This window comes from Pogona vitticeps, chromosome 4, assembly GCF_051106095.1.
Source record: "Pogona vitticeps strain Pit_001003342236 chromosome 4, PviZW2.1, whole genome shotgun sequence".
NCBI lineage: Eukaryota > Metazoa > Chordata > Lepidosauria > Squamata > Agamidae > Pogona > Pogona vitticeps.
The window spans coordinates 71,148,197-71,220,285 of record NC_135786.1 but is presented as its reverse complement, the minus strand read 5'-3'; the positions used below and the strand labels follow the sequence as shown (position 1 = coordinate 71,220,285).

The 72,089-nt window shown below is 40.3% G+C and overlaps 1 long non-coding RNA gene across 1 annotated transcript; it reads right to left on the bottom strand.

Annotated features, from left to right (window-relative positions):
- Positions 1–36,150: 36,150 nt before the first annotated feature.
- LOC144589059 (uncharacterized) lies at positions 36,151–65,629 on the bottom strand. Its single transcript, XR_013544941.1, has 2 exons — positions 57,098–65,629; positions 36,151–53,507 (listed from the first exon to the last, which is right to left on the bottom strand). It is a non-coding gene; the product is annotated as an uncharacterized LOC144589059 (long non-coding RNA).
- Between the last annotated feature and the right edge of the window lie 6,460 nt (positions 65,630–72,089).

The window sequence follows — 72,089 nt, the reverse complement described above, 5'->3', positions numbered from 1 at the left end:
AAATCAAATTATATAGCAGTATTCATGTGGGCTGGGTGAGCGAGTGGAATTTGGTGGAGCTTAAGAGTAAATACAGTCAAGGTCAAATCCAAGCTTCACCATCCAATCATATAGCTTGGATCAGCTGCAAAAGTCCAAGATCATACCACAGTTTGTTTCTGAAGTATTTTGTGATCAACTGATTCGGAGAAAGGTCTCTCTTCCTCTTCCAGATTGGATGCAGAAAAAAGGCTTCTCCCTTGAACATTAGTGAAGTGAACACATGTTGCATGGCTGCAACTGGATGAGCCTCCCATTTAAGATTGTCCTTTCCAACTGGCAGAAGGAGCACAGCTTTTGTGCATCTGCCAGTTGGGGAAGACTTTCCTTTCAAACAAGAGAAGGAAGTGTGGCATTTAAACTTGCAGACTCCACCTTCCACCCACCCACTCCAAGAAATCTCGCAGCAAACCTCCTGGCTGAGCTCTACTCACAAATAAAGAACTCTCCCGCTTGTTCTCTGAAGGTGTAAATGTTACATTCAAAGAGATTCCTGTTTCTTCAATGGTTGTGTCTTACGGTGGTACCTTGGGTCCCCAGATGTTCTTGAACTACAACTCCCAGAAATCCTGGCCAGCACAACTAGTAGTGGATGCTTCTGGAAGGTTTCATCCAAGAACATACTTTGATCCAAGGTTAGGATCCACTGGTGTAGCAGAAAGAATTTCAACTTGTGCAGTTTTTTCTGCCCTTTACATGACCAACCATAGCTGCCATTACAGTTCTGTGAGATTCGTTCAGCTTTCCAACAAGGCTATCAAAAGCCAAGTCAGACTGAAAATGGAGGACTTGAGTCTCTGGACTGTGTACTACTTTCCCTCTTTCTCCTGCACACAAAAATGTCACAAGTGATCCATAGATTTGCCAGTTCCTACAAACAGGAGAGATAGGACAGGACAGTGGCTTACTTTTCACTTTGTGTACAGATGTTCCAAGGTCCAGTCTCCGGTCAAATAATCTAAAGGTTGTGAAAACAAACTTGTCCAGGGATGGACAGACTTTAGCATTCCAGGTTTTTTGTTTTTGTTTTTGTTTTTGTTTTTGGACTTCAAGCCCCATAATTCTTTACCAGTGGTCATGTCAGATAGGACTAGTGGAAATTGAAGACAAATTACCAAGTGGGCCTAAGGGTGCAGTCATATGTGCCAAAAGAACCCAAGTTATGGAGATTCTGCTGTTATTTAAATCATTTCAAAAGTACTGTTCGTATGACACATAGATAACATCAATTCATTTGGCCAGACAATCTGTTTTTTTCCACCTCGCTGACATAGTCTTTACAAAATGATCCAATCCCTTTATCAACTCAATCCTTATCAGTTTGACGTGTGAACATTGCTATTGATTTTTTTACTTTGTGAACAGGGTGGGTTTCGGTTGCCGTGGTCACTGCATGACCACTGCACTTGCACATCCTCTTTTTGGAAATGCTTAGTGATAAGTCACTTACTTTTTCTTTTACGTTTTTTCTCCACATAGTCAATGTCTTCTCTATTGTAACTGTCATCCTCACTTGTGTAGTTTTTAAGTTAATTTTTTTCTCCTAGCTTTTCAAACAACAGTTCAGGCTCCTTTTAATGCTGCCTTACATTTATCTAGCAATATATCCCACCAGGTGGTGCATCAACTAACAGTTGGAAGGGACGAGAAAGTGGCATGTATATGTCATTGTAGTGATATATCACTTAACGAATTTTAAAAATAATAAGAGTAAGAAAATTTTAGGGCTGCAGGCACCCAGAAACAGGACAATTTTTTAAAATTATTTATATGAGTTGGCATGTGTAGCCTACAGAACTGGTACAAATAGCAAGAAATGTACCAATTGAACTAACAGCCATTTGAATAGGCCCAGCGGTATATATGTCACATGACTATACATACAAATATATCACTATTTGTGTACATATACATTGAATATGGCAATATATAGTATTTTAAAAGGGGGGGAACTATTCAAATGGTCTGTGTGATTAGGCTCTAAGCTTCCCCACTCTTTGGCATAAAAGTGACGTAGCTGAGTCAAGGGTCTGGCACAGCATAAGGCAGTTTTGTATCACCAGTGTAAGAAACCCCAAGAAACGGTAAATACCTGGAACAAGCCCAAGCTTTATTGTGTGTTTCATGCCAAGAGGGAGAGCAAAATCATTTGGAATGCTATCTATTTGTCAGCATGAGGTTTGTTCAAAGTTTCCCTTTTATTTTTGTTGTTACCTTCTCAGGAAATCATGAGTGGTAAAATGCATTTTTTTAAAAAAAAAAAGTGTGGGTGTTTTTTGTTTAGTAGAAATCCCATATTCCAACATTTTCATTTTATTTTAACAGAACAGTATTGGAAGCTTTTAATGTTTGAAATGAAGTATGTGTCTGTAAAAATGCCAGGCAAATATTATTAACCGTTATTGGGATTGCCAAATTAAATTATTAGCAGCAATGAAAAGTTGCTTGCCAGCATTCTGCTATCAGACATAACAGCACTGAAATCAGTTTCTGTGAGCACTAGCTGACCGAGTCAAGTTATGCATATATGTGCCCAACAGATCATAACTCAGCTAAATCCATACAGCTCTAATCAGGGCCAGCAGAAAACACTTCCCTGAGCTCAAAACTCCACTCCCTGCCAAATTTCAGAGTCTTTTTGCAAGCTAGAAAGGTGCTGAGCCCCTCAAGTAAAAAAGGGTCCAAGGACTGATACATATGCATACGAGTTTAGAAATATGCTCTTTTGAATTCTTCCCTGATGTCATTTGCTGGCTTGTTTTCTACCATCTACTTTTAAACTGCCATTTTGACATTCTTTTTTAATAGGAGGTGTTGCACAATTAGGATTCTCTAGCACAATCCTGCCATGTTTACTTAGAAGCAAAATCACTCAAATGTTCAGTAAGCCTTCTTCAATGATTGCAGCTAGAGGTGGGCATGACTTAAGCGATGATGCATCTTACGGCTTGCGCCGTGTGGCACCACAGCTGCCATGAGTTCCCTCCAACCACCCCCCCCTAGCTGGTTGTTCCGCTCACAAGCCTCCACCCACTGCCCGGGTCATCCTCCCTCGGTGACTGCTCAATCGGGAGAGGAGTTCGGGCTGCCCTTCGCTGTCTCCTCCATTAGCCAATCACTCTGGTAGGATGGGTAGTCTCCCTACATAGTTGTTGAGTTGTCAGCTGCAGGAGGAGGTGGAAAAGGGCAGCCCAAACTCCTTCCCAGACTAGGCAGCTGGCAACAAAGGACAACCCAAGCAGTGTGCAGAGGCTTATGAGTGGGGAGCCAGCTGAGGTGTGGTTGGAGGGAACACAGAGCGGCTGTGGCACAAGTCGTACAAGTCCCACCGTCACAATGTAGCACAATTTAAGTGATGTCCATCTCTAATTGCAGCCTTCACCGCCCATTCACCCTGCTAGCCTTTCACCTATAGATTCAGAGGAGAGAGCAAAATATAGTCTACTGGGAAAGGGGGCAGGGAGCAGGGTTATAGAACTCTCATACACCAAATGTCACAGGCAAGGCCATCTCCCTCTGCCCCCTCTATGGTTCACAATTTCCTTTCAAGCAGTCCGTCAGCAGTCTGTAACCGCTGAGCATGCTCTGTAGTGTGCTTTCTCCTTATGACTTTTAGTATTCAGACTTTGGGCTTGCCTGAACCTCCCAATACTACTAATTTCTGCAAGAATATCTACCATTTTGGCTATACACAGGTTGGTACTCAGAGGACTGGATTCAATAATGCTAATATAGGTTGGATAGCTCAGTGGTTTATGTATCCGTCTGCGGAGTCAGTGGTCAGCAATTAGATTCCCCACTGCCTCCTGCAAGTAGAGCCAGCCTGTGTTTAGTATTTCCCACCTGAAAAACCCTGGAAAGGGACACCATGAGTCAGAACTGACTCAGCGGCATAGGATTATTGATTATTTTAATATAATACAGATTCGAAAAAACTTTTGATCATCGCTACTATTGTCCAAGAAAGATGTTCACATGAATTATATTTCAAGTATTGTCTTCTTCTGGGCTCCACTTTTCCATTCCATATTTATTTATCCTGAAGTCTTACCCATCAGCATTTGGTCAGGAACATCTTTTGTTTAGGGATTCCACAATTACAAGGACATTACAGAGAATTCCCAGTGATCTTGACACACACTTGCACACTGGGGCTCTTATCCCACCTCCACCATTGTCAGTCTTTCTTTCCCTTGGTCTTTCCACACAAACAAAGAAAAGTTTTTCCAGAGGGATGGACAGAGGGGCAGCAGAAAATCCCCATGAATCTTGAAGACCTGCAGTGACTTCTCCAGTGCTAAATATCATGGGTTATCATGCTTCTCCAAGTTTCCAGAGACAAATGTCAACAAATGTCAAAAGCTCAGCACACATTTCTTGTCTCGTACACATATTAATTTAGGTAATGCAGGAGAGCCACATTGTCTCAGTCACTGATATACATGTGTTGGTTTGCAACTGTGACATGAAGAATATGGCAATTCTAGTTGCAAAGGACACACAAAGCACCATTCCCTACTGGCAAGGCTCTTCTTGTACCAAAAAGTCGAAAAAACAAGGCACTTGTTCTCCATCCCTTCTTTCTTATTATTTTGAAAACAAAGAACCCATGATCCAGTATTTCTGCTAGGCATCCACAGAAAATAGGTAGCTTAAAGAGCTCTGGCAAATGCATTTCCTTGTTGGCCTTCACCCACCCTGATTTCTGCGGCCCATAGAAGACATAATAAATGATCAGACATAATCTGAAGTGTGGGGAAAATATATGCTTTTGTCAGATATGATCTATAGTGATCTTCAAAGCTTTAAGTACTTTTTTTTCTAATGAAAAAGATTCAAACCAAATAAAACTATGAGCAATTTCAGCCTCTTTCAGAAAGAAAAAGGTTTTGATATAAGGGTGCCTTGCCAACTGTTTTAACAGCTATTGGAGATAAAAAGCAAATAAGGCTTTTATGACTTTGGACAAATGAAGCCATGGGTTTTTAGATCCATAGATTTCACCGGCACTTTGTCTACGGATAATTTTGAATGTCTACCAATCATTTTTGGTCCAAGAGAAAGCAGGGAGGTAGGTTTGACCCACCATTTTGTTGTAAAATGCCCCTTCCTTAGATAATGGCCTATTCCAGTGCCTTGAATAAATATTAAACCTATACATTATTTGTTTCCTTCAGTCATTACATTGGTGCTGAACTAAAATTTTCCATTTCACAATCTCATGTTATATTACAGTTTAATTAATCCCAGCTAGACTCTTAGCTTTCTCCACTCCAAACTTACCATTTATCGTACCCAGCATTATGTGGCGAATAAAGAGATGGACTAGGATTTAGGGGACCTGGGTTTGAATTCCAGTGTGGCCATGGAAACTCATTGGGTGCAGAACTGGTAAAACTACTTGTTAAACATCTCATTTTTCTTGCAAGTCATTTTAGGATTAGTCTAAGTTGGATGTGACTTGATGTCATATAATGCAATAACTTGGTATTTTTCTCCACTGTGGGAAAGGCATTCTCAATCAATGAGGACGATGTTAGGGTCTTTTGAAAACTGTCTGCCTAACCCCCCACCCCAGGCAACACAGAAAGCAAATTTCTGAGAGATAGATCCATTCACAGAAATCAAGAGAATCCAATTCATGGCATCACAATGCATGTGCATTTCCCATTCTAAACAGTTTTTCAACTCACTATTACCCAATTATAGCTTCCATTCATTGTCAGTTTTCCGTCACAATGGTCAAAAGAACAATTTTTAAGGAAGACCACGGAACACTTCAGTGGCCTAATTTTATGAAATGATTTCTATTGCTGAATGGCAAAGGATATAAAATGATACATGGACAGGATCAAAATTGATAAAACCTGGGGTACCAGTTCGCTGTTACTGTCATCAGGAGCACAAAGGGCAGGAGGAAAACGCAAGCAAATGGTGTAATGAAAGAAGGTGTAGAACCATCTCTTTATGCCTTAAAAGAATAAGGAAAGCAAACAATTTATTGTAAGCATGGCCCTTCCCCATTCCTAGCTAAAGAGAATAACAGATGGTGAAAGACAGCTTCTGTCCATAATAATCCCTGGTCCCATGAGATGGATATAGAAAAAGTAGACTTGTCTGCTATAATAGGAAACCCCAGACTTTCACCATGTACCACAAAATCCTTGATAGTTAATATAATTTCATTCTTGTCCAGCTAGCAAGCAAATGAAAAAGGCTTCAGAGTATATATCTCAAGCTAGATGACGGACTGTGTGAGGAAACCGGAGATGCAGGTGTGGTATTAGTCCAGGCTACTACTGAGGACTGCATGCACAGATCTCCAATCAGAAAACCACAGATTGTGCTGGCAGACTCTGAAGGATAATTCTCAGGGATGCAGAAACTGGATTTAGTTATATACCCTTCCTTCCTTCCTTCCTTTGGAAAAATAAAAATTGGTTCAGCATTATTATACAAAGTTATCTTTCACTGTGTTGCCTTTTAAAGCAATTTTCTAAGCATGAGGAATTTCCTGCAATGTTAACATACAAAAAATCACTTTAAGAGAAGAACAGACAGCATCTTCTGTTTGCATTTTTCCACAGAAGGTGCATATTCACTCGTGTTGCTAGAAGAGACAGAATGAGAAGACAGTGTTCACACATGGTTCCAAGATTTATCTGTGGTTCTCTTCCAGCAAAAAACTTACGAAATCCTTAAAAAATTATTTCCAATATGCAAACTCTACCTCCCAGGGCCAACCTAGATGTTATATTATTAATGTATTATTGATTAATAATTCTTTGCTCTCAAGTCAATTCTGAGGTATGGCGACTCTTTTCATGCTAGAAAATACTCAGATAGAAAATACTCAGAGGTGGTTTCCCATTCCCTTCTTCTGGGGACACCCTGGGACTGTGCAGGTTGCCTAAGACCACACAGGCCGACACTTCCCCCAGAAAGCACGATGGGGGAATCAAACTCCCGACCTCTGGCTTTGCAGCCAGACAACTTAGTCACTGAGCTCTCCAGCTAGATGCTTTATTGATTACGCAAATTTGTATCTCATCTTTCCTTCAGCAAGCTCAAGACAGCATACATTGCTCTCCTTCTCCCCATTTATCCTCACAACACTGAGGTCAGAAAGACATCAGTTGACTTAAGATCATCCAGTAAGTTTCATGGCTCAGCGGAGCCTTAAAGATGGAACACCCAAAGCCCCACCCAGCACTCTAACCAATTCTGCAGCCTTACAATTATGCACCTGTAAGGTTGTTGGGTTTTTAAAAATAAATAATGTGGGAGGGGAAGCAAGATAAATAGAGACTATTGCATGGGTTTGGCCCTGTTTTACACCCTGCTGTGATCCCAAACTGAATGGGGAATGTACCCACTATTTACAATATATCTGCTTCCCATTGCTATTAGCAGGAACTTGTTTCATATTATTGAACCAATCTGCAAGGAACTACAAGGAAATATGGGAAAAACCATAGAGAAGTGTCCACTCGGGACATTCTTTAAATGAGATGTTAAAGTCCTGTCATGAACCAGAAGGGTAGTTAAGTGTGGCTTCTCCACACCCAGTGGACATGTTATAGTGACACAGCTGCAGACAAATAATCCTGATCAGTTTAGGGGTATAAAGAATATTGAATGATTCTTCTTTCTAGCCAATTTAGGTGGTCTTATCCTGAATCATGGTGAAGAACTTTGACCAAGTGAGATTCCTTGCTTGTAGGCAAGAGTGAGACAAGGAGTCCTGTTTTTCAACAAGGTCTCCATAATCTGTATAAACTCGAACCCACAAAAATAGTATCCTATCTCTTTGCGAAGTAAATGATGCACAAAAAACATGTGCAGAATGACTGAACAATTGATTTTAAAAGAGGCCAACAACACCCTCAATGTGTGTAGTCCCTAGCATTCCATGTCATTATTCTGCAGAATTTAGGTTATGGTGTTGCTTGCACAATTTTGCTTAGTTTACACAAAAAGGGGGAGGAATTCCACTCATTTGTTGATAATGGCACAAACAAAAATGGAGCAAAGGAAATAGTTTGTGGTTCCTCCTGCTTGTATTTGAGAATTACACAAGCAAAGATTTACATCTCTAGTCCAGGTTATAGTAACAAATAAAACACTTAACAGCAGTAAGAAACATTTGCATAGAGACAACCATACAAAGGATATAGGACAGTAACAGATAGACAGAAATAGCCCCAAAATACTTTGCTGCCTGAGAGGAAGCAGCAAATGGCATTTACCTACCTCCAACATACATCATCAAGTCAAGGTACACAGTACTCAACCCAGCACATTATTTAGCTACATGAGGCAGAAAATCCTTCAAGCACCTTTTGCCATCCCTGGCAGTATACAGTAATAACAAACTTAACAACTAAACAATAAACATTGACATCCTGGGCATCAGTGAACTAAAATGAATGGGAATAGGCGAATTCATTTCAGACAATTACCATATCTACTATTGTTGGCAAGAATCCCATAGAAGAAATGGAGCAGCCCTCATAGTCAAAAAGGAGTGGGAAAAGCTGTAATGGGATACAATCTCAAAAATGCTAGAATGATTTCAATACGAATCCAAGGCAGACCTTTCAACATCACAGTAATCCAAGGTTATGCACCAACCCTTGATGAAGTTGAAATTGACCAATTCCATGAAGACTTACAACACCTTCTAGAACTGATGCCAAAGAAAAATGTTTTTCTCATTATAGGGGATTGGAATGATAAAGTAGGGAGTCCAGAGATAAAAGGAACAACAGGTAAGTTTGGCCTTGGAGTTCAAAACGAAGCAAGGCAAAGGCTAATAAAGTTTTGTAAAGAGAACAAGCTGGTCATCACAAACAAGTTTTTCCAACAACACAAGAGGCAACTCTACACATGGACATCATCAGATGGGCAATACCTAAATCAGATTGATTATATTCTCTGCAGCCAAAGTTGGAGAAGCTCTATACAGTCAGCAAAAACAAGACCTGGAGCTGATTGTGACTCTGATCATCTGTTTCCTATAGCAAAATTCAAGCTTAAACTGAAGAAAGTAGGAAAAACCACTGGGCCACTCAGGTATAATCTAAACCAAATCCCTATGAGTACACAGTGGAAGTGAAGAACAGATTTAAGGAACTAGATTTGGTGGACAGAGTGCCTGAAGAACTATGGATGGAGGCTAGTAACATTGTACAGGAGGCAGCAATAAAAACCATCCCAAAGAAAAGGAAATGGAAGAAAGCAAAGTGGCTGTCCAACGAGGCCTTACAGATAGCAGTGAAGAGAAAGGAAACAAAATACAAGGAAGGTAAGGAAAGTTACAGAAAATTGAATGCAGACTTCCAAAGAATAGCAAGGAGAGACAAGAGGGCCTTCTTAAATGAACAGTGCAAAGAAATAGAGTAAAATAATAGAAAAGGAAAAAACCAGAGATCTGTTCAGGAAAATTCGAGATATCAAAGGAACATTTTGTACAAAGATGGACATGATAAAAGACAAAAATGATATCCCTTGCAGAAGCAGAAGACATCAAGAAGAGGTGGCAAGAATACACAGAGGAATTATACCAGAAAGATTTGGATATCCCGGACAACCCAGATAGTGTGGTTGCTGACTTTGAGCCATTTAATGACTTTGAGCCATTCAACATCACAGTAATCCAAGGTTATGCACCAACCCTTGATGAAGTTGAAATTGACCAATTCCATGAAGACTTACAACACCTTCTAGAACTGATGCCAAAGAAAAATGTTTTTCTCATTATAGGGGATTGGAATGATAAAGTAGGGAGTCCAGAGATAAAAGGAACAACAGGTAAGTTTGGCCTTGGAGTTCAAAACGAAGCAAGGCAAAGGCTAATAAAGTTTTGTAAAGAGAACAAGCTGGTCATCACAAACAAGTTTTTCCAACAACACAAGAGGCAACTCTACACATGGACATCATCAGATGGGCAATACCTAAATCAGATTGATTATATTCTCTGCAGCCAAAGTTGGAGAAGCTCTATACAGTCAGCAAAAACAAGACCTGGAGCTGATTGTGACTCTGATCATCTGTTTCCTATAGCAAAATTCAAGCTTAAACTGAAGAAAGTAGGAAAAACCACTGGGCCACTCAGGTATAATCTAAACCAAATCCCTATGAGTACACAGTGGAAGTGAAGAACAGATTTAAGGAACTAGATTTGGTGGACAGAGTGCCTGAAGAACTATGGATGGAGGCTAGTAACATTGTACAGGAGGCAGCAATAAAAACCATCCCAAAGAAAAGGAAATGGAAGAAAGCAAAGTGGCTGTCCAACGAGGCCTTACAGATAGCAGTGAAGAGAAAGGAAACAAAATACAAGGAAGGTAAGGAAAGTTACAGAAAATTGAATGCAGACTTCCAAAGAATAGCAAGGAGAGACAAGAGGGCCTTCTTAAATGAACAGTGCAAAGAAATAGAGTAAAATAATAGAAAAGGAAAAAACCAGAGATCTGTTCAGGAAAATTCGAGATATCAAAGGAACATTTTGTACAAAGATGGACATGATAAAAGACAAAAATGATATCCCTTGCAGAAGCAGAAGACATCAAGAAGAGGTGGCAAGAATACACAGAGGAATTATACCAGAAAGATTTGGATATCCCGGACAACCCAGATAGTGTGGTTGCTGACTTTGAGCCATTTAAAAATCTTATAAGATGATGCTGTTCAGGTGCTACACTCAATATGCCAGCAAGTCTGGAAAACTCAGCAGTGGCCAGAGGATTGGAAAAGATCAGTCTACATCCCAATCCCAAAGAAGGGCAGTGCCAACGAATGCTCCAACTACCATACAATTGCACTCATTTCACACACTAGCAAGGTTATGCTCAAAATCCTAGAAGGTAGGCTGCAGCAGCATGTGGACCAAGAACTCCCAGAAGTACAAGCTGGATTTCGAAGGGGCAGAGGAACTAGAGTCCAAATTGCTAACTTGCATTGGATTATGGAGAAAGCCAGAGAGCTCCAGAAAAACATCTACTGCTGCTTCATTGACTACACCAGTGGTTCTTAACCTTTGTTACTCAGATGCTTTTGAACTGCAACTCCCAGAAACCCCAGTCAGGACAGCTGGTGATGAAGGCTTCTGGGAGTTGCAGTCCAAAACTCCTGAGTAACCCAAGGTTAAGAACCAGTGGACTACACAAAAGCCTTTGACTGTGTGGACCACAGCAAAATATGGCAAGCTCTTACAGAAATGGGAGTGCCTGAGCAAGCTACACAGTCCCAAGGTGGCCGCAGAAGAAGGCAAATCACTTTTCAGCACTCTCTGCCTAGGAAACCCTGGAGTCACAAATCTACGAGTCAGAACTGACTTGACGGTACATGATTACTGATGATTAAAGGTGTTACAAGACCTTTGTTTTTGTTGAAACACACTAACATGGTTGTGTCTCTGATCAGAGAAAATTAGACATTTCATTGGTTCAAATCCTGTTGTACAGCAGTGCATGCACAGCAGAGATGATGCTATTGTCAATGACAAATTGCTGTTAATTAAAAGCAATTTCAGGATACATGTGACACAATGCAACGAAATCATGTGAACCCTGAAATCCCGAAAGGAAGCATTAAGTCAGGAGCAATTTGTCAGTGCTACTGATGTGATCACTGTTGTACGCACAGTGCTGTGCAACTGGATTTTGGCCACTGGAGGCTAATCGAGCAGCCCCAATGTACTATACAAACCATCATTCCTACTCCCTCTTCTTCAATTCTTTTTTGGTGTGCAACATTAAACAAACACTTTTGTTCTGCCTACCCATAGCTAAAGGAAGAACTGTTTGAATATCTGCTACCAATCCATCTGTTTAAAGTGTGTATCCAGAAAATTTGTATCCAGCTTTATAATGAACTCCAAGTCACAATGAAAGATCATTGCTGCCTTGCAACTTTGCTGATTTATTATAGTTTCAGGAACAAATCCTATGCTCCAGCCTCTTCACAACATTGCCAAGCCTCTCATTCTCATATTCTATAACTTGGCAGCTGTTTCAATGTACCGCAGATCTGTTAGATTACTTGTGTTACAAAGAATTTCAAAGTGGAATGAGATTTACAGCTAAGTGTGCAAGAAAACATCAATACTGCAGACATTTACAGGTAGGGAAATGAGCTCTGCGCATGGCTCAGACAGCTTCTCCTGTCTGCATGTGCTCCCCCTAGAGGAGGGTGGGCAAGGAAACATTTTTATATGCTGTCAAAACGAACTTGTTCGTGATGCATCTTGACATCTAAGAAACGACATAAAAACATGCCTGTTTTTCAGCACAAACACTGTCTATCTCAATCAAACTAATAAACATAAAAGACAAAGAGGCTAGAGGTTCCTTTAGCCATAAGGTTTCATAAATAAGGCTGCAATCCATCAAATCCATAGACAGAACATCTCACACTGTTTTATATAATATCAGGCTGTTCATCTCTCTTGTCTGGTGTTGTCTGTAGGTCTCCGAGATCTAAGTTCTCTTACAGAGGTCTTCCCAGACTTAATATTTTGATATATTTTAACCAACACCGTAAGCAAATGTTTGGAGCCTTCTAATGAAAAGCACATGATCTACCACTAAGCTATGACCAGAACTTTAAAAGTTATCTTTTTAGACTGCAGTCTCCCAGTCAGTAATGGAAATTATTGAAGGGGAAGTCAAGAAAAGTAGCTGTTGCAAGTTCTAGGCATAATTTATCCCCATATAGAAGGTCATGTACACATAGGAGAGGGGGGAGATAAATATATGGTGGGAGGCAGGGAGATGCATTAGGATTTCAAGAATACAGTACAACGTCAGAGCTAGTTGCTTGAACTCAGCTTGCATGAACAATTGTGTCAAGTCTCTCAGACAGCAATGGGAAATGAGATCATCCAACATCATCAAGCAGTGCTCAGCCTCCATACTGTGTGGTGTCAAGTCAATTTTGACTTACGGTGACCTTTATAGAGGTTTCCTTAGGCAGAAAGTACCCAGAAGTGGCATACCATATCCTTCTTCTGTATGCACTCCGAGACTGTGCTGCTTGTCTGAGGCTACACAGGCTGGTTCTTCTCCCAGGAAGCTCACTGGGAAATTGAACTGCAAATCCCTGGCTCTGCAGCCAGGTACTCCAACTCACTGAACTGTGTAGCTTGCAGTCTCCATATATACTGGAAACACATAATCACAAATAATGAAAAACAGATGGAATCATACCTGGGGGACAACTACTGTTTTGGGGCGATAACTAGCAACTAGAGATGGGGATATTTGTATTTGTATACAAATACGAATATCCCCATGCAGCTGGAGTTAATAAGGGTCCGATCCCTGGGGCCAGACCATCCACACATGTGTTCACCAGCAGCGGCAGCCCTGCTCTTCCTTCCAATCACTCCTGAGGGCCGTTCTCTTCCCAGCCGGCTAGCCACTCCTGGCAGAGGGAGGGAGGATGAGCCTCCCTGCAAGGCTGCCAAGTGGCTAGCTAAGCAGTGCTCCAAACAATCAGAAGGAAGAGAGGGGCTGTTGCCGGACACGTGAGTGGACAGTCCAGCCCCAGGGGCCAGACCCTCGTTAACTCCAGCTGAGTGGGAATATTTGTATTCATATAAAAAAACGAATACACCCATCTCTACTAGCAACCCTCATTTGGGTATTTCATTTTCTACTGGAACAAGACTTATGCCCTGCTTATTCCCTGCAAAGTCTGAGGTTTTAGTGGTTAAGTAAGGGCACAATCAAACAGCTGAAAAGGTGTGCATCTGATTGCACTGGTACTTTGCTGACAGCTTTCCCCTTAAAGTGACCCTTCCATCCATTAGGCGATTATTCCAGCCCCCAAAAGAAGTAGTCCTACTGCTGGACTAGTTACAAATACCTAATTACTTGTAATTAGTTCCTTTGCTCGATAACTTAGGTATAACTACATTACATTACAATTCCAACTTAACAAGAGATAGTTGTTGTAGGTATTTCAGGCTGTTTGGTCATGTTCCAAAGATTTTTCTTCCTAACGTTTCACCAGTCTCTTTGGCCGGCATCTTCAGAGGACAGGAGTTAGATCTCTGTCTGTGTTCTGGTGTAGTGTGTGGGATACTTGAAATGCTAGGAAGTAAAAGCTTCAGAACATGGCCAAACAGCCCGAAAAGCCTACAACAACCATCGGATCTTGGCCATGAAAGCCTTTGAGAATACATTTAACAAGAGGTAGCTTCACTCCTTCTGTGGTGTAACTTTTAAATTGGCTTTTATTATTACAGCAATGAGAACCCTTATTGAGAGAAAGATGGCTACAAATGATATTAAATAAATGTAAATAAATAAAGGATGATACTAAATAAATAAATAAATAAATAAATAAATAAATAAATAAATAAATAAATAAATAAATACATACATACATACATACATACATACATACATACATACATACATACATACATACATACATACATACATACATACATACATACATAAAGGATGTTGCCTCTTTTATTTATTTATATTTATACATGCCAGAGTATCAGGTGCTGGCTTTTGATGTCTCAATTTCCATTGTGGGTGTTGAAATGCCAGTGAGATTCAAAAAGTATTTAGATTTTTAAAAAACAACAACTGAAAAATACCAATTTAAGACACCTTTGAGGAAAAGGAAAACATTTAAAAAAAAACCATCCTGTTGCAAACCTACATACACCAAAGGCAATAGCATAACTCATGGGGGGGAAACTGATTTCAGTTCACTGGTTGCCATCTAGCTTCTTCATCAAACACAAGTGTCATGACTTGCTAGTTCTGGGTAACATGCCACCATGATTTATGTCATTGCCTTTCCTACAGTTTAACAGGATCTTGGGTGTTAACTATAACAGGAACAACAACTTGGGGGGGGGCTTCCTGGTATAACTGTATTGTGTTACAATGTGCTGGTACTATAAAGAATCCTTTTTAAAAAGTAACTTTCCATCATTTGCCAAGAAGCAGCAACATCTGCATAGAGATACTCACGGATGATATCTCTTCCAACCTGTATTGCGAGTATTTTTGGATGGAGGTGTCCCAGTGGGCTTTAAATTCCAAATTGTAATTCCACCATCCTCTAGCAGATGATGGTCATGTTCTAGCAGCGGTGACATAAATATGGAACTGTCTTCTCCCAATGGCCCATTTTTGTCCTTGAAAAAGAAATACTTGTCATATGTACTGTGAAAATATGTACATGAAGGTGGCCTTAGTATTGGCTTGCACTCTTTCATTCACTTGCCTGCTTGGGTACTCTGTCAACATCCAACTTGCCCAATGCCATGCAATTGTGGCTACAAATTCCTAAATTGATTCTGTATGTTGCTGAATTGGTACAGCACAGTAACTCATACAGTTCAACTGCAGCTGTTCAAGCCCAAACATTCATTAGAGCCTCTTTTCTTTTTCTTTGATGAGCAGATGATAGGATTGGCCCTTTAGTCTTAAAGATTTCAGCAGACCTCACACTATGCTGACCAGTTTAAACACTTTGATATTAGGGCAAATCTCAGTTATCTATCTATGATAACAATGATATGGTATCAATGATATCTATCTAACATTGTTTATCCCATTTATAATGGTGAAAGATGCCCAGAATACTGGTCAGTTCACTAACTTCAAGGACTCCACAAAACAGTTTAACTTCAGTAAATTGTTTGGCAATCCATTTGGACATTGTGTGAAGTTTTCCTAGAATCCTGTAATTCAGTTTTACTAAATGATGCTAGAATACTGGCATGGATTTGTTGTCCAACTGTATACGTTATAAGTGGAGATTTGACATCTGTATAAATAACCTTGCAAGTGCCCTTTATAAAATAACATTGCACAAACTAATCCGTGGGTTGGCAGAGCAACCGCATTAATTTGGGGTGGGGAACCTTGGCAAGACAGCTCATGAAAACATGTTATGTTGGGTAAGTTTTCACTAACACCCATCTTTTAAATCCTTGCAGCCCAGCTGGAGGAAATGAGTTTTAGGGTGCTGTGCATTACTTTTGAAAGCTAAGCACCGTAAAAACGGACTCAAACAGGCTTTCCCAATCTAGCACCTTCCAGATGTCTTGATGGGATTTGTAGTCCAGTGCTTCTGGATGGCAATGGGATGTATTTTCCAGACAAGTTGGCTTCAAGGCTACTTGAGAACCAAGCTACATGGAAAAATTCAGTCCACAATTAGAAGCTGGCAGCGCATTTGGTCCCCAATATTATTTGATTTCCAATATTATTTTCAGCCAACAGTAGCCCACATTCTGTTGCTTAGAATAGTTAATCATACTATAGTAGCAATGATGATTTTGTGAGTCTCATAGGCATCCTTCAGTCTCGAGAGACTATGGTAACATGATCTGTATGGAGGACTTGGAACAGTGTCTAGTGTTTTGACGCTATACGCAAAGCTGGAGTGTCCTCTCCAGGGCATGAAGCCTGGGTAAAATAACATGGAGGATAGGCTGTTACCCAACCAGCAAATCCCCCCTCTCCATATCACTGAAATAGTCCAATGGAAAGGCAAGAGCCAATACAAGTGGTTCCAGCAACGTCGCAGGAGTTGCCAGAACAACGCAAACTGCCTTCGGGACTCTGGCTCCGAATTTTGCCTCAAGGTTAACTCCTGAGATCTCTGAAACCTGACAAATACTAGTCTCATGTTCGAAATGGAGGTAAAAAGCACATGGCAACTGCCAACCAGTAAGATAACAGGAAAGGTATCAGAATAGATCATTCTTTTCTATTTCTATTATAATTCAGTTACAAATTCCAACACGGAACGCTGTTACCTTCCCACCGAGGTGGTCCCTATTGATCTACTTGCATTTGCATGCTTTCGAACCGCTAGGTTGGCAGGAGCTGGGACAAGCGATGGGAGCTCACTCCATCGCATGGATTCGATCTTACGACTGCTGGTCTTCTGACCCTGCAGCACAAGCTTCTGCGGTTTAGCTCACAGCGCCACCACGTCCCTTCTTCCAGGTACTCCTTTTAAAAATCTGCTTGTAGTTTTCCTGAAACATCCTATTGGGCATCCTAAAATATACCTTTGTTTTTTGGATCCTAAAGGGCTGCTTTAACAGCCTGATTTCATTGCAGAAGTACCAAAAACCTCTGCAATGAAGTGGTAACTTCTGAAAACCAAAAAGTGCAAAAAGCAGAAGAGTTTTCCTCCAACAAAATATCAGGTGAAGTATTCCAACAGTTTAGGGACTGAAATAGGTGGCAGGGAAGGATCACCAGTGACCACAAGTTATGACTCTTGAAGATATGAAATTGGAGGCATGACACCATCATCAGAAATGGAAGATGAAAGGCAGCTTCATCCAGCACTTTGTCAGCGGCTTGTGCTTAGGAAAGGAAAATGACTTCAAACCCCCGCTGAGGCGTTGCTATCGTCCTCCATGACGTGAGGGAACAGGCCGGGTAGGTGGGACTTGTTCAGCCCTGGAAGGCAGCCCATCTAGGAGAAGGAAAACTCTGTCTTCAAACCCCTACTGAGGCACCACCATCGGCCTCCATGCTATGAGTGAGCAGGCTGGGTAGGTGGAACTCGTTAGCCTGGGAAGGCAGCCCATCTAGGAGAAGGAAAACTCCGATTTCAAACCCCCACTGAGGTGCCGCTATCGGCCTCCATGCCATGAGGGAACAGGCTGGGTAGGAGGGACTCATTCAGCCCTTAAGATTCTGCTCTTTGTAATAAATACCTTTCCCCTAAAACAAAGGTAGGATCCACTTCTTTTACATGTCATTATGGTTGTAACTTAATGAGTAACTAGCTGTTTGTAACTAATTCCTTTTTCCAGTACACATGGTATTATTACATTGCATTAAGTCTGTGACTTAAAAGGGGATAATTTCATTCCATTGTGGACTGAAATAAGGGTAAGCCAGTGGGGTGCAGTGGACAGAGCATCAGACTAGGGGTGAAATCAAAAGGAGAAATAGCTTGCATTTTATACTGCGTGTGGTACAGTATGATGTGAGATGTTTCCCAGCAATCACATGACACATGTGAGATCTTGACCAAGACCAACCCTAATTGGTGCTGAAGCTAGACCTTTTTGGTCCAGTGGCAGGGCAACTCTTTTTGGGAGGCAGTCAGGAGTGATTCCTGTATGGACATGTATCTTGAAAACCCTGTTACGGTTGGTTGGTTGGTTGGTTGGTTGGTTGGTTGGTTGGTTGGTTGGTTGGTTGGTTGGTTGGTTGGTTGGTAGGTAGGTAGGTAGGTAGGTAGGTAGGTAGGTAGGTAGGTAGGTAGGTAGGTAGGTAGGTAGGTAGGTAGGTAGGTAGGTAGGTAGGTAGGTAGGTAGGTAGGTAGGTAGGTAGGTATTTATAACCCCACCTTCCATCATTATGGGTTATTTATAACCCCAACTTACATCATCAAAAAGACAAAGTAAATGATATGTTTGCATACAACATTTTTATTCCATTTGGCATGCAATTGCAATATTTTGCTTAATTATATAGTCCAGGGGTGGCCTTACTAAGTGATGGAGAGAAAAAAATCCCATCTTTCTAGTTCATGCTGAGCCTTGGGCTGTTGCTTCAATTCTCCATAAGTTCCATTGATTCAAATAAGACTTCTCCAATGCGATTTATTACACTAAATGTATGTGTAAGTAATATATAAATGGAAGGTGTATCCGTATACAGTGGTGCCTCGCATTACAATGTTAATTCGTTCCAGCGAAATCACTGTAGAATGAAAACATCGTAAAGCGATTTTTAAAAGCCCATAGAAACGCATTAAAACCCGATTAATGCATTCCTATGGGCTTGAAACTCACCGTCCAGCGAAGATCCTCCATAGCGCGGCCATTTTCGCTGCCCATGCAGCAAGGAATCGGTCCCAGAAAACAGCGGGCGGCCATTTTTTTTACCCAGCGGCCATTTTGAAACCACTGATCAGCTGTGCGAAAATCTTCATTTTGCAATAATCGGTTAGCGAAGCAGGTAACCAATCATAGCAAAGCGAAAAAACCCCATAGGAAAAATAGTTTTGCAATTGCTTTTGCGATCGCAAAAATTTCTTCATTATGCAATTTCATCGTTAAACGAAGCGCTCGTCTAGCGAGGCACCACTGTATACAGTTATAATTAGATATTACAGAATGTGCTACTACCACTAAAAACAGCAGCCCACTGTTTCATCCGTGTCTTCTCCAACATCAGCTAGGCACTGTGGCACATGAGAGGGTTTGGCCAAACAAAGAGCTTCCCAACCACCACCCTCTAATACATTGGTTTCCAACCTTGGGTCCCCAAATGTTTGTTGGAGGTGTTTTGCTTTTGAATTTATTTTACAGGTATCTCTTTTTGTCCACGGAGAGGTGATCTAGCATTAAATGAATGCAGCAATATTTTGTTAAAAAATATATATGGTGGGGCAACTAGGGGGAAAGATCATGAGATCAGTGTTCCTGCTCTCCCAAATCATCATGCCCCAACTTGCGAGATCATCAAAAAAACCACCTAAAGTCATGCATTTGTAGGATGAAACAAACAATCTCACAGGTAAAACATAGTTCAGATCATTGTGGTTAGAAAAAAGCAGGAATATTTCTGATCGCATCTTCCTTTCTTATCTCCATTTTGTTGTCATTGTTTTGATACCAGCCACAAACCGCAGCACTTCCAGCAAGGATCTGTGATTCCTGCAACTCTGTTGGCTATAATAAGATCAATGATTTTTGCCAGTAAGGCAATGGTCTCCTCCATCTCCCCTGACAACACAAGGGTTGAAGTCAGTTGTGCATAATGAGTAGGAAACAGTTGATTCTTACTAAAAGATCAGAGAATAGTTTTCCTTTCTTTTTGCATAATGGAATACAGTAGATTCAAAACTTATTTTAATTAAGTGGAACAATAATTTATGCTGCCCTGCCTGAAAATTCTTCATACAATGCAAGTATGTACATATCAGTGTTAAATTGGTCCAAGCAAAACAGTTTACATGTTAAGTCATGGGAAAGACAAATAGCATAATTGAGGCATATATCTTGGGAAGAAGAAACAGCTGCTTAAAGATGCACATATATCACTTTTGTTGTGACCTTTGGTAGATCATGTAGACAGTCTGTTTCTTTTGCTGTCCAGTGCAGTCATTTGTATCTCTTAAGAATCAAGAAAAATTAAATGTTGAGATGGCTGGAGTCACAAATATATAATAATAAGCACTTTGTTGAATTTTCTACAGTTTCAAGAATTCACGGAAAAAAGTTGCCATTTTGCTTAAAATGATGTTTCTTCTGTCCCACCTATGTCTTTATTTGCTGATTCAGTTAATTCAGAGTTGAATAACAGAGCCTCACTTTATCCTGACACACAGTTTTAAACAAATTGAAATCCCAGGCCTGATAAAGCACCCGTCAAGAAATTCAGCAACATAAAAGTACTGTAAAACAGGCCATTCCATCAAAACGTAGAGTGATGGCGGCTGAAAGAACTCCAAAGAGAACGCTGACCAACTATTTCTGTTTGTCAGTCAGTTGCTTTATCCCTATGCGGTGAGCTGCTCTGCTCTGTCCCAGCAAGTAGGTCTCTCTGAGGAGGTGCAGCAGCTAATATTTGCGAGTGATATTTTTGGAGGGAAAGACCTCTTCTCCTTCTTCTTCTCCTTCTCCTTCTGCATTGCTTGTAACTGGGACCTTTGAACCATAGACATCTGGGCAAAGAAGCAATGCCCAAAGGGCTAGACGAGTTTGACATGCCCAAATCCATCACCTGAAGTACTTTATGCTTTTAACTCTTCTGTAGCAAGCTCCTTTTTTAAAAAAAAAAAATCAGTACAGTGATGCCTCGCTAGACAGTTAGACTTTGACTTTTTGCTATCGCTATAGCGATTCACAAAACAGTGATTCCTATGGGGGAATTTCGCTGGACAATGTTTGGTCCCTGCGTCGCAAACTGATTTTCGCTAGACGACGATTTTGACAGCTCCCTCCGTGCTTGCAAAACAGGTGTTTTTGGGACCTAAGCTTCGCAAAACAGCGATTTAAACAGCTGATTGGTGGTTTGCAAAGCAGCTTTCCTATGGCCAATCTTTGCTAGACAACAACGATTCTTCCCCATTTCGTTCGTTCGTTTAGTCGTTTAGTCGTGTCTGACTCTTCGTGACCCCATGGACCAGAGCACGCCAGGCCCTCCTATCTTCTACTGCCTCCCAGAGTTGTGTCAAATTCATGTTGGTTGCTTCGCAGACACTGTCCAGCCATCTCATCCTTGGTCGTCCCCTTCTCCTCTTGCCATCACACTTTCCCAACATCAGGGTCTTTTCCAGGGAGTCTTTTCTTCTCATTAGATGGCCAAAGTACTGGAGCCTCAGCTTCAGGATCTGTCCTTCCAGTGAGCACTCAGGGTTGATTTCCTTTAGAATTGATAGGTTTGTTCTCCTTGCAGTCCAGGGGATTCTCAAGAGTCTCCTCCAGGTTTCAATGCATTCCAATGGGAAAATGCTTTTCACTAGACAATGATTTCGCTAAACAGCGATTTGAGTGGAATGGATTATCATCGACTAGCGAGGCACCACTGTATCTCATGAACATTCTCTCTCAATCCATTCCTTCTTCCCTCCATAGAGAATTGTTTCTGGGAGTTCTATCAGGCCTTCGAGACTTTTGGCACTCCAGTTGTTTTGGACTACAAATCCCTGAATCCACAGCCTGTATTGCCAATAATAAAGAGCTATAAAGGAATTACAAAGTTCACTACCCCTACATGAAGCAACAGTACATTCCTATCCTGTTCAGTTGCAGAAGCTACAATGCCAGAGTGACAAGGTGCTGGTCTTGTGCCTGGCTGTGTGTGAACAGGAAGTTATCCAACCGCTATGATAGCTTCCACAATCACAGTTCTGCAAGTGGTAAACACTGAACAAAATACTGGCCATTATGGCATTTCTGTTGGACTCTGTTCAGTGAATCCTTTTTCTATTTTACTGAAATTTCAGACTTTCCCAGTGCCACAAAACTTTAAAGACAGACATATTTTCTGATCAGCTCAACTGAACCACCTACATCTCTGTATGAACCAGCCTAGGATCTGAGATGTTACAGAAGCCCTCATCAATTTTTGCCATCAAGGTCAGTTAGAACAGTGATTACAAGAGACACAGCCTTTTCATTAGTGGCCTTCTACATATGCAACTTCCTCCCACAGGATGATGCTTTCACAGGTTGCTTTTAAATAGGCATTTAAGACTTCTTTAGTCCAGTCTGCTTTAACTGCTAACATTTCCTTCCTTTCCTCCCTTAGAAGCTCATGAAAAACTCTTGAGAAGCAAAATAAATTAAATACTATAAGGTGATTCAATAATCTTGGAGGACTGAGTAGCAGCAACAAATTTAGCAACTTCTACAGAGAAACAAGCATTTTTAATCTTCTGTAACAAGGTCCTCAGTGAATGGTCTTTTCAGTAAATCAAATAAAAAATTTTAATAAAATCCTATCACACTTGCATAATTAGATGGGGAAAAATATGATGGGACTGACTTAGAAACAAAGACTTCAAAGAAGGAGAGAGAACATACTCATAGAGTTCTCATAAGAGTACTAGCTAGATCTAGTTGGCAAATTTGTTTCATAAAATCATGGGATAATTAAGTTGGAAATGGCCTATGAGACCATCAAGTCCAACCCCTACTCAATGCAGAAATCCAAATCAAAGCCAATCTGACAGATGGCTATCTAGTTTTCTCTTGAATGCCTCCCGCATTGGAGCACTCATGATCTCCCAAGGCAAATGGTTCCATTGTTGTACTGCTCTAACAATTATGATGTTCTTCCTGATATTCAGCCTGGCTTCCTGTAGCTTGAGCCCATCATTACATGTCCCGCACTCTGAGAGGATTGAGAACAGATCCTACCACTTCTCTGTATGACTACCTTTCAAGTTTTTGAAAAGTGTTATAATATCTTTCCTCTATCTTCTTTTCTCAAGGCTCTTTCCCTTATATATAATTTTAATTATCTTTTGTCCATGTTCATAAATAATGCTTGTGATAACCCGAGGATTTCTAACTTGCTATCTATTAATTTCTGTCAGAAGGCTACAAAAGGATCTTCCCATAGTAGGGCAAGAAAAGGATTATCTGAAAAGACGACTCTCAGCCTTAACTCAAAGGCCTGTTTCCATGTTTTCCCTTTGTTGCAAGGCTGAGCAAACTGTGTCCGTAAAACAACATTCATTACACATTGTGGGATATCCTTTACCCTCCTTAAGAAGGAAGAGAGGGGAGGATCAAGTTTCTCTAAAATCCCAGTTACCCATACTCCGATACCATTTTAAATCACCAGAATTACTTTTGTGTTAAATGCTCATAAAGCTCCTGGAACATAACAACCTTCCTTCATGTTGTCAAATTTAGCTGTTACTTATGTCACCCCTTTTGCTTTGCACAAAATATTATCTTGGTGTTGTTGCCAAGATACATTTGAAGAAAATATCACTCCAGAGTAAGGAGAGTGCTTTATCTGATAACATTTTTAAAAGGGTATTGTTCTATACTTTATTTTTGCTAGTCTGGGCATGCAATGTTTTAAATCTTCTTCCTTTTTTATGAATTCCATCTTATTATTTTAAATTGTTTTCTTGTGATTATTAGCATAATTTTTAAAAAGTGTATTACTTTAGTTGTACCGTAAACTGCTTTGTGGAAGCCATTTGCCTCAGAAAGTGGGGCATAAATACTGAGATAAAAGATTTTTAGTTCATGTGTGAAATCTGTGGTGACTTTCTCTTACACCATTCTGCTCTCCTTCACATCCTACAGTAAGTTAAGTCACCAAAATGAACATCAGCTTTTCAAAACAGAAAGAATAAGACACATCTGCTTTTTATTTTCTGAGTCCGAGACTTTCCACACATTGTAGATTAAATGTCTGCATTCTTTCTAAACAGAAAGAAGGTCCCGGGGGCTGGCTCAAGCAATATTTCCTCCTTACTAGCCTACTTCAGGTATGTCTATGTGGGGAGAAATGCAATGTGTGAACCAACAGATATCATCAGCATCAGTTCTTATTACTGGAAGGCCGATTTTTACAGCTAGTGCCATCACAGGAATTGATGCTAATGATATAGACATAATAATTTATACATATGGTTGCCATATAGCCTGGTTGGCTGAGGTTTGCTCAGATTTTAGGTATGCTACCTGATGAATGTTTAGCCCACCAGCTGACTCAAATTCTAAGCTTTCTTTTTAAAAGCAAGTATCTAGCCCTTGTAGAACGTGAGATATGAATTACAGCATGCAGTCACAGTTTTATCCAATTATTTTGTAAGAAACAAGTTTTTCTGTGTGGATTGTCAATGAAGGAAGCCATCCACAGATTAACATTAGCTAACAGATGTATAAACCACAGATTGTACAGATGTGAAAGCTGAAATGCAAAGGAAGCTGATTTTGTGGACTAGTCCACTTCTTCAGATGCACAAACTCACATTAAAATATAGCAGCTAGTCTTTAAGATGCCACAAGATTTTTGTCTTCTTGTTTTGTCTCATTTTCTTTGGTTTTTGGTCTAATATGCTAGCACAGACTACAACAGCCACCTCTTTTAAAAGAAAAATATTGTTGGCAAAGTTAAAGGGAAAGGGGTGGGTACAAGTAGTCTGGCATCTTAAAGACTAACAAATTTGTTTCAGTAAAAGCTTTTATGGACCAAAATCCTATTCTTCAAACACATGGAATTCTCATGTTGTGGCTTCTTTGCTTATACATAATTATCATGAGGGGCCATAACCACATAAGCATACAGACAATATGCAAAGTCACAATGGCTGAAATCCTGCATTGTTGCATAAAGCCGATGGTGTCATCATACTTACACAATGTAAGTTCCGCAACAAGATTTCAGCCGATGTGTCACTGACACTGGACACAGAGAAATCATTTTCAGAACATTTCAGCCTCCCAAGGATACTTTCTTATGAACTTCAAAGTGTCTATTGCAGAATAAAGGGAATTACATTAGGAGACTGGAAGGAAATAAAATTTATTCATTCAAAATGTGGCATTGGAAGAGGTTTTTATGGATACCCTAGGGTACCAAAGGAAAAAAGAGGCAGTGACAGATTTTACTTTCTTGGACTCCATGATCATTGCAGATGGGGACAGCAGCCCCGAAATTAAAAGACGCCTGCTTATTGGGAGGAAAGTGACGACAAACCTTGACAGCATCTTAAAGAGCAGAGACATCACCTTGCCAACAAAAGTCCGCATAGCTACGGTTTTTCCTGTGGTGATGTATGGAAGTGAGAGCTGGACCATAAAGAAAGCTGACCGCCGAAGAATTGATGCTTTTGAACTGGAGGAGGCTCTTGAGAGTCCCCTGGACTGCAAGGAGAACAAACCTATCAATTCTAAAGGAAATCAACCCTGAGTGCTCACTGGAAGGACAGATCCTGAAGCTGAGGCTCCAATACTTTGGCCATCTCATGAGAAGAGAAGACTAATGGTTGTTGTGGGTTTTTCGGGCTCTTTGGCCATAGTTCTGAAGGTTGTTCTTCCTAACATTTCGCCAGTCTCTGTGGCTGGCATCTTCAGAGGACAGCGCTCTGTGCTCTGTTGTAGTTGGCTCGAGAGTGCCAACTACACCAGAGTAGAGAAGAGAAGACTCCTTGGAAAAGACCTTGATGTTAGGAAAGTGTGAAGGCAAGAGGAGAAGGGGATGACAGAGGACAAGATGGATGGACAATGTCACCAAAGCTGCCAACATGAATTTAACCCAACTCTGGGAGGCAGTGGAAGATAGGAGGGCCTAGCGTGCTCTGGTCCATGGGGTCATGAAGAGTTGGATATGACTAAATGACTAGACAATGAGGGCACACAAAAAAAGGGAAATGGGTGCTAAATCAAATAAAGCCTGAACTTTTTCTAGAAATGAAAATGACTCAACTAGGGGCACCATACTAAAAAAAAAAAAGATAATTGGAAGGCAGAAGGAAAAAAGGAGACCTAACATAAGTTGGATTGACTCAATAAAGGAAGCCATGGCTTTTAGTTCACAAGACCTCAGCACAGCTGCTAAAGACCTCTTGGAGGTCACTGATTCATAGGATTGCCATACCCTGGAAGTAACTTAACAGCAATTGTGGGAATACTGTTCCTTTCAGAAATGCCTGCAAAGAGAGCATGGAAAACACATAGCCCTAAGTAATGGCCAAAATCCTGTTGCCTAGCTCAGTAATTCTACTACAATAGATCAATTGAATTAATGGAAATTTAGTGAGTCAACTCCTTCAAAAGTTCCACTGCTTCAAACTAGCCTACTCTAACTGCAGCTTATTGTGCTCAGTAAACCTACATGTGATTTACTACACTAAGCAACAGAATTTAGGCCAATGAGTTCTTGTCCAAACTCTGGCTTTAAGCAGATGCTAGCTGTAGCTACCAGGCTCTCTAGCTTGATCTGATAAAAGCTGACCAACTAAGCCTAAAACAAAGCATCAGCTTGAAACATGCCTTTTTACTCCTTCTGAACAGAATAAGAGTTTGGGGCAAGATCACACAACACATAATAAACATGTGTATTACAAGCAAGGACAATTCATATCATAGGCACAAAATTGAAACCTTTGACAGCATCCTTGACCTTTCAAACAGGAGTGGCCAAGACCAATCTAGAATACATGAAATCCTGGGGTTATGCCTGCATAGCAGTCTGCTACCATGATTTCACTGTGCAAGCAGGCAGAACATTTTATTCTTCACTGTGCAAAAGGATAAACCCATCCCATCCAGTTAACATAATTAGATTCTCTTCTCTGGAATTTCAAGAGATTCTTGCTCAGTTCTGCATACATGCATACATGCATACATGCATACATGCATACATGCATACATGCATACATACATACATGCATATATGCATACATACATACATACATACATACATACATACATACATACATACATACATACATACATACATACATACATACATACATACATACATACATACATACATACATACATACATACATACATACATACATACATACATACATACACTTACTGTGGAGGAACTCCATTTTATATGTACTGTTAATTGCTTCAATGATCTATAAAATTAATGGTTAGAGTAAGGACTTTTATGGAGATTATATTTCAAATATTATTTACCTGCAACAGAATAGCGTTTGTTAGTAATTACCAGATTTATGAACTGCTGTGGAATAAAATAGAGACACCCTGGGGAGGCTCTTTGAGTACCATAAATATCCTACAGATGCATATATACATTATTCATTCAAGCCAAATGTTGTGGTGGGGGGGAGCAGGATATAGCACAAGGGAACTTTACATTTCAGTTTCCCGTTTGCCTCTCTGTTTTCTTAAAACACAACTTTGGGCACCTGAGCGGTAGGGGGACTAAAGCTATGGCTGCAAAGGCACGCCACTGATGTGCCCTACGTGGCAACTCAATTTTCCGTGCCTTGCTGTCCTAACTGTACTGTATTTGTATTCCCTCTAAATATTCATGGAATCTACTACTGATCCATTCCATTTAACTTCTCTCACCCTGGCCCCATTGGGATGGATGGATGTGTCAAGGACAAAGCTTGGGGTTTCTGCTGAAGTTGCCTGTGACCCTACTCAGTATATACAAGCAATTCCACACTTAGGCCAAATGATTTCCAGTCCTCTCAGCCCAGAGACATGTTTCAAGCTGTACTCATCCCCCTGAATGTTCCCATTTGAAATGCACTTGCCCTTTTTCAAATGATCTCAGAATGTTACTTTAGCTTCAAATAATATCTCTGTGATGTAACTGGATGCAACTTTATCCATAATCAGACCCTTCAGGTCCATCTAACTCAGTGCTATGAGCCCTGAGTGGCAGCAGTGCCGCTTCTGGCTCTCAGGCCTGATTCTGGAGATTCCCTGGTATTTTCTGGCGGGTCTCCTAGTCAAGCACTAATCAGACTCGACCCTGTTTAGCTGCTAACAAGATTGAATGTGTTTAGGATGATATGACAGGTAGAATGACAGGAAAGTCCATGTGCAAGACCACGCTCTAGCCAGATCCCAGCAGACACTTTGATCTGGCTTTCCCACATACACGAAATGCATATGTGAAAATGGGTTGTGTGGAATCAGAGCATCGCTGGACCAACTAACCTGTAAAGATATGTTAACATTATATAACATAATAATAATCTCAGAACTACAGAGCTGGAAGGGACCCTGTGGTTCATTGAGTCCAGCCCCTGTCAAAGAGGCACAGTGAGGAATCGAACTCCCAAACTCTGGCTCAACAGCCAGATATCTAAACCACTGAGCTGTTTATGCACTGGAAATAAGACTTCTATAGCATATCCAACAATTCTAATGATCAGATCATGTGTTGTTATAAACTGAAATCATGTCATTTTCCCTCACATTCAACCGTTCCAGAGACAAGTCTGAGGTATCAGATTTGCAAATAAAACTCTTGATTAGATCCCTAAAGACTGATGTTAAAACATAGCAACCGAATTTGGAAACCACAGAAGGTGTAAAAAGATTCTGCTAGAATAATCAGAAATTTCCAGCACACAAGGAATTCTCTTTCTAATGGTGTGTAGTCTCTAATGTAAAGTTTGACCATAAATGAATCAATGAATCTGGGGAATCCCTTCCACTAGCACCCTCTCGTGATCCAAATGTTTTAGCTTTGCCTCCAGACTACTTTGGATATCCAATACTATTATCTCATATCATCAGTCTGGCATGTAGATAATGGATTTGAGACAGTCTCATAGTGTTGAGTTATGCACTGAACAGCTGGAAGGAGAGAAGGCAAAGAGAAGGTCTGCAATCAAGCAGAATTCTTTAAAAAATCAGTTCTTGATTGTTATCCTGGGATATATTTTTGCCTTCTGTTTTTGACGCCAGCCAGACACTGTAATTGCTGCTAATATGTATAATTTAAGCTAAAACTAGTAACAAGATTGGAGAAGGAGGCAAACAGCTGTTTTCCAGCTGTTATATTTAATCTCTCCCCCACACACACACACGCACTCACCTACACTTCACCTACCACATCAACACAGGAAAGTGGTTTATTTGAATACATGAGGATCAGAGTTGGGATTATTTTAACAGGCCACTTCTCTGTGTTGTTGTTTTAAAATATTGAATTTGTAGGCTCCAAGTCACTAGAGTAATTTACACAGGCAGCGCAAAAAGTCAGCATGGGATACACTTTGTTCTAGCCATCTGCGTGCAGAGTGGACGAGCGCTCTGATGAGGGTTCCAAAGGTAAGAGTGCAAAAACTTCTCTATATCACAAGGCTGTGGTCCCTATTGTTGCTTCGCCTTGGCAATTGCCTCTGGTGGGCATGAAATGATACTTAGCATTTAGACCTGGTATACATTTGTACATGTGTTGAGTGTTCAAAGAACACACATGCTTCTTCTTTTTTCTACTGCTGTCTTTTCAGAAACCCTGTAAGGTGGGCTAGTGTCAATATCTGTGTTGAAGTGGGTGGCTGAGGCTGAGAAATGCTGTATGAACTCAGCCCAAGAGCCACGGAAAGGATTGTCCTGAGCCATAGCTATAATTCATGTAGAGCAATGCTATATGTTAGGGATATGCTGACCGCCTTTGGCAAATGTGCCAAAGCAGATGGAACCAGGGATATCTGTGCCATTCTGGGGGAACTACAGGGTGGAGCAAAGAGCTTCTGGTCACTCTCAACAGAGAAATACACCTATAAATCCTTTCTTTTCCATCTGGCATTCGAGAGAAGCTTCGGTTGCCATCAGACAGGCATGTAGCTTGCATTTTGGATGTGGTGTAGTCCAGCACAAAATATTTGCCAGTAATCACATAATGTATGGGCAACAGTGCTCCAGCCTGATCCCAGTCCATGCCCATTGGTCCAGCAGCAGTGCTATTCTGCTTTGGGATGAAGCGATTTCCTGATAGAATATTTTATTCTATGTTTTGCTTGCTTGCTTGCTTGCTTGCTTGCTTGCTTGCTTGCTTGCTTGCTTGCATTCATTCATTCATTCATTCATTCATTCATTCATTCATTCATTCATTCCATTCCATTCCATTCCATTCCATTCCATTCCATTCCATTCCATTCCACTTTAACTGCAAAAGATCATAACATTTATTCAAGCTTTCACAGACCCCCCTGTGAGGACATCATGGCCCCCCAGGGGTCCACAGACCACAGGTTAAGAACCTATTGGATAGACTGAACTTGACTAGTAAAGGCTTTGATCTCCCCTGGATGGTCCAACCACTGAGGTACTAGGAAGGGTTTGGATTGAGGGCATATGAACTTTATAGTACATATATCTTCTTGTAGCTGTTGGGCCACCCAGTTTGCAAGACTGCCACACCAAATGAGAGAGTTTTATTGTTGTACAGATTAATCTTTGTATTCTAGAATATTTTAACCCAGCCATCCCAACTTTGTTCTTAGCCTAGTTTTCTAGAGTTTACTTATTACACTAGGAGGCTCTATGTGTGTGTGATTGTGGAAGGACATCTGATTTATGGACTTGGAGTGAATCTACCACTCCCAGAAGTCCTGAACCACATGAACCATGAAGCATGCAAATTGCGAGTGCTGATAGTAGTTTTGAACAAAATGATAACACATTTTGTTCTGGGCAGGCATGTTTCTCTGAAAAACAACCCCCCCTTTTTTTTTACGGCTCATTTCATGACCATCTCTATTTGGGAATGAATCATGGGTTCCACCCATGCCTCTGAATGCATACTCAGAAGTAGATCTCACACATTTTGATGAGGCTTGCTTCTTAGTTAACACAGCTTAGAAAATGTCTTAAACTCAGCTACAAAGTGATTTTAGGACTGCAAGTTTAGGTGCTGTGCTGTACCAGTATTGACTACGGTTCTATGCATATCATCTCCAAAAGAGATTAAACAGAAATAGAAAGGCATGTCAAGAAGACTGGTCATCAGGCTACCAAGCGCATTAGCGAAGGAAAAAGGAAACCTATGCAATTTCACAAATGTCTGCAAAATCTTCCATGAGGGCACCAAAAGAGTTCAACCTGGGGGAGGCATTGTGAGGTGATTAATTTGCAAAAGCTTTTACTTGAAATCACAGGATGAATTTCTTAGAAGTGGGGAGACAACCTGATGACTTTCCTTCAGAAGCTGCTCCTCACCCAGAGGTATCTGCCTGTTGAATGGCTCAGGTGAAATGGAGCCTTGGGGAATATGAGCCTACCTGGCAGTTAAGATCTATCCAGGGGGCCCTTTTGAAAGAGCCGTCCCTCAAGGAGGTAAGAGGGACGGCTTGCAGACAAAGGGCCTTTTTGGCAGCTGCCCCCAGACTATGGAATGCCCTCCCGACTGAGATTCGTCTGGCGCCGACACTGATGACATTTTGGCGCCAGGTCAAAACCTTCCTGTTCCAGAAGGCGTTTAACTGAAATAATATTAGCTGTGGGTCTGATGGCAATTTTATATATATTTTAATTGTATTTTAATTGTACATATCTTTATTGTATTTTAAATGCTGTAAGCCACCCAGAGACCTTTGGGTAGTGTGGGCGGCATATAAATTAAATAAATAAATAAATTAAATAAATTAATTAAATTAAATTAAATTAAAATAAATAAATAAATAAATAAATAAATAAATAAATAAATAAATAAATAAATAAATAAATAAATAATAGAATACTGCCTCTTGCTCACACTGCAACAATCATGTAACCTCTTCTGGGGCAAAAACAAAGTGGGGGGAAATCGCTTTCTGGACTAGAACTCCCAGACTATCCTAGTGAACTTCGCCACTGAACATGTTGTCTCTGATATTCTGCAAGTTGCATGTTCAAAAAGTAATTTTTCCTATCTCTGAATAAAACTGAATTCCCATATATGTGTTAGTGTTTTATTTGCAACCTCACAGGCTATCTGTGGTTTGAATGACTGGGAAGGACTTTTCTAGGCTCGAGAGATTGTGTGTCTGTTCAGCACTAACCATTCATTCTTTTCAGCTTTTGAATTCAAAAAGAGCCCTACCTCTCTGCTGAGTGTTCTTCCCCCTCTCTTTCATCTGCTGGTGGCAGTTATTCGTTTGCTGTTGATTGCTAATACGGTTGGTTGCTAATATGTATGCTGTACAGAAAGCAGCATACACAAGTCTGTAATTTCAAGCAAGTATAAATAGGGTATTTTTTTTTCCTCCTACAAACGTCTCAGAGTGAATTATTGAAACTGTAAGTGCCAGTCAATGAGAAAGCGGTAGACTATCTGGGGAACTTATAGCTATTCTCCTTTGTGAATCTGACCGGAAATTCGAAATTCTGCAACATTATGTAAGGCTGACTGCTACTAGACAGAGAATGGCCCCAGTCAGGTTCTTCTGCTACATGAGGCCAGAAATCTGACGTGTGTAGCAATGGGCTCAGCAACATATTTCAGATATCATGTTAGGGCAGAAAATCTTTAATATTCATACTGTATTTTAACTGCCAGGGAGAGGAAGAGATGCTTGTGGGGTTTTTGAACAAAAGAACCTGACTGGTTTTTTGGATCGAGACTTAGTGGGGTGTTTTGGGTCATCTTTTTGTTCATGAAAACACGCAAAGGGACTTGGGGGACTGGACTTGCATTTTTTTTATGCAACCTCTCACTGCTCTGGAGCTGCAAAAGGTAGTACAGTCCCCAGACTGAAGATGGAACAGCCAAGGCACTCATCAGCACCATCAATGAAAAACAAAGGTGGAAAGGTAAACATTTCTTCTCGCTTTTAAGAATTAAACAGAGCTCTCTGAAGAAAATAACAAGCCAGCACATCTTGTGGCAACTTACAGTTTAGCATACGTTCATGTATTCCTCTGGCTGAATAGCCTTAAAGTTTATCACATGATCTGCCTCTGTCCTCCTACAGTATTTTAATCCACACCCAGCTGCCAAATCTATGGACAGCATCCAGAAAAGAAGAGACAGTTCTATTACTGCTGCCCTCTGGAAGAATAACTGCTTCAGATTCTCACATTTGGGGAAGAAGTCTGGTGACATATGAGGCAGTTCGCATATCCTTAAACTTCATTAATTAACCAGTGCATTCACTAAGAATTCAGTGACACCAGTCTCTCCTCAAAAGTCAGCCAGAGCTGAAAAAAAATGCAGTCTCTACCACTGTTCATTTACAAAAGATTTAAGGCTGAGGAAAATCCTCTCTTTTTTAAGCCGAGACCAATTGAATTTTATGGTTCTTGAAACCAGTGCTTCTAATTGCAGATATATGTGAATAAATGTGCTTGGCATGGTAACATGTTAAGAAAAATGGCAGACAGCCATTTAACTACTTTCTAGGTAACAAGAGATGACTGATGATTTTACTACCTCTGTTCAAATGGTGAGATCAACACGAATTCTTAAAAAGCAACACTTTTTTTAAACAGTGTGAACTTTTCACATCACTGAGGAAGGTGGGGGGAAGTAGCTGCCATTTGGGTCTTTAAAGAAAAACCTGAATTATCTTCTCCAACTTCCTCAGCTTACTCCAAACACTACCTAGTTCAACATGTGCATGAAATTTGATGAGCCAAATTGACCAAAATCCTTGTAGTTACGACCAGGAAGTGAAAACTGTCATTTGATGAGTCTTTTCATAACCACATTGTGATTTGATCTATGAACTGGAACCCAAAGCCTGAATGATAGAATTTAACAATATAACATGGTATGATTTTTTTTTAAAAAAAAAAAAATTAATAATAATATCCTTCCTACCTTCCTAGGAATATTCACAAGTCAATCAAGATTCAGGTGACCATCATTATCATACAACCTGTACTCACCACAATTACCCACTTCTGCTCTTGTTTTGCTTTGACTCTACACTTTATTCATCATGGCTGCCCTTTTCTACACACAGCATGGAGGGGCAGAATTTAGAAAAATTATTTTAGGGAACAAGAGATCCCGGAACAGACCACCAGCATAAGCTTTAGGTGTGATTGCAAACACAGTATAGATACTTTCAGTGGAAAGCACTGGACATAATGGAGTCCTTCTCATCAAGTGTATTCCAAAAGCACACGAATATAATTGCTAAATGTTAGCCGTTGTATGTACCTTACACAGAGTTTTAATTTTGTATATTGTAACACATACTGCAGTCCTAATAGGTTACATATTTATGGAGATGTTTGTAGCTGAATTTTTCTTGGATAGTCCCCCAACACCTCTCTTTTCGCTGAAAAAAAGTAGGCCATGTTCTGTAGTAAATTAAATGTAATTTGTGTGACATTTCTGCATGAGAACTCTGTTGGCTTTCCCATGGATTATGAAACAAGCTCTGTTCAAGTACTGTATTAGCTTTATGTTCCATTTTGGGACTTGTGGTTCTCAATACGTTTTTGTTGCATTTTCACTTGGGATCAACAGGGGAGCCTTTCTCCTGCTCATTTAACACCTGTGAATTCCCACAGGTGTGGAGGAGGAGGAAGAGGAATCAAATTCATCTCCTATAGAGATTACCCTGGTCATCTCCAATTTGTGCCCATATGAAAGGAAAACGTCAACAGATCCAAGACAATGGCTGCACTTCATAAGGAATCTTTGGTTAGGTTTGAGTTTAGTCATAGCAGCCTGAACAGGGAGAAATTGACAAGAATGAATCCTCGACCCTGAACCTTCTGTGCTCATCTAAAATGTCATAGATAATAAAATATGAAGTTGGGGTTATATTCCCAGGTGAGAGACTACTTTCTGTCCTAATGGAGGATGATGCTGTTGCTGATAAACAATCCTCTAAATGCACTTATGGTATGAAATCCACGGTGGAGAAAGAAAGGCCCTCATGAATTTGTCTCACTTTCACCAAGAGTATTATCTAGAACTTTGCTCATTCTGACATAATTGCACTTGAGCTGCTGCTGGCTGCAAAAATCAAGAAATTGATTGGTTGATTGACTTATGCTTTCTTAAATGTCTCATAGAGTATACATAGAACAGTATGCAGACCAGTTTTAAACAAACCAGGCAACTTGTAAATAAGGCAACATCATTGTACGTCTGTTCCATCTTCCTTTCCTGCCCCACTGGAACCTGGTAATCAGAGAGACTCAGATACGTAGATGTGGGTTGATGCATCAAAACACTGCATTTCAAATCAAACAGTTCTCCTATTCTACAGGGAAGAAAATAGAAAGGATTTAAACAGTTTCAAAGATAATCAATATGTGCATCCTGCTTTGACCATCAATAGCTGAGATGTGTATGCTTTCCATTTTAGTGAGCCATCCTGCTTCGTGAGTCATCAAAAGCTGACGACTCACAAAGCACGAAGCTGCCCCCATGAACCAACGAAGCACAATTTTATTTGCCGATGGGGGGGTTACTAAAAAAACTTGACACCCCGCCGCTGCTCCCATGCCCCCACCACTGCCTGCCACCACCACCAATGACCCCCACCATAATCACCGTTGCCATTGCCACCGTCTCCAGCTGACCTCCCCAGCCATGGCTTGTAGAAAGGGGCACTGGCTGACCTTTGCAAAGATAGTGGCTGCATCTTCATTTAGGGTAGGGAAGCTGCAGCTGCCATCTTTGCAAAGGGCAGCCTCGACTCCCTTAAGGCCGGCTAAGGGAATCCAGGCTGCCCTTTGCAAAGATGGCAGCTGCAGCTTCTCTACCCTACAGTGGCTAAGGTAGGAAGAGGAAGGGGGCAGGGGATAGGCTGTGGGGGTGGATGGGTGGCTGCCGGTAGGCAGAATGGGAAAGCCATAGGAAGAGAGGGAAGCCTAGCTTTCCCTCTCTTCGTATGGGGGATGAATAAAAATGGGGAAATATTCATCCCTTTGTATTCGTGGGGGTCTCTGGAACCCACCAATATGCAGGGATGGATATTTAATGAATTAGCGATTTCTGACAAATATCACAATCATTTTTTTATTTATCAGTTAAAAGCTATTTATCAGTTCTCAGGAAATCCCTTACTTATTGACTCACAAGCATCCTAGAAATTCCGTGACAAACTTGGATTTTCTGCTATACAGTGTGTGGAGTGGCTCTTTGTTTGACTTCTTCTGGAGGGGGACATACCTCAGTTACTGGAGAAAGAAGAAGACCATTATCTCTCATTTGTGGTACCAGAGAAGGGGAAGAGGTAGAGTTCCTTAAAAACATCCCTTTCAGGATTCATAAGAGACAGCCTGTTTTGCCGTTGTCATTTAACTGGAAGGAATCTGTTATGTCACTGGAGTGAAAATGTGTGCTTCAAAGTAGAGCCATTTGGTTCCTTTTACAAAATGAATTGAGAGTCCACTGCAGCCATTGTTGCTAGAGCTTTGGGCCACCTGGGGCCATGAAATCTTTTTCAGTTGTTATAAGACACAGTGGTAACTTGAGTTCTGCTGGCTTAACTTAAAACAGACTGCAGAGAGAGGCCCCAGCGCTAGCTGTGGTGAAGACAAGACGGATGGTTAGAGTTGGGGAGTAAAATTCAAGTAATTAAGCAGTTGGCTCAAGACACCTGAAAAACAGTAACCTTTTGTTGACCGTAAGAACACTTTACTGCTGGGTGTTCTTCATCACCACACATGTGTAGAAAATTAACAGAAAAACTAGAAACAACAATAAGAAGGCAAATGTGTACATTCAGCTTCCAATAGCAGTCATCCTCGCATAGCGTCTGCGATGGTAAGTATGAATAAATCTTACCACATTGTGTAATCTGAAAGCAACAAATAAAAATTAGGAATAAAAAAAGCAAATCTGCAGGTGGGTCCCCAACTGAGAAAAAAAGAATACTGAGTTATTCTTTTAAAAAGAGATAAAAAGAGACAAGCCAGGATATTCAGAAAAACTGAGAGTTAAGAGTTCTTCTTTGTGTTCTTGAAATAAAAGGAAGAAGTTAGACATGTTCTCCATGTTGAAATGTTTCGAAAGTTTGTACATACAGAGGATCATGTGTGAGTATAAAAAAACACATAGATCATGAATAGTATCCTCCCTTATGTATGCCAACAGTTGAAATAATATCTATTCAATCTTGGGTAAACTTTTAAAAACATGTGGAAGAAGTACTTGTAACAGTTTCATAATATATTCTTATCAGACACAGTAACTGACAAGTTATCGGACAAACAGAGCAATCGGAAGCAGAAAAGAATCATTCTAACCGTCACTTCTGTCTGCCAGTTAACACCCAGTTAACACTCACTTAACACCCATTGGCTAACACCAGACAAAATCCAAGTAGTTACGCAAGTTCCATTACATAAATAACACATCGCAATCATTCCCAAACACACACTGTGCATGCTGGGTTGCGCAGCTATATACAGTATTCCAACACTCCAAAGTTTGAGAACTCTTGCATTTACCAGATCTACTTCTTTGCAAGCTTAGTCGGTGCGAAAAATAAAAAATGAAAAAAAAACATGCTTTGGTATACAAGAAACTCAGAGTTCGATCACTTAATTTTTTATAGTCTGAATGCATGTAGGATTTGAAGTGCAGTGGTGGCACAGAGTTGCAAGTATATCCTGCCTTGTGTCTACCTGCTGTCCACGATAAAGGCATCATTTTGCTTGTTCCTGTTTGGAGGGTGGGGTGTTGAATACACTTACATGATTTCCAGAATCTGCAGCCCAGCACTATCAGAGCTTTCAGTCACAGAAATGCTGTAAGCATCTTCAGGAGAAAGTGCTTGTAACAAGGGCTGATGCAGACCTTTGCTGTGAAGGCAGCATTTTTCTTATGGACGGGATGGAGATTCAGGGTAGGGCTGATGCATGCATTCCCATCGCCACCATGCTTCAAGCCCTCCTGGATTCAGGCTGTGCATAGGGCTGTCAAAAGAGCTGTTCAGTAAGGGCATGGATGACCTTGGAAGGTGGTGGACTCTCCTTCCTTGGTGGAGAGCCTTTTCGCAAAGACTGGATGGCCATCAGTCAGAGATGCTTTGCCTGTGGTTTTCCTGCATTGGCAGGAGATGGATGTGATGACCCTTGAGGTCTATAGCTCTACACATCAATGTTTCTATCACTCTATGATAACGCTTTGTTACAAAAGGTTCACATACAGAACTCATTCAATAGAGGGAAGAAGTATAAGGTAAAATAACCCTGTTTTTTGATTGGGGGGGGGAGAGAATCAGAATCGCTGCCAAAAGAAATATAGCATGAAACAAGATCAGGCAGGCAAGAAAAGAAAACCGCAAGAACTTATTTTAGAAGCAATGGGCTTTCTTCCCTTTTTAAAAAAAGTGCTAAGCACCACTATATACTTTTAAAAGGATTTTTAATATGGCCATAACTCTGTTAAGGAAGAATGTTGACTCTGTGTGGTTTTCATATTGGTATTATTTAAACAAAAGGATAACAGAATTCCATATCATTCCCTGGCTTCAGCAGAACTGAAGGTAATTCTACATTCGTGTTTTACTGGGAGTGATAGTACGTGACATGGTGGCACAGGAGCCTTGAGAATACACAGAAGTGCTGCATGAAGACAGAACAACTCTATGGAGTCAGAAACAACAGATACTTTCAATGTCCAAATGCAAGTGGTCACATGCGTCATGAGCATGCACAAACTTCTTGTAAGGAAATACGTGCATAAGTAAAAGGGATAGTATATTTATACCAATATGCCAACTACACTTCCACATTATACATGCACTTACACAGAAGTAAGTCCCCCAGAATTCTTACATTTAGACAAGAAACAAAGTGGGTGAGTAAGTTTAATGAGTAACTAAGATGTTTAAAATGTTTAAATAAATACAAATATTTCTATGGAAAGAGTCAGAAATAAAGCAAGGAAGTGGGAATCTTGCATTCCCTCTTAAGCTGGGTTGTGTATGTTGCGGATATTTGAATTTCTAATAAAATTCTCTTTTTACTACACAGAAGTACAGAGATCCACAGGGGAAAATAAACTACAAGTTCCCCAGAGTCCACCTCTTTCTCATGAACTAGCATTTAAAGTCTTAATGACTCATTCTGAAACGTTTGTAGCCGAAAGGGGGAAAAAACAAATGCTTTTTACTTACAATTGCTTGAAGTTACAGACTTATGTATGCTGCTTTCCTGCACACACATTAGCAACCAACTGAACTGATCAATAGCAAACAAACAACTGCCACCAATAGATGAAGGAGAAGGAAAATAACATTCAGCAGAAAGAGGGTTCTCTCTTTGAATTCAAAGGCTGGAAGGAACATTTAGTTAGTGCTGGACAGATAATTGCCCCAGCACAGAAAAGTCCCTCCCAGTCACTCAAGCTACAGACAACACGTGAGGTTGCAACTAAAACTCCAACAGTGTATACAGTATCTACAATTTTGTTTAAGTATATACAGATAACATCCTAAAAGCATGAATGTTAACTATCTGTTTGAAGGTGTCTCTTGTGGCTTTTGGTTGTGTGTATGTTTGCCTGCAGTTATCGGGCCTTTAGCTGTAGAATAAATTTGTATTGTATTGTTTGCCTGCACTGGTAAGCCCAGACCTGAGGTTGTGTAATAGAAAAAAATTGCTTGATCTGCTCGGATATCTATTCGCTCAGCAGCTACTAGGCATACTGCTAACCAGCCTCACCCCTTGGCCCCTTAAGCACATTGGAGATGGTGCATCTTGATAACAGTTTTTCCTACATATAACAATTAGATTTTCAATAGGCACTTCACTGGCAACAAAGGCTAACATAGAGATGCTCAGGGTGAAATACACAACATCGGTGCTGATGCCCTTCAAGGTCTCTTGGCCTCCTAAGTGCTCGATCCATATGACTCCTATCTGCTTCCTACACTTTCCAACACCAACAACAGATGTGAAACAGGAATGTGAAAGTGAATCCATCAGACAAAAGTGATCCACAACAGAGATGTGTCCCAGACTTTTCCGCTGGATACAAATATATCTCTGGGAATCCTGGAATGATCCTGCTTATTAATACCACTGGCCCTGAAACAGCTGTTTCAGATTTGTTTCTGTGGATCTGGACTTGATAATACATACATTCTGCACTGAATCCTAGTTTTTTACATAGCCTACACTGATTCATAACCTTACAAGAATTTACCCACTGTAAAAAAAACTGTTTGGTGATTTTATAGAAGCAGTCAGGTATGAAAGATGACGGTTTTAAAAAGAGTTCTTCCTAAAACATTTCTAAGGCCTGTGGTAATAAAAATGCATTCAATTGTTTTCTGTTATTTATTATTAAACATCTGTGTGAATTGTGGTATGTCTCATACTTTGTTTTATTCCTTGAATTCCTGTCTTTAAGATGGACAAGATTCTGCTCAGGGTGTGGGCAACACCAGCATCAGGTAACAAGATCACAGGGAAGCTATGTACCAGAAGAGACTAGAACAGGATCGTTAACTTTAGTGTCATGTGTACATTCTTCTATTTATACAACAAGACTTCTGATTCCCTCTAAAACAATGGTTCATAGCCTTGGGGCCCCAGATGTTCTTGGACTAGAACCCCTAGAAATCCTGGCCAGCATACATAGTGGTGACAGTTTCTGGGAGTTTTAGTCCAAATACATCTAAAAGCTTCCATGTACCCCAGATCTGTTTCAGAGGGCTCCCAATCCTCAGAGCAGACAAGGATAGCAGTAAGAACTAATGTGTTCAAATTAGTCATTATGAATTAAGTTGGGAATTTACTAAACAAAAGGGGACACTGAATTCACTTTGTTTTTTTTTAAAAGAAAAAAATATATAAACGTTAATCTATATTTCCCCTGAATTAACTTACTTTTTGCATCATGTTGATGTTTTTTTCTTAAAGAGAAGGCTACAGGGTGCAAAGCAGAATTCTTCACAAAGCAATAGAGCTGAACTCTTTTAAGAGATACAGGGAGAAGTCTCCCCTTGGCCAAAAAACTCACAGAGTGACCTCAGGTCAGTCCCTTTATCTCAGCATGATCTTCTTCACAAAGTAACCTGACATGTTAAGTAGGGTAAAGAAGAATCCTGTGCCTTGCCTTGGCTCACTGGGGAAAGGTATTAGTAAATTAACAGTAATTTACTCCAACCGAGTTAAACATTCATATTTAAAACTTTGGATTTGATCTGGAAGTTCATCTATGAAGGAATTAAAATCATAGATGGGATACTTCACCTACATTCTGATAATGCTTTTTATGCACCGATGACTGAAATCCAGTAATACGTTGCAACTAGAGTAGGCTCATTGAATCAGTGGGGATCTGATGAGTCAATCTCTATGTGAGTGCATTGATGCAATGGGCTTACTCTAGTTGCAAATTACTACTGGATTTTCCCCAATATAATGTATATTTAAAAACACAATTTTAAAATGAATTTAGATGTTAAAAATGCACCTCTTTCAAAGGACTGGAAACCTATGAGGAAAATCTGAAAGAAATGGGCATGTTTAGCCTTGTGAAAAGAAGACTGAGGGGAGATATGATAGGACTTTTCAAACACTTGAAAGTCATACAGAGCAGGAGCAGGATCTGTTCTCAATCATCCCAAAAAGCAACACACATAAAAATGGGCTCAAGCTACCGGAAGCCAGATTTAGCCCGAATAACAGGAAAAACTGTTTGAGCAGTACAACAGTGGAACCAAATACCATGGCAAGTGATGAGCACTCCAACGCTGGAGGCATTCAAGAGAAAATTGGGCAACCATGTGTCAGATCTGCTTTGATTTGGATTCCTGCATTGAGCAGGGGGTTGGACTCGATGACTTTATAGGCCCCTCCAACTCTATTATTCTATTACTCTATGTAAATGTTATCAGACTTTTAGCTTATTACTTACTGTATTTTTCTGTTTATAAGACACCCCCATTCAGAAGATGCCCCCCACTTTTCTAACCCCAAATTAATAAAACTTAGCTTTGAGTATTCAGCCTCTGGGCTCAGAACGCTCGGACATTACGAGTCCCTGTTGAATCTGAGCACTGCCTACAGGCTCCACCTCCAACGAGGTGCGTTCCAATTGGTTTGTTCCACATCAGCTGACATCAGTTCCATGAGGTTCATGACTGGAAGAAGCTAAGTCTCCTGACTGTAGGAAGCTAAGCCTTGTGATTGAAGGAAGCCTGCTTACAGAGGCAAGGTATGGGCCGTTTTGTTCTCTTCTCAGCTTACTTCCATGTATAAGATGCCCCTCAATTTTTAGTTTAATGATTTTAGGAAAAAGTATCATCTTATACACAGAAAAATATGGCATTTGCCTAACCTATCCCCACTTGTTTTCTCTGCACATGCAAGTTATATGGGGGCCAAGGACGTGAGGGGGAGATAAAAGAAGATTCTTTTCAGTGACAGTACTGAAGTTATTCCATGCTGTTTGTCTTACTAGGATGCATTGCCTCCTTCTTATCGGCAGTGATTGTGAACCATTTTGTGCTAGACCGCCAGATGAACATGTGAGAAATGATTTAACAAGAAGAGGAGAAAAGAGAGGAGGAGGGAGAAGTGGTTTTTATTGTTATTGAAGAGAAAGACATAGAAATGAATAAGAAAGAGGCACTGAAGAAGATTCTGAACCTCAGAAAGTGGGACTGCAGTGTACACAGTGGGAGCAGGCAGGAAGTGCAACAGGACCAACAAGTGTGGAATGGGGAGCATACAGATGGAAAGGAGAACGCAGGTGCAACTGGGGTGCAAACCTGGATCATTTCTTCAAGAAACCGACAGATGAAGCCATGTTTCCATCTTTGGTAGGAAAAGAAATGTAATTTTTGTAACTGGCACCTGAAATTAATGAAAGTTTCCATGTTGGAGTCATTCCTTTCCTTTCATTTTCATCCTTGCCAACCAGGGCAGGTTTAAATTAGGAAAGAGTTTGTATCAGGCATTCACATCAATTCTCTTTGGCCCAATTTGACAGAAATGAATTTTACTGAGAATATTCAATTGAGCTCTAAAAATAAGCAAGCTTTTTACTGACTTCTTAACTAAACTATTAATATCCTTCTATGCTTTGATGTAAACACATTTCTCTGGAAAACCATGGCTGTTCAGATATGTTAAAATAATCAAACACACCGGCTTCTGGCAAACAATGAAAAAAATGGTTTTCTACTTCAGGGAGTCGTTGCTATGCTTTTTATTATTATTATTATTTCATTTCATTTTTTGGTCCTGTTATGAAATAGGACTTGGAAAGCCAAAATATCTACAAAAATTGGAATGGAGACTGAAAGCATATTGATTAAAATCAAGAATGGCATTCTAACGATTCATGCCTTATTTAAAAGTAAGAATGAGGACAAGAATTTTGATTTTGGCATTTAATAATTATCCAGAAGTACTGTGACTCACCATGATTGTATTGGTTTGTGTTAATTTTCTGTCAGCATCATTCTTAAACCATGAGTGGTTGCCAAACATTTTCAAGCATGAATCAGCAGCTTTCTGAAGGTCATCTCAACTGAGAACATGAGAAACCTACTAAAAAGAAGCTCATGATTCTGACAGTACCCCCATTTGAAGCCCCAAAACAGGCTTGAATCAGCAACATTGCTGTCCACATTATGGGACTCTCCTTACAAATGTGGTTATGAGAATTAGCTCAGCTTTATACCAACATTTATGAAGGATCATCACCAGTGTTGTACCCTGACAAGTAATATTAAGGCACATTGTGCCTCTGGATCTAGACAACTAGTAAAGTGGTGCCACAGATCAAACAATGTAATTTGGGGGGGGAGTTTTTTTAATTAGCAATTACCTCTACCACCTCTCCAAACTTCTCTTTTTCCTTTGGTCTTAACTATAACCTTCACAGAAGCTGGGGGGCAGAGGGATGACTTTTCCCAATATATATTCCTCTGAGCTAATGCTACTGTACCACATACTATATTGAAGTGATTTAGTCTTGAATGGGCAATTAAGAGGCATTGGCTTTACAAAAGCCCCACTCTTGGAAAAATGAAAAATGGTGGCACTGTTTTCCTGATAAGAATCAGCAACATTACTGTACACGTTATGAGACTCTCCTTACAAGTGTGGTTATGAGAATTAGCTCAGCTTTATACCAATATTTATCGTGAGGTCACTGATTTAGAGGTCATACATACATAGAGATCATACATACAGGACTGTTAATGTTATCTTCTCTAAAGTTTTCTAGCTCTCTTTTTAAACCTATCTAAGCTAATGGACATCACTTAATCTTGTATTTGTGATTTTCACATCTTAATTGCACATTGTGTGAAGAACTGTCATTTCCTTTGGATTGAAAGCTGGAGTACCATTTTCTAGCCAGCTACACCAGCGGAGCTGTTCCTTCCATCTTCAATATGAAATGCTGCTCAGGATGTAAAGATAAAGCTACTGGGACTTGATGGCATACTACTTAAAAACTATAGGTTCATGATAATACATGAGACATAGCTAAAGTACAAATTATCTATAAATCTATAGATCAAGCAACATATAATTAAAAATCCCCAAATTCTCAAATCCAACTGTGGTGTGATTTATTTTTAAATTTTACATGACTCTGAAACTTGCTAAGTTGTGTTTCAGTTGCTCTGAGGACCTTGCAGCTAGTTTCCTCCATGGATCTCTGTGCTTCTACTATGTAGCAAAAGGGAATTTTGCCAGAAATTCAAAATTTTGCAACAGAATCCTCCTGCCAGAAACTTTCTAAGCTCTAGGCCCTGATGAAAAAAACAGCATGATTTTAAAACTAGTAGTTAGTTCAGATAGTTCTGAATCGCCCGTAGCACAGTGAAAAATTCAATAGAGATGACTAGAGAAAAAGGCTGCACATCCATCCGTCCATCTGTTACTAGATTCTGCACAGGAAAGAAACAGGATGAACAAAGTCCATAAGGTGACAAGAAAGAAAAACTCTGAAGGTAAAAGAAACCAACAACTCCTCAATGCATTCAGAATACTTATGATCACAAAACGCTAGAACTGAGAACAGGCACTATGCAATGCTGAACACTGAAGTATGTCATTTCCGTGGTTCTCTGCCTTTGGTGTCTCATGTCCCACCAGTTGCTCCATCATAGAACTTGAATTCCAGCGTGACAGAAATAAAATAACCTCTCTTTTTTGAGAAGGATTTTTATGCATATCCAGGCATTCTGTCATCATTTACAGTGAGTTAGGAAGGCAAGGGCTCAGAGAATTAAGAGAAACACTGAGCGTTGAGAGTTATTACTGTGATGTAAAAGGGGGGATAATCTGCAATGGATAGGTCAGTGGGAGATGGCACATCATGTCTGGAGGAGGACATGGGGATTGAGAGGGAGTGAATAAATAGTAATAGGTTACTACTGTGTCACTACTAGTTGAAAACCACTGCCCCGTTAAATGCCAAGCTTACTCACCAATGTTGTACAAATAGTATTATCTGTTTTCTATAGCAAATATGGCAACCCTTTTTTCCTAACCTTCTTTGCAACCTTTTATCCTTCCAATAGTTTAGGCAAGATGATTTACGTCTGGGCAGTCCTGCCTCACACACTGTTTTGTCTCATAAATATGACCACGAGCAACCCAGTGATGCATGGTGGTATTTCAGTGTCTGTTTGGGGGTTGTGATTTGTCCTCTGGGCAAAATTTTTCAGTCAGAGGCTGCTGCATCTTTCACAGAAACCAAGCAAGCCCATAAATTACAGCCAGAACCTTTCTAACTCCATCACAGTAGCCTCCCACCATTGGCGCCTACTGGGTTGTTGCCATTGTTGTTGAAGCTGGTGCTCTGAGTGCGGGGAGTGAGTGATGTATTGGTGGAGTAGCAAGACCTCTTAACTCCTCAGTGTAAAGGTCACAAAGAGGAAGAAAGTGCCATTTCTGAGGATATTTAGCATTATATAGGCCCTCTGGTGACGGCCACACTTTGTCATTCTCGGCATCCCACTTAGAGAGCTCAGCTCCACTTCATCATCATAAACATGTCTACAATCAGCCCCAGTGGAGGGTCCTGCTGTTTCTTTTTCCGCAGGCTCGCATGGAAAAAGCATGTCCCCACAGCCGTTCGCAGCATTTATTCTCTAGCACCAGTGGGGCCAGTTCTGGAACGTTTCCATTTATTTCTTTGAGGACTGTGATATTTCCCAACCACCCTCACCCCTGCTTCCTTGGAATTAAAATTATTCATGTGATAAACACAGTCAGAAACATGCCTAGAAAGACTTCATTTATGTTGTTGTATGGAGACTGTGAAAGGTGACACACATTTAAGAATGTTGTTAGTCACTCAGGCCATGTGCTTAATTCTGAAGAAGAAAAAAGGATCATTCTTGCACTGAAAATTATAAGACCCTTATCCATACCCGTACATAAAACCTCACACAAAATCCCCAACCCCCCAAAAAATGGATTTTTATAAGCCCTGTTCAGGCATTACGCATCTCGCTTACTTTATGATGCAAGTACGGGAGTGCCTACCACTCTGCCCTCCATGATGGACAGATAAATGGAACAGCCTCATAAATGCTTATTAGCCAATTATATGATAGCAAAGGCACACCCAATCATGTAAGAGATGGAAATTTAGAATGCAAGGACTGAGTGATTAATTGGCAGAGAGAATTTAGACTGAACTTGATTAATAAGCCAGCTAGGGCTCAATTAATCAAGAAGCTAGATAGAATTTAATTAATCAGGAGCTAGATAAGAGTTCGAGACTAAGTTTAATCAAGAATCCAGTGAGGCCTTTGATCTGAGTGAAGCCATATAAGACTTGGCTTGAGGGCAGTTAGGCTTCAGTTTGGATAGTTCTAGTCAGGCAGGGATAAACTCTATACCTCACATTTTAACCTAGTGAGATACTAATGGTTGTTCTGGGTTTTTTGGGCTCTTTGGCCATGTTCTGAAGGTTGTTCTTCCTGACGTTTCGCCAGTCTCTGTGGCCGGCATCTTCAGAGGACAGCAACCTGTACTAGTGAGGTACTTTTTATTTTTTATAATTTTTATTTGTTAATATTGATAGTGACTAAAACTGTGATCATTCAATTGTGGAGAAATCTCATCATATAATTCAAACACTGGCTCATGATTTGCCCTGTGCTGCTGCCTCATATGTTGTTGTGGATACTGAAACAATGACAAGATGGATAAAGAAAGGGGGTGGGAGTGCTACAGAATCCAATTACAAGGGGGAGTGATAATGTTTTTTGTTGTGTGCCATCAAGTTGCCTCCAAGTTATGGTGAGCCTGTCCTCAACAAACCTGCTCAGCTCTGATAAATTCAAGCCTGTGGTTCTTTTAGGTAGTCAATCCATTTTGTATTTAGTGTTCCTCTTTTCTTGCTGCCTTAGCCTTTCCCAGCATTATTGCCCTTTCCAGAAAACTCTGAAACTTCCAAAATCTATGGCCAGCTCTGCAGGCCATTTGTTTTTAAACCTGGTCTATACATCTTACTATGGATATTTTAGGGTTCTTCTGCACTATACTCAACCCTGTAATTTTAAAATTACATTTTAAAATTAAAACTACTATCACATGGGACTATTTTTTAAAGACAAAAAGTATTTTAACAAGATTTTTTTTAAAAATGAGTTACGTATATTTAAAAATCTAATTTAATTTTAAAGTCTTTTTTTTTTATTAAAATCATTTTTATCCACCCTGAATTTGCCTTCATCTAAAAAGAGGGAAAGGGGAGATTAGCACAGTGGTAGTAGTAGTAGTAGTAGTAGTAGTAGTAGTAGTAGTAGTAGTAGTAGTAGTAGTAGTAATAGTAATAGTAATAGTAATAGTAATAGTAATAGTAATAGTAATAGTAATAGTAATAGTAATAGTAATAATAGTGAGGCTAGTAGTAGTGGATGACGGTTAATAAATTGAAACTCAATCCAGACAAGACGGAAGTGCTTTTAGTGGGTGCTTCGTCGGACAGGTTGGAGGGCCATTTCCCTGCCCTGAATGGGGTTACACTCCCCCTAAGGGACAGGGTCCACAGCCTGGGGGTGCTCCTGGACCCCAGTCTAACTCTGGAAGCCCAGGTTGACTTGGTGGCCAGGGGCGCCTTCCTTCAGCTGTGGAAATTATACCAGCTACGGCCCTACCTGGACGAGCGGAGTCTTATGACAGTTACACATGCACTGGTAACATCTTGCATAGATTACTGCAATGTGCTCTACGTGGGGCTGACTTTGAAGACAGTCCGGTGACTGCAACTGGTCCAGAATCGAGCTGCACGGCTGGTGAGTGGTGGGGCCGCTAGAGAACACATCAAGCCAATTCTGTTTAAGTTACATTGGTTACCAGTTGCTGCCCGGGCCCAATTCAAAGTGCTTGTTTTGACATATAAAGCCCTAAATGGCTTGGGCCCTGGATACCTGAAGGACCGCCTCCTTCCATATGAGCCTATCTGGCAGTTAAGATCTAGCCAGGGGGCCCTTTTGAAAGAGCCATCCTTCAAGGAGGTAAGAGGGATGGCTTGTAGACAAAGGGCCTTTTCGGCAGCTGCCCCCAGACTATGGAATGCCCTCCCAACTGAAATTCGTCTGGCGCCAACATTGATGACATTTCGGTGCCAGGTCAAAACCTTCCTGTTCCAGAAGGCTTTTAATTGAAATAACATCAACTGTGGGTCCTGCTGGCAATTTTAATTGTATTTTAATCATTTTATCTTTTATTGTATTTTAATTGAATTTTAATTCTTGTAAGCCACTCAGGGACCTTGGGGTAGAGTGGGTGGCATATAAGTTAAATAAATAAATAAATAAATAGTGATAAAGAGGAGACCTACGTACACCACCTTGAACTCGTTGGACGAGGGGGAAGCTTTAATTGTAATAAATAAAGTCTGTTCTTCCGAATTGCATATGGGGTTCTGCCTGTTGTTTCAAAGCACGTTTTAACTCCCATTCCATTCTTCTTCCTTTCATACTTTCTCTCTCTGCCATGCTTGCATGTGCACATCCTCTTTCTTAAATTTCTTACATGCAACACTCCCTACACAGTAATACAGCTCAATGCTAGTTTGCATCCTCTTACGCAGAAGGTCCCAGATCCAATCTCATGATCTGCAAGCAGAGTACACGAGACAGCTGCTTGAAACCATGCAGCAATTCTGCTATTAGTTAGTGTAGGGGATGTTAACTTGAAAAGTCTGGCTAAAGGTGTGACTACATTGACAAATAATGCAGAATTTGGACAGTCTGATTCACATTCTTTTCTGTTGACTACATGATGTAAACGTCAACACAAATCAGCCTGAAGTTTTTCCACTTCAATTTGCAGTTCTTTCATCCACCACTAGGACATCTGCTTTTTGGGGGTGGGGAACAAATGCATGTGCATTGGTTCAGGCAATGTGATTGTTTGAACCAATATGGAGGGGTAATTTTGGCAGGATGTGTAGTCGCTGTATTGCAAGCCATTCCAGCTGGCTACAGCAACAGTTCTTTCTTTCTTTCTTTCTTTCTTTCTTTCTTTCTTTCTTTCTTTCTTTCTTTCTTTCTTTCTTTCTTTCTTTCTTTCTTTCTTTCTTTCTTTCTTTCTTTCTTTCTTTCTTTCTTTCTTTCTTTCACACATTAAAATATGTTGTGCTTTTTAACTCTCATTCTTTCCTTGTGAGAGGTTTAGAAGTGAGGAGAGGGCAGCAGTAAAGATGCACTTTGACAGAAATCGTGTCTGTAAAGATGGTTCAGCTCTAACTGTGCTTCTTGCAAAGAAAGAGCAGAGCTACCTTAAAAGCTTCCTCCTGTCTTCTGGACATAATGATCAGGAGCCATAAAATAATTCTCCTCGCCTACAAGAAGGCAAGGCATTTGTGCAAAACAAGCAAAATTGAATGAATTAATGAATGTTTGTATTGTACTTAGCACAACTAATAAATATCACAAATAGTTCAAATTAGAGATGGGCATGAACTGCCAATTCAGCAGCTCGTGCCTGTTTGTTTACCACCACAGCAGGTGTTCGGGCGTTCTGCACCCCACCTCCTCCAACAGGCACCCACTCAGAGCCAGCATCCCAGCCTTCCTGCCCCACTTCCTCCAGGCACAGCTTCTGAGTGGGCACCCACTGGCAGGGGCAGGGCACCAGACTGCTGAATACCTGTTGTGACAGTAAACAAACCAGGGATTCATGCCCACATCTAGTTCAAATAAAACTTAAATAATACAAATTGCACAAAGTTCTTAGAACCTTTGCTTTCTTGGATGCATTTTTCAGGATTAGACACCTCAGAGGAGTTGTTTGGGTCATTTTAAAGCATTCAGACAGTATTATTGTTTTTACTGTGTGTATGTGTCTGTGCTTTGCTTCTCAAAGGGGGGAGAGAGACAAGTTTTGTACAAAGACTGATTTGTTCAAATTACAGCAACCTCAATTGGAAAATAAAAGAGAGATTGTGGGCTAGAATCCTATTGGTGTGCTTGGGTAACTTGCAGTGGCTAATTGTGGCTCATTGACAAGATGCCAGGATGAGCCTTGGTTCTGTCTGATTGCTCAACTGAGATATACTCTAGTATCTCATCAATTAGCTGCAGTTAGTCATAGTTAGTTAGTTATGAAAACCTTAAGAAAACATCAGTAAGATTCCTACTCTCACTATTGTCCAAGGGTGAAGTTCTTTAAAATTCCTTGGCAAGGTGTGTTGTCAAGTTGAGGCAGCCTAAATTAATGAGAATTAAAAATTTAACACATACTCTTTCCATTTCTATGTCCAGTCTAGAACTTTCTGGTTCATGTGAAACAGGATCAAACTCATTCCACTCCTTCACACAGTGGCTCCAAAGATCAGAGGAAATACGTATTTGTAGTCTCCTGATCCTGACCTAACAGAGCATGATCTTCTTTGTGGTGAATGTACTCTTGCCTATAACACATGTGCAAACCATGACTAGATATTGGTTTGCAATGTTGTTTTCGGGCGAGACCATTAATTGGGATTTTATAGGGCACAGGTTAGTGTATTTCCAGTGAAAGGTTAAATCCTAATGGTTTGCACATGTTTTAATGTTGAATAGAGGAACAGTGATTAGCCAGAGGGCTTTTCCTCTCCATGTGTTTTTTCCACCACTGCTGAAGAGCAGTTTTAAATTCTTCACAGAATCACAAGAGTGTTTTGCTTTGAGGATGCTGTGGCAGCTCTGAATGCCTGGGTCACTTGAAATGTGGCTGGAGGAGTATCCTGCAGAGAGCAATGCTGAAGTGGCAAGGGAGTACGTTGACTGACCTAATGAGCTTCCCCCACCCCGTATTTTAATGTCGAGGGTTCCATCACTTCCAATAAACTGCAAAACTATTCCAAGAACTGTATTGCACCCCTAGAGTGTGTGCAGCTGGCTGCTCGGGCAGCAAACATTTGTTAAAAATTTCTCTGGAGAGACCTTTTGTTTGGAATACCTTCCAAAAAAAAAAAAAAAACGTATCATTATTTTTCAGTGTTGAACTGCAACATGCCAAGGAAGGATGGAGCAGGGAAGAGGGGAAAGTTCACTTCTGTGGCATAAGACAAAGGCATACATAAAAAAGAGAGTGAGCAGACACGGATTAGTAGGCAAAGTTCACGAGCACTGCGACGTGGGGAAAGCTCTGTAGTTCATTGCAGTTTTTACCAATGTGCACGGACAGTAAGTTGCTATGCAGCTGGAAATGGTTGGGAAAGTCTGGCACAGGGCTAGGACTTTGTTTAGAGTTTTAGAAAGGAGAAAGTAAACCCGATCAAGTTACATGGATACATAAGGATCACACCTTATGTTGGAAATATTGCAACCTTTGTATAATGCCTTTAAGAGGTTTTAGCTGAGAGGGACCTTTCTGAACTGAGGTGAATTCAGTCAATTCAGTAGCATCCAGTCGTTCCCCCTCTGCCTCAGAATTTTAAAGTTCTCTACTCAAGAGTTCTTTCCCACTCTTTTTAGTCGGGCAGTCTGAAGACAGAGCAATTTATTTAGTCAGCCAGCAAGACGTAGTTAGTCATGAAGCTAAGTAGTCAGTTAAGTTCTGTTCATTTAACTAGTTAATATTTGTCTACATAATGTTGTTTTATTTTGATCTATGAAAAACTGTGAGTAAATGGAAACATTTTTGTTCTTTTAGATATGCTTGGATTATTAACAGTGGTCATGGCACCAGATAGGTGGGGTATAAATAAATAAATAAATAAATAAATAAATAAATAAATAAATAAATAAATAAATAAATAAATAAATAAATAAATAAATAAATAAATAAATAAATAAATAAAAAGTAACCTCGATATTCTTATCTAGTATATTCTGATTTTACTATGTTGTTACAGGGAAGAAGCACAGGCAAAAGATGCCTAACCATGAAAGCAACCAAATTAATAACATTATCTTTTGTCCATATGAATACTTCTCCATGAGTGAAGACTATCACTTAATCGCTGTGGTAAGGGAATGGAACTTTTCTTCTCAGCATAGTCTAGCCTGTCTAAACCTGATGTTCCCCAACTTTGCTGAATTACAACTCTCATGGCCATATATATACACAACATATGTTGGTCTGGTGTTATAACTCCTACTATCTCCCCCCTCCCAATATATATATTTGGGGGGGGGAGGAGATAGTAGGAGTTATAACACCAGACAAACATATGTTGTAGACTGTGCATCAAGTATATATTTTGCAATGACTTTATGTTTCCTAGTTGGGAGAAAAACCTCTTGCATGCAGCTAAAAAGACTGGTCATAAACTCTATATGATGAGCCTTGCTTGATGTGTTCCTTTTCCCCTTCTCCAAAATGAAAACATCTAGTATGTAAGAGAACAGGCCAAGATGCTACTGGCTCATTAGCCTGTTTTCTGCAAGACCAAAAAGATTTGAACCAAGCTGTAGCGGGGGGGGGGTTGCAAGCCCGGGGTGGTGGGGAGGGAGATTTCAGCAACGTTAGATTTTATCCATAATGACAGTTCCAGCACAAGCAAGGCAGTAGGGGATGGGCCCTCCCTCCCTCATCCTGCGCACCTAAAGGGCAGCAGAGGTCACTGTGAGCACCTCAGCATGACTGTGACCTTCTGGGAGATCTTGCAAAGCACATCTGGAATGTATTTTGGTTTCGTGAGGGATAAATGAAAACACTGAGCGCAACAGGATTGAGGCAGTGCTGTTTGAAAGGAAACACGAAGTTTTGACCCTTTCTCAGCCTGTGACACGTCTGGTTCTTCCACCAAGTGCCAAGGAAGTGCTGCTTGTTTTGTTTGAACAGACGATAAGCTATTTTGCTATTTCAGAATAATAGCTTTGTAAGGCTGTTGGCTCTGATGCCACCATTGAGAATTCAAGTGGCTGCACATTAGCAAGCTGCCAGAAACAAGGTTGCTTAAGAAACTAGAAGTGCTTCCTTTGCATTGCCATTTAACCCGACTGAGACATAAGGCTGGGAAACTTAGAATGGCATCTTACTGTATGTAGTCCTGTACAGTTCCCACTGCCAAAGTTCTGTAATCCTGGCTCCCATGGGATTTCCTATGAAACAGCAGAAGGGCAGCCAGTGGCACCTCCAATAACCTGCACCAAGGACCTTCTGATTTCTGGCAGTTTGAAGAAGAGTAAATAGGAAAGAACTGAATCTAGGGAGAAATGGAGAAAATGTTAATGAAATCCTGTTGCATGACTTCAGCCCACAGAAGGTGATGATGTCATCAGTCCCATGGAATGGAATACTGCTGTCCTGGCCACCCTACCCTGGATAGAAGGTCCACCCCGTCAGAGTCCAGAATAGTCCAAAACCTATCACAACGGTCCTGACCTGCCTACTCTGTTAAAACATTATGACTGTAGAAAGTTACTGCACAACTCAGATCACTGTCCTCACACCCAAATCCAAATATAATGTCCATGGTGTTATATCACCAAGAATTACCCATTTGGAGAAGTCTCTGCTTCTGTGTAAGACATGAAGACCTGAAACATTTCCAGCAGGACTTTTCAATACCATCAGCCCAGTTAGAAGTTCCAGGTTAGTTTTCTTGGAATGATAGTTAATGGGGCATTTGTAATGACTGAGTTGTTTTTCAGATGTACATATTGAACACAGGTGGAGGCAACCAACATAAACACTCCAATAGACACCCCAATCTAGTATAGTACTTTATGTCAGGTTTCTAAAGCTTCCAGAGATTATTGCTTAGTTTATATCACATGTCAGATCACATGTCCAGGCAAAGGCCTATTTCCTTCTCTTACAGTGTTATCCCTTCAGGCATACAAATCTTTCGCAGCTACATGCCTGAGAAATTAGACATGAAAAATGAGCCATGCTGCCTCCCAATGACTAATGAGAGAAAGAGAGAGATTATATCTGTGCTGTATTTCAGCTCAAGACAAGCAGACCCATGCAACCATGGATTAATATATGAGTAGAGTTGTAAAATGACAGAAGGCATAGCCCTATTCCTCAGACACAATAAATGATGTACTTGCACTGTTACATGTCTCCATCTATCACCACAGCTAGAGTAGCAATCCGTGATGGCAACTACCAATAGCCAAGATGTCATTGTGAGATTATTTCCTATCCATTCTATTTTCCTACCTTAAACTGGAGACCTAATCCCTATTTAAACTAAATGCTCTGATGAATACCTACAATAGCTTCAGCAAACTATAGTTAAGACCTAATGCCTGCCTAGTGTTTTACTAAGATGAAGCGCTGACAGGCTTATAGTAAGTCTTACAGAGGAACCATGCGGTACTGAGCCCATCACTTTCACAGTCTAGCCTTTGTACTTCAAGATGGTATGAGGCAAAAGACAAAAAAAATGGTTCAGCAGAAGCTCTGTTTCTCAGGACTACTGAAAGCATGAAAATATGCCATCCCACCCATGGTTCATTAACACCACATTTCCTTTTATTCACTAAAACAGTTTCCTTTTTTAAGTTAATGAGCCTTTGTGGTCACATATGAAGTTCCTCCATTCTGATCCTTAAAACTGCACACAAGCCAAGGGATTAGTGGTCTCCGCTATTTTTGAACAACAGATCTGTATCCCAGGCCAAAAGCCAATCAACAGGCTGCATTTTTCTTTAAAAGGGATGTGCACTGACTTTGGAAAAAAGTTGCAAAACTATCTGAATCAGGCGTATTTGTACATTTATGGTTGATGGCACTTCCAATCACACCATGGTTGGCTAGCTCCCCCCAATAGATTATAGAACTTTATTCTGGCAGAAAAGGGGTTTAAAATAATAGCACCAGGAGGAAGTGCCATCAAAGAAGGAGACGGACAGTTAACTATCCAATTGCCAAGACCCTGGGGAAGGCTTTAATTTATTAAAAAAATTGTTAACATTTAATGTTTAAATTTTAAAAATTTAAAGTTTGTGGTGTGGACAGCAGGGATACTAGAGGTCCTCAACACCTCAGAGGCCACAAGGGGACTTTTTAAGGCAACATTTTATTTTTTTGAAAGAAAGAAAAAAAAGAAAGAAAGAAAGAAAGAAAGAAAGAAAGAAAGAAAGAAAGAAAGAAAGAAAGAAAGAAAGAAAGAAAGAAAGAAAGAAAGAAAGAAAGAAAGAAAGAAATTTTGTGGGGACAAGTGCTGGGAGGCAGGAAAACTAAGAGAACATATTTGGCTCTCCGTGACATATTGTAATTGTTGTAAGCCACCCAGAAACCTCTGGGTAGAGTGGGCGGCATATAAGTTAAATTAAAAATATATATATTTTCCATTAGCATGGCTCCCAGGAAGTACAGAAAAAAGGGCACAAGGATGTTGATAAGTAGGAATGTACCATTCTTTCTTTTAAAAAAAAAAAATCAAACTCCCAGTATTCTTCAAGAATTACCCAGGCCAAATTCTGGCAGCTCCTTCTCACAGACAATTACCTCCATTTCACTCGCCTGGGAACAGGCCCTATCGTCTAGGCTGTCTCAGGCCTCCTTCTACACAGTGGTTCTTAACCTTTTTGGAAGAAACGCCCCCTTGAGCCATTAAGGAAGTTATCATCGCCCCCCTCCCTGAGGTGATGATATATTACCTACCTACCTACCTACCTACCTACCTACCTACCTACCTACCTACCTACCTACCTACCTACCTACCTACCTACCTACCTACCTACCTAGTCTCCCTCCCCACCCGGGTGCAAGGCAGCACTTCACAGGGCGAGGATGAGGACCCAAGAGACCCTTTCCTTCCACCCGATCCACACTCAGTGCTGCCCTGAAGGAAAAAGGTGAGACGTGGCAGGTAGAAAGAGCTGGATCATCTGGCGGCGGCAGCAGCACCAGATCTACTGCCAGCACTGCGGCTACAGTCGCCTTCACAGGTTTGGCTCACTCCAGCACCCCCCTACCGCCCCCCTTCTGTTCTTTCGCCCCCACACCGCCCCTTTTTGTTCTACCGCCCCCCTGAAAAATGAAATCGCCCCCTGGGGGGCATTCTTGCCCACGTTAAGAACCACTGTTCTAGCACAAAAAGGAAACTGCTGCAGTGCATCCTGGGAGTCTGAGGTCTTTGTGGGACCCCTATATAGAGCTAATGGGCAGCAAGCTACACCTCTCACAAGCAACTAGGCCTCCCAGGAAGCCCTGAGACAGTTTTGTTTTGTACTGGTAGTAGGCCTGAGGCAGCCTAGAGAATAGAACCTATTCCAGGTGAGTGAAACATAGGTGGGTGTAGATTTGTGTCTGTAAGAACTCAGCCTTAGGAATTCTGGGAGTTGCCTTCCCCCCACCTGAAAAAAAGAATAGCACACACACACCCTAATTGTGAGAGCTTTGCCTATAAACTGGAAATCTATCACATTCCCAAAATTGATGGTGCACACGCAAGCACACACATTCCTAGCTCATAGCCCTTTATTTCCCCCATTTTCCATTTTCCCCTCCCAGTCAGGAAACATAAGAGGACCTACAAATAGTTTTAGAGAACAAATCAATTCAGGCCACCTCCGAATCATCTTGAGGCAGGGTGGTCCCAATTTGTATAGCAAATATATAGATACAAAATTAGACTGGATACTATATCTATACAGAAGTTAAAACAAAGTAAATAGAACACCACCGTTCTATGTAATAACACACATTTCAAATAAAGAAGACTCTGTGTTGTTCCCCATAATAAGGAATTTAGTAAGTTTAAATTCATAGCTCCGGGAGCAAAGCAGAAGAAAGAACTGGCAACAATTGGCAAGGCAAGGCAAGACTTTAATTCACCTGCCTTGGGTGCATAACTTTATGGAGAGTCCAGAAGTCATCTTCTTCCACATGCAATTCTCCCTTGTTTTCCCATCACTTTAATTAGAAAGGATGTTTTCAGGAAGCACAACAATAGAGCAGCTACATATTTGCAAGGATACTTGTAGTCAAAAAGGGAGTTTCAAGGCTCACACAACTGGATCAGCAAAGTCCAGAGTGGAAACAGGAAGGGTGGGAAGTCCTGTGGAGAGCTAGGCAGGAGATACTGTACAGAAGACAAGAGCTCAGAAATGCTGTAGCTGGTTAACAAGTAATGTATCTATAACTGGTTACTTATTGGTAGCAAGCATGGTAAAATGTAGTTACAAAATTACAGGGGAAGTAATGTACGAAATAGTTACAAAATTCTATTTTAGAAGTAACAAGTAATGTTTTCTACTTATTTTGAAATACTGGTGATTTAAGATATTTTCAGGGTTTATATTCCCTTATTAATTCTATGCAGCAATGAAAGTATTTGGTTTTGTATTTTGACAAATATTAACAGCACAGAGTATCAAAATTGGCCATTATATGGTATTTCCTTCCATTTTTCCGACTGGGTAACAATGGCAATTAACAAGCATTCACAAGAGATGGGGTAACAAATTATTTATGCAGTGATGCTAACAACAATGATAATATCAACCTGGCTGCTGAGAAGTGCTGAAACAAGTTATTTTTTAAAAAATAAGAATAATAGTAATAATGCTCCAACCTTTGGCCATTGCAAATAAAGTAGCCTAGCACTTCTGCTTAGAACTGAAGGCTTCCTAAACAGAGCCTTTAGAACCCCATGCACATAGAGTTGCAGGCCATCACTGTTATCTAAAGCAGTGGTTCTTAACCTTTATTACTCGGATGTTTTTGAACTGCAACTCCCAGAAACCCCAGCCAGCACAGTTGGTGGTGAAGGCTTCTGGGAGTTGCAGTCCAAAACTCCTGAGTAACCCAAGGTTAAGAACCAGTGATCTAAAGGACTGGTCTATTCATGAGCACTGTCCAACTCACAAGCAATCCTTTACTCATGAGGAGTCCCTATTCAGCAGAATGGCACTTCAACATCTCTCAACTGACAGAGTCTACCCCTTTAAGCAGTTGTGCTACCTTGGGTAAGGGAGTCAGTATAGACTTCTGAATATCTTCATCCTGAGCAGGATTTTTCACTATTGGATTTCCCAATCTCCCCACATTCCCTTGATGCAAACCATTTCTGATCATCCTCCACTAAGAATTCATCCTGTAGGGGCATATGACTTTTATTTGATGAGAAGGACAATTGCATGTCCTTCTCTGGCTATTAAAAGCCATATTTAGTGATCTCACAAGCAGCTTCTTTCGTTTTCTGTCTTCAAGAAGACTTAGGGAGTAGTACAGAGTCTAGAGTTGGCCACCCGTTTTTAAACTTTAAAGGTTCCTACTGGAATGAGCCTCCCCATATACAGTATATTTTTCATAATTTACCCATTAGGCGGCTGTTTATCAAAGATGGTGAGGGAACTGTGGGACCGCATGAGAAGGGAGAGCTGTCCTCTGCTGCCACCTACTGGGTTGTAAAGGAATCAAGCACAACTCAATAGCAAGCAACCACCTGGTGCACAAGCTGTTCCACAACTGGAATTGTCAATGTAATTTTCTTTGTCAGAAAGCAGCTGTGGGAGCTGTTGATTTAAATGGGGCCATGTTGTTGGGAGGGGGAGGTTGACATTGACGTTCTAAAAGAGCCACCTCTTAAAACTGTTTTAGCCAGAAATTGGAAAACAGAAAGAAACATGAATTCACGGTGGGTGAAGTGTTCCCTCGATATCTGCCTGCAATCATGTGAGAAGAGTCCCAGACAAACAAATTTTCAGCTCTAGGCTTCTCTCATTGATTTCCAACAGGCCAATCCTTAGGCGTAACGCTGGATGTCTAGACTGCAGTTGGTTGTTGGTTATTGACAATTTGCAGAATGGCGGGAGGAAAATTCAAGGGATGGGGCATTCCAGGTGGGGCGGTAGAAACCGCCTGGAAATGATGGAACACCTCAGGGTAACACAAGGCATAAAAGTGGTAATCCAGAACTCTAGAATCTTCCTCAAACATCGCATGCCCATTTTCAAAAGCTTCTTGATGGCATCAAAGGCTCAAAACATAAAACTGTATGAAATTCAAATTCATCACAAATTTCTCCATGTGCTTATATATATATAAGTCACATTGGTTGGCAGGGCCAAATATATTATGGATGAATAAGAATACTGTGATCCAAAACAAGTCAAAAAGAAAAAGTAGATGTTGCTAAGATTTTTGTTTAGCTTTATGCATCATGGTTTCCCATATACTAGCAACTGAGGTAATATTGTTTTTTGTAAAAAGAGCTGCCAATTTTATGGAATGTGCACCACCATAAAATTGGTTCATGGGTTTGTATAATATATACACTTCTCCTAGAACCATAGTCTTTCTTCTCCCACTGTAATACCTTGTGAATTTTCCACTGATGTTATTGGGTGAAATGTTTGAGGTCCTACACATCAGCATTTTAGTGAATTTGGTAGGTTTAATCAATTCAAAAACTCAGGGTGCAGTCAGACAAGCATTTGTCCAATGGTTTGGTCCAGACTGGGGATAGGCTGGTTCTCTCCTTTTCCCAGAAACCTCATGACATGCAACCCATCATGAATCAGCCCACCCCTGATCAATGCCTGCCTCCAGTTTTTCGTGTCCCTGTCAGAGGCTACTATTCCTTTGGTGTAGGTAGGATTGCTCTGTTTTGTTCAGTTGCAGCATGTGCCTGCTGGAATCAAACCAAAGCAGTGGTCCCTTTGCTGACGTCACTTAACAATCTTGAAAAATAGAAATCTTCCTTTCTGCTCACCTATTAAGGGGAAGGGAAAGGATGTTTTGCATTTCTTTTTCATTTTTGATAATGCATCAGCAATACTTTGACAAGGCTTTTAAAAAACCTTTCAGTGTTGTGCTGATATGCTGTGTTGATTAGCAGCAATTGAAAAGAAATGGAAAGCTCCATCTTCCTGTCCTTCTCCTTTCCTTTTGCAGATGAGTGGAAAGGAAATGTCCCCTTTCTCAAGATCATAAAGTGGCTTAGGGAAAGAACAGAGGTGGAGACTGGAGGAAAGTTAATTATTATTTTTTCTTTCCCTTTAAAGAGTTACTTATCAAAAACAAAGCAAAAAATCACCCCCTCCTGTCTCCTCCTCCATCAAGCCACTTAACAACCTTGAAAAATGGGAAGTTGCTTTCCCTTTAAGGGAAAGGATATTGTTTTGGGGCATGCTAAACAGGCTCCTGTAAGGCACAGAATGGCTGAGCCTTGTGTGTAGATGCACTTTGAGGTGACATAGTGCACCTCAAAGTGAATGTTTTGCATAATCTAGACTGATCCAGGCTAGAATATTTTGACCATCTAGTTGCACCCTCAGATTTTGTTCTAGTTTTTGCTGGGATTTTAAGAACTCTATTCACCAATCCCCAAACATACAGTATATTATACCTGTTTTACATTGTCTGATGGTAGTCAAAGGAAAAAAAAAAACACCATATGGCATTTATTTAATCCATATCATATTTTGGGTTAAATCCAACATATTAGTGCCAGCTATAGCAGAAATACTGCATCACTGAGAGCTACATAAGTGTTGATCTAGCAAAGCCCTTTGATTCAGTGAGTCTGCTCTAGCTGCATCTAAACAGATTTGGCTAATTACGATGGAAATTAGCCTTTTCCAGTTGCTGATGGCCTCCATCAGAACATTGAAGTTGCTCACCAGTAGTTAGCACTGGAGAGATGAATGAGGAGTCACACAGACCATCTAGTCCCAGACAATCATCCCCAGTATGATTAAATTATTCTTTTGTTTATTATCATAAATTGTTTCAAAATTTGCATCTATTTTAGAATGTATTTTAAAGAATTTTCCCATATGCCAACATTGACTCTATAGGAAGCTACCAAGAATGGATGTTGGAATACTTCCATTAAATGGTAGTCATGTTCCTCTTTTGTTAGAGCATTTCTTAGGATAATACAGTTTGTTGAAGATTAAGGGTGTTACTTCCCCAAAATCCCAGGGATGAAAGAGTACAAGGCATGATCAAATCATATCATATATCATATCATGTCGCATATTACATTGTTGTTGTCCTTGTTCTTCTTAGGGTTAAATATTTCTACTTTATTTAATTTAATTTGGACTTTTTTAATGTTTTATATATTGAACAGTAAATATATGAAAAGAGTAAAAGATCCAAACGTAGTTTTTCTAGCTCTTTTCCTGTGTAGAGTAAACTAGGAACCTCCCAAGAGAACCCAGAGAGGAAATGAGGATGCAAAGTGCCACAAACAAAAAGCTATTTTTAGTGGCATCGGGAAAGGAGATACTTACAATATGTGAGAAACAATATGAGGAAGCTACAGACCTTGATGTCAAGGGAAAGCTGATATTCCTAGTGTGCTGACACACCTAGTGTGGATGGAAGGGTGTCATGATAGTCCCAGGCTTCTCACACTTCTGAGATAAGGTCAACACAGATCTCAGCCTCCATGCCTTAAAACCACAGGTTAGATTCTGTCTGGAGGCAAGAGTGGGCATGGGAGTATGTGAGTGAGTGAGTATAACTGTAGATCACGACACAGGCTCTAATGTGTTATTTATTTATTTATTTATTTATTTATTTATTTATTTATTTATTTATTTATTTATTCATCCATCCATCCATCCATCCATCCATCCATTCATTCATTTATACCCCACCCATCTGGACCAAAGGACATGTGTGATACCTACCTACCATCATGTTCTGGAAGTAGCCTCATGAGTCAAAAGGGACACCTTGCAGCTGGACAAGGCTCATCTTCCAAAAGGGGAAAGGCTGCTCTCTCTGTTCCAATCATGAGCTGGCTATGCAGACAGTGAGCTGGCAAAGTGTGATGATTTAAAAGATTCTCCTACTCCTTCACTCTGATCACTGTGAGAAAGTAGATCCTGCTTCTATTTAAGAACATGCTTAGATGTTAATTCCACTGCATATGTGGCTGCTCTACTGCCTTCATTTTCAAATGCTTCTGACAGCTGAAGCTTTAAAGCTGCCTGTAGTATATGCTCAAAGACATCTAGGCACTACTCTCTTTGGATCCTTGATGATGACGGGCCCATAAATAATCCTCATCAGACCAAAGTGCGGTAAATTTCATTGAGCATAATCTTGTAGTCTAAATTATGCTTGCATAAGGATGACATCATCCACTGGGGGAGATTTTTCATTAATTAAAGAGTTCCTCCTTCTTTCCCATGACTAAACCAACCCTTGTGTTGTTAGTCTCATTGTGTGCAAGATGTGGAAGCTCCAGGTCAGAGGAAGGAACTCTGTAATTATTTAAAATCTTTCCCTGTTGTATACCTAAAACTAACACAGCAGTGTTTTGGCCATTTTCTGCTGAACATTTGTCTTAATATTTGGCAGACCAGATCAGGGGTCAGCCATGTTGAAGTCTGCCTGCTGTACCAGAGTAAACCTAGAACAGTACAGTGGGATTCTACTTTTAGTTAGATGAGACATGGAAGATCCGTCTCCTAGCTTTGCTGTTCTTCTTGCCTTCTTTGGGGAGGGAGTACCCTATGAGAGTCACCTTTGATAACTTATTTGCATGAGCCTTTTGAACAGCCTTTTGGTAACTTACTGAATGAGGGAGAACTTTATTTCAGTTTGTTCTTTATCAGAATTTTCAACAATTTGTAATGGGTGTTTTTGTTTGTTTGTTTGTTTTATTTACAATTTCAGAAAAGAAAGAGGAATCCTAAATTGAGAGATTGCGGCTTTGAATATTTAAATCTTAAAAGTTTCATGTTTGAATCCCTGTGTATTAAACAGCATTGAATTTGGTTTTCCACCATTTTCTCTTGAGAGGCTCCTCATCTTTGATACATCTATTGAATGCGGGTACAATATGTCCCTCTCTAATCTGAGAACAGGTGCAGCTATTGCATTTGTCCTGTGCTGGCAGGGGAAAACTTTTAAAGGCAGGGAGGGGAATCAAAATTCACAAATCACACATTCAAGGAAGAGAGAACTTGAGATTTTAAGTTGAAAAAGAGAGGGAAAGAACACAGAGATTTTTCCCATGCCTATGTGACCTTTATGCAATATTGAAAAGGATGGGACTAAGAAAGGGCACGGTTGTGAGTAAGAGATTTGAATCAGGGAAGAGCTGAAGAGGCCAGAGCTGCTGTTGCCATTCAGACTCCTAATGGCCCTGCCAGTTTGCTCTAAGTATAATTCCTAAACGTTTCTGTTGAGGAGATGAATCAACATAGTGAATTCATGTATTTGCAATTGAATTAATATTCTGTTCTAGGATTTTGAAGATTCAGATTGTGGAAATGATTCTTCTATGTTATGGATACCCTCCCCAGTTGAGGAAGATATCTTGCATTTTTTTTTCTCTGTTTTAGTTCAAAACAACACTTTGCAATTCTACAAGCAACTTCTGCGTTGGTGCTGTTGCCAAGGTCCTGGATGCACAAATTGTAGCATTTTGTTGTTATAATTGCTCATATTGTCTGTTATATCACTGTGAATAAGAAAATATTAATTTTGTGAAATTGTGTTTCCAGGGTTCCATCAACAGAGATCTAAGTAAACTAATAACCCCCTTGAACTAAAAAGTGTTACACCTACTCCTGTCACATGGTATTCCTTACCTGAGGACATTCTCCCTGTCCTCTAATAGCGAATACGGTGATCTCAAGGCCAAACAAAACAAGAATGCAATCACTGCTCATTTTCTGTATATTGATTTTTGTTTTGTTTTGTTTTTTATAGTGTTTATGCATCACATCTCAGCTGTGAGGTCCCCAGAGTGATGCAGAAGCACAAAATGGCAAACATATTCCTTAGTTTTTCTGGTATATGAGCTAAATTGTAATTTAAAATATCGTTATGCAGGTAGAAAGCCAGCAACCATATGGCAGCTATCCTGTTTATGAGCCAGGGCCTGCTGGAATGAAGCCAAAGGTATGTGTTCAATGGTGAGAGTTCCTGGCCATCAGTCTCTTTTGCGGTTCAGCTGACAGACAGCTTATTCACTGCACCAATGTTTTGAAATAAGAGCATCTGTTTTCTCTGCTACTAAGGAACAACATGGAAATGCTCCTTCCTGTCACTCCCATATCCCAAAGTGATGAAATTCTTACCTCATGTTTAACCACATTGACTTAGAATTAAGTCCCATCCACCATTTATGATTACAATGGAATTTACTTCCAAATTGATAGCTTTTGGAATCTGATTAAAACTGTTCTGTTGTGCAAGTGGGAATATAATCATGAGTGTGTTTACTCCAAAGTACAGTAAGTCCCACAGAGACCAAGAAGACTTATATTCGAACAGCCGTGTATTGAACTACAGTCTAAATGAATGAATATCATTCTAAGACAGGCCAGCAGAACTTTGGCATTTTACATGTTTTAGATGACAGTTCCCACAATCTCTTTTATGTGTTTCAGACTACAGTTCCCATCATCCCTTTTGATTGCCCATGCTAGCTAGGGCCTCTTGGTCTTAAAGCATCAAAAGTTCCTCAACCCTGCCTTAAAATGTTGTTTGGACCCAAGACCGATTTGTGTCCAGATGTTTGGGAACAGTTGTTCAGCCATACAACTTGATCTCCGGTGACAGCTGTGTGTACTCTCTACGTCCTCCTTCCATATGTCCTGCTTTGATCTCTGTCAGAAGCTGAAAGAAACCATAGGTAGTGCCCTGTGTTCCCAAAGCCAAGATGGCAAGGGGAGATAAAAATGCACTCAGTGGGTGTCCCCTTAGCTCTGGAAAACACTTCCTCTGGAGATCCACAAAAATAAAATACACACTGACACCTGAGTGTCTTAATATATATGTTTCTAAAAACATGGCCTTGTTTTTTCCCTAGTATCTGTTAGGTCTTTAAGCAGTCACTGGGGTCTGTTAATAATTCTCTGGCTGCTTGCCACTTTCTGGTGCCACTGATTCTGAGGAACATTCAGTTATAAGGCCTGGTTCTATATTTAGGGCAGGATGTGTCCAACCTAGATTTATCGCTGCCTTATTTGAACATGATACTTTTACCTTCCAAGTTTACATTGGCAATGTCATGAATCAACAAAGAGGTAAAAATAAGCAAGTGTTTATTATTTATATCCACTTGTATTGAAACACACACGTGTAACCTCTAGGTCAGTCACAGGAGAGGGAAGTTCCCTTTAGAAAGGCAAACAGGAGAAACTATTTCTTCCAAAGCTGGGAGCTTCTCTTTCTTAAATAAAAGTGTATATTCCATAGCCCCCGGGAAGCTCTACCTCAGTTTGCTTCATTTATTCAGAAACGCACTGAAGATTAAGTGACTATAGAAGGCTGTCTCCTATCCAGGCATGTCTGTGTAAAATGCCAAGGCACTGTCAGAACAGCAAACAGGCTACAGAATGGTTCCCAACTTTGAATCCTCAAATGTTCTTGGACTGAAACATCAAGAACCCATCACCACTTGCTGTGCTGGCCAGGATTTCTGGGAGTTGTAGTCCAAGAATATCCAGGGACCCAAGGTTGGGAAGCACTGGGATATAGGATCTGACTTAACCACCACCAAGAAGAGCTAGGTTGAAATACTAAACGTGCTTGCTTCTGTAGAACCCTAAAATTGGACAAATCAATTCTGCCTTGGACAATATTAATATCAGATAGAAGATGAACAAAAGCTTTAACTTTCTGAAACCATCCATAATTAATGCCCAGAGTCATGATTACAGACCTCAGCATGTCATGATCTTTATTCTTCTTATAAGTAACTTCCCCAGAAGGTTATGTGTGGGGAGAAGTGAATACATTTTAGAGAAAGTCACGTAATAGTGACTAAATGCCAATTCCCAGTTTTGAGGGGGCTGCTCAGGCATGATGCCTTCAGTGGAATACTCCTCCCAAATGGGCTGTTCTCATCACTTCTGTCCCTGCTGCCCTTCTCCCTATAGGTCCAATCTGTACAGCTTTCAAGAGGGAAAGTGTGAGATGAAGGGCCTGATTACACAAGGCAAATGTTCCCCACTTCTAACAATACTTTCTATACCTCTATTGTACTGAATCACTGTCACATGATATACAGTGGACCCTTGACTTACAGACGTCTTGACTTACAGACTTTTTGAGTTACAGACTTCTCTGGCCGCAAAATTTAGGTTTGACTTGCAGCCTGAGAATTGACTTACAGACCAGAAAAAAACCAAAATGGAACAAAAACGGCCTGTTACGGGATTAATCGGTTTTCAATGCACTGTAGGTCAATGGAGACTTGACTTACAGACTTTTTGACTTGAGAACCGCCTTCCAATACGGATTAAGTTCTCAAGTCGAGACCCCACTGTATAGGTAAAGGTAAAGGTTCCCCCTGACAATTTGTCCATTCGTGTCCAACCCTAGGGGGCAATGCTCATCTCCATTTCCAACCCAAAGAGCTAGCGTTTGTCCTCAAATCTTCCGTGGTCACGTGGCCAGCGCAACTAGACACGAAACACCATTACCTTCCCACCATGGTGGTACCTATTTATCTACTCTCATTTTTCATTTTGCATGCTTTCGAACCACTAGGTTGGCGGGAGCTGGGACAAGTGACGGGGGCTCACTCCGTCACGCGGATTCGATCTTACGACTGCAGGTCTTCTGACCTTGCAGCACAGAGGTTTCTGCGGTTTAACCTGCAGCGCCACCACATGATATATATACCTGGACAAAACATTCCCATTTGTTTTAACGTTACTGATTCATTTCTTCCTGTTTGAAACATTATGGCTGGCTTCACCATGGAACTGATTTATTTTCTGTCTTGTCTCCTGGGGCAGTGCAGTCCTTCACCTTATACTTTTTTTAAAGTAAAAAAATATAAAGCCCCTAACCTATGCCTCCCTCCGTCTGCTGGCAAAGGCTGGGCATACCCGCCACTGCCCTGAGCCCCATGGGGTAGGCACAGTCCTTCAAGGAAGCACCTTGGTCCTGGTCACTCTTCTTTCTCCATTTCTCTGTCAGGATTGACATTCACACACACAATACCAGGAAGGAATGTTCTGATACGTCATCAGAGCAAAATAACCAAAGCCTCCTGGTGAGGGGGAAATAGACCGCACAGATACATTGCTGGCCAAGGAAATGATTTGATAATGGTCATGTGTCATGTGACCAGAAATTTATGCAATGGGGTAGAAGTATGGTATATTTGCCTCTTGTGATCAGGCCCTAAATGAAGGACACTGCTGTATCTCCTCGTTACTAGCACTGTTCAGAGTGCATGTGTAGAGGCAGCAAGATAGCCCTATTCAGTCATTACCTTACCCGTCTTAATCAACACAGATTGAGAAGAGAGTCTTTCCTGCCTACTCTCTCCCCTCATTCTCTATATGGATGAATAGGATGAATCTGAAAAGGAAAGGTTCCTGTTCACATGTAGGCTTCTAAATAAGCAAGAACTCAGATTTCCAGGGTTGTTTTTTTTTTTTAATCACATGGAACTTTTGCACAAACAGGAGTCTCTCCCTTTTCAGATCCCTCACTTTTTATGTGCAGAAATTCATGTGGTGGTATGAACAAGCCTCTCCTCTCTATCTGTGTTGATGATGTTAGGTAGGGTTGAACTGAGCTAATGAGAAGGGAGAGTAAGGAGACACTGGACATTGACAGTCATATCTGTGAATCTTGGCAGGAGGTGATGATATTGGGTAACCTAATGATGCCTACTCCTAATGTAATAACCCCTGGTGATTGTAATTTCTTTTGACAAACATTCACTTCTATGAATTTTGGGAGAAGATTTCCAAAATAACAGCTCAAGATGTACTTCTGGGAAGCTAACTATTTAAATCTGTTTATGTTTTCAAAAATCAACAAAGTGGAGATAAAGTAAGATGGATTTTTTTTTACGTTTTTAATTTAGGAAATATATTTGCTCATTCTTAGTATATCCAGATTTTATTCACTCAGTTATCATAAATAAGTTTGTCTGCTTGTTTACTCTGGCAGGCCATAGGCTAAAGCTGACCCATGAAGAGATAACGGCTAATTGGAAACATAATACTATTATGAAATGTTTTCATGCTGACAACACAGGACATGGAAAGGAAGATCTCCCAAGTCATCTATTATAGGAAAATATGCAGTATTCAGTAGATCACAAACTGTTCACAGACCAAGGCTTTCTGTACCTCTGAAAGAACAGTGGGGAGCAATGCTTAACTTTTTGTCCGGTCAGAAAGTGCATTTATCTTTGTTAATTCCTGGTGAAGGAGAGAATTATCTTGATAATAAAAATGTGGTATTGAGAGGAGGGGGGAGAAGGATTGAGAGAAAACAGTACAATATAAATTATGAAGTAGAAGTCAGACATATATATTTTTTTAAAAAGATACTTGTTTCTAAAAGTTCATGGGTTATATTTGAGATCTGCTTTCCATGGACATAAATACTCTGCTCAGCAAATGTGTCTCTACTCAGCTTTAAGAGATACTCCTTCCCCACTCCTCTGAGATAGGTTCCATGGCCTCTTTTATCATGGACAGTCCACCATTTGAAGAACTGCAAGACAGCAGTCCTCTTTTTGAAGGCATCCTCCTAATGAAGAACTGCCTTGCCCAAATCTGACTGAAAGATAAAGAACCAGGAGGCGGGAAATCAACACCCCTGAAATTCCCACTCCCATTAAGTAGCACCTGTACAATCAGTCACAGTCTTCCCCATTCACTGTGAGGCACAGTGAAATTCTCTTTAAATTATAAAATTCCTTTCTAATTTCCATAGGCGAATATAAATTAGCCCATGTTTCATGGAAAGTTGTGTCCTTTTTTGTCCTCTTTTGGACTCCTTTGGGGCCACACATATACATGGCAATTGTAAAACACAACCTACAACTCACCCCATTGAACAGAATCTCCTATTAGATGAGGAAGAGTAGGGGTTTCATGGGAGAAGAGCAGACAGATAAAATCTTTCTTCAGCCCCATTGCATATGTCTAAATCTGGATCCCACCTAACAGTTTTAAGGCAGAGACAAATATTCACCGCTGTTACACTTTTTTTTACTCTCTAGTTTCCAGTTTGTGAGTCTTCATCTTGTACAATTCAGTTCAGAATGTAAGAACTCTTCCAGATCTGCTCAAGACATAAATAATGTATCCTTCATACTTAATGGCTGAACCAATGCATAGGGGAAGCCCACAAAAAGCAACATCCTATTTCCTAGCAACCAGCCTTCAGAAGCATGCTATATTTAACATATGTGCATCATAACAAGTCATCTTCAATAAGCCTTAGCCTCCATGAATTTGTCTAAACCTCAGTTAAGGCAATCAAAATTAATGTCCACATCATCATATCATCTCCTCATGTTTCCTATAAAGATCTTAGTTCTTGAAAGATAACTTCTGATGTTCACTCAGTTTACCCTTTTGTTTCATCTTCTGTACCATGAGATGATTTTTCTTTCTTTCTTTCTTTTTTTCCTTTCTGGTAGGTCAGGTGTTTTTATGAAAACCTCCTCTTCCTAACATGTTAGGCACAAATACATAAAAAGTAGCCATACTGGAGAAATTGCTCATTAAAACTCTCAGACACACTTTTGTAAGGTCGCATTGAGATGGTACCTTACCCCAGTAAGATTGAATATTATAAATAAAAATGTGCCCTCTCAATGCTGGAGATGTAAAAAGGAAAAAGGATGTTATTTACATATGTGGTGGACTTGCCAAATAAGAAAGAAAGAATGGGCATTGATTTTCAAAGAAATCAGAAAAATTATGTGATATAATATTCAAATATCACCAACTATTGCCCTTTTAAATATAACCAAGGATGACTATCTTAAAAAAGAACAGAAAGAATTAATAGTTATAATGGGTACAGTTGCAAGACTTATATTTTCAAAAAACTGGGAAAATGACAAACAAATTAATATTGAAAATTGCTATAAAGAAATGAGGAATTTAGCAATAAATGATAAGCTAACCTGTGAAATAAAAGTAAGACAAGAAGTGACAAAATACAATGATTTTAAAGAGGTATGGAATCTATATTTGAATTATGTTTTTGTAAAAGGGAAAGGTCATAAGCCAGCAGAAGAATCAATGTATTTTTGGAGTGGAATGGGTTGAAAAGAGATTCAGAATATATTTGGTTATCTGGAGTGATAGTGGCACAGGGGCGAGAAATTTAGTACGGTATGTTAGTATTGTCATTATTGTTTTTCCTTAATTAATAATTTTTTAAAAAAATAATAATAAAATTTTAATTTAAAAAACACACACCAAAAAACCCTCCCACACACTAAAAAAGGGTTAGCTCTTTCAGCTCACACACATGTCCTTCCATGTTGAGAGAATGTCCAGCGGCAACCTCAAGCCTTGCATAAACAACATGCCAAAACAGTAATGGAGCACAAGAATTGTGTCGAAATAAGCATCTATTTTGTTGTGACCGTGCTGGACTGCAGACACTGTACAAGCTATTGCTGGTTTCATCTGCAGAACTCACTGGAAAGCAAATTCTTTGGCTTTCTGGCTCCTTGCCTGGACTTCATGGCAGTTTTGTTACCATGAGAAAGATGCCCCTGAGATTGAAAGTTTACCTTCTCATTCACACTTCATGGAGTGATTGCACTTGGACACATTTTTAAAGCATGGGATGCCATGTGTCATTTTTACTACGATGTATGTGTGTGTAAAGCAACAAATACTCTTGTATATATATATATACTCTTGTATGGTGAATCATCTCTGAGCTGCCACACAAAGCTGAAATCTCCAGGAAGCAAATGCACTTTAGGCATATTTTGTTAACCACTTAGTGCGTTGCATAAACTCCCAATGGGTACAGCCGTAGCAAAAGGTTTTGAAAGGCTATATTTATTGCAGCATGTAATATGGGCATTTTCACTGTCTGACAGCTGCTGCAGACAAATACAGTATTCAGAGAGGGGGGAAAACAATGGCAATTCAAAACTTATGTTCTGGAGTTCATACACAATGGAATGACAGAGAAACTGGGGCAGTGGGGGGGATCTATATCTAATACCATTTGTTGGCACAACTTTCTATTCAGACTGTGCTTTTCAGTACTTGAACCTATATTTCAGGCAAAAACTTTCCTCTTCAGGCAAGCTTTCTCTGAGCGACTGGCTGCCTGGGTGGACTTCCTTAATGGGTTGTTGTCCTTTAGCACTTTGAATTAGTTTTGGTGTTGCTTTCTTTACCATTTTTAGTGCTGTATTCATTTGATCCTTTTCAGTATTTGTGTACTTACTGTTTGTAGCTTTAAATATTATCTTTTAATTATGTAAGCCGCCTCAGGTTCTTTTTGAGAAGAAAGACAAGGTAAAAAATATTTTAAATAAAAGAATAAATATTTATCTAGCTGATAAAGTATCCAGGAAGTACTTCAGTTTCCTAATAATAAGTCAGCTATTATGACTAATTATTGTGGCAGAAAACAGGCATTTTAAAAGTTTTTGTTACTTAAAAAATACTCATTTGTCAACTGAGACTGATCACATGAACTAGCATGTTCCAGTTAGAGATGGGAATGAACCACAAGTTTGGCAGCTTGTGCTGGTTTGTTTGTTTTTTCTGGTGTTCGTCGCTTCCTAGCCCCACCTCCTCCTGCAGACACCCGGAGGCAAGACCTGGAGGAGGCAGGGCAGGAAAGCTGGAGCGCTGCCCCTGAGTGGGCACCTGCTGGAGGAGGCAGGACTCAGAAACAATGAACACCTCTTCGGATGAAAAACAAACTGGCATGAACCGCCCAACCAGTGGTTTATGCTCATCTCTACTTCCAGTGCATACCTATGAATGCATGTTTCCACTTGAATCTTTTGCTGATTGGGCCCAGGGTGCAGGAACAAGTGATTACACAACACTAACCAGAGGTGGAGAAAACACAGCTTTATTGTTTACCGCAGCAGTGTCCC